The sequence below is a fragment of the Corapipo altera genome, unplaced genomic scaffold (genome assembly GCF_003945725.1).
Source record: "Corapipo altera isolate COAL_440 unplaced genomic scaffold, ASM394572v1 45, whole genome shotgun sequence".
In the NCBI taxonomy this organism is placed as follows: Eukaryota; Metazoa; Chordata; class Aves; order Passeriformes; family Pipridae; genus Corapipo; species Corapipo altera.
Genome location: NW_020884877.1, coordinates 27366203 through 27438291, shown reverse-complemented (window position 1 = coordinate 27438291; position 72089 = coordinate 27366203). Strand labels below are relative to the sequence as shown.

The 72089-nt window shown below is 38.6% G+C and overlaps 2 protein-coding genes across 10 annotated transcripts in view; both read right to left on the bottom strand.

Moving 5' to 3' along the window:
• Window positions 1–2020, bottom strand: part of GPR39 (G protein-coupled receptor 39) — a 79125-nt gene extending 77105 nt beyond the window's left edge. The window contains exon 1 of the mRNA XM_027636629.1: window positions 802–2020. Coding sequence (XP_027492430.1) covers window positions 802–1666 — 865 coding nt within the window. The 5' untranslated portion in view covers window positions 1667–2020. The remainder of the gene's footprint in view (window positions 1–801) is intronic.
• Window positions 2021–39664: 37644 nt separating this feature from the next.
• On the bottom strand, window positions 39665–64838 carry SLC35F5 (solute carrier family 35 member F5). Of its 9 annotated transcripts, none has more exons than XM_027636879.1 (17): window positions 64782–64838; window positions 61640–61710; window positions 60023–60101; window positions 57462–57603; window positions 56158–56301; window positions 53867–53929; window positions 52327–52408; window positions 50813–51003; window positions 49574–49655; window positions 48713–48800; window positions 48072–48136; window positions 47613–47717; window positions 46992–47151; window positions 45395–45485; window positions 41228–41382; window positions 40689–40777; window positions 39665–39785 (listed from the first exon to the last, which is right to left on the bottom strand). In XM_027636879.1, the coding sequence occupies exons 4-16, from the start codon at window positions 57594–57596 to the stop codon at window positions 40696–40698; spliced, it is 1443 nt and encodes a 480-aa protein (XP_027492680.1). In that variant the 5' UTR covers window positions 57597–57603; window positions 60023–60101; window positions 61640–61710; window positions 64782–64838; the 3' UTR covers window positions 39665–39785; window positions 40689–40695. The 9 variants fall into 9 exon arrangements, with proteins under 9 accessions (XP_027492680.1, XP_027492683.1, XP_027492684.1 ...); XM_027636882.1 differs by having other exon boundaries at window positions 61640–61707; window positions 64782–64806; XM_027636883.1 differs by lacking the exon at window positions 64782–64838 and adding an exon at window positions 63337–63654.
• Between the last annotated feature and the right edge of the window lie 7251 nt (window positions 64839–72089).

The following is a 72089-nucleotide window of genomic DNA, read 5'->3' as shown; positions in this document are numbered from 1 at the left end:
TAAGGGCACTTCTAAGAACATCAACAAATGTGGAGACTACATGGATCACAGCCTGGAAAGATTCCAAGTTGGCGAAATGACAGCTTGATTAGTTTTTGTCTGACAAATGTGGCAACAGAGATCAGAATCAAACATAATTTCGAGGTTACAGGCCTTCAAATAAAACCAGGGAAAAAAATTCAAAGAGGGCAACCAAATATCAAATAAACTCTCCAGCCTAGCTTCTTTGATGCTCAGATGCAACACAGCCATAACTACTGAGGTTAAATAAGAACTCTCCAAGGAGCATCCTGAATTAAAAGGGAAATGCCTTTAGAGAGGGACAAGCTTCAGATCTCGCAAGATAGTCTTCCTTCCCATCAGGAGCCTTATTAAGTATGCTCATATTTGTAATTTATTGGGAAAACGTGCAAGTAGAGCTACTTTATATCCAGGCAATCGTTGCCTATTGCTACCCCAAAGGTCAAGCTGCAACAGCCTATCACCCATACTGCTGCACGTAGGCATGCAGGATAATCAGACAACAGAAACAGCAAACAGTGAATGGATTTTTCCTTCTTTTTCCCTCACACCTGTTCTAATGACAAAAAGAGAGTGTCAAAAACATATAGAGACATCAGGTTTTTAAAATGTATCCTCCCAACCAAAAGTATTGCCTATCCCTCATTTTGTACCGGTCTCCAACCATACATTCCCCATTCGGGGGAATTTGGTGAGATAAAATGGAGGCTTGTGTACTTCCTTCCCATGTAGAAAGGGGGCAGAGGACAGAGGGGAGGCAGAGTAGGACAGGGTTCTTACCCAGGAAAATAATGATCTGTCTCCTGGAGCTCTTGCCCTCTGAGCTCTCACTTTTTCTTAGATACTTCTGGTGCTTTTGTCCTCCCTTCACTGCCACAGTTCCTTCCTTGTGGATCATCAGGGCTTTCATCATGCTGTGGCACATGAAGGTGACTGATCCCAGCACTATGATGTACACGGCAAAGGCACCGAAGACGCTGGCTTGAAAGAGAGGAAACTTGGAAGAGAGGCTGGTACAGATGGTCATGTTGTACTTCAGCTCAGGTATGACGTGCCTGGGAGTAGGTCTGACACAGGCTGTCGTACTTTGGTAGCCCTCAACAATTTCCAGGGGATATTCTGTGCCCATGGCAAAGAGCAGGGGCAGAGCCACCAAGACAGATGTCCCCCAGACAAAGGCGATGAGCAGCTTCACCTTGCGGGGTCCAGAGAGAGACTTGAACTTGAAGGGGTGGCAGATAGCGATGTACCTCTCAAAGCTGAGGGTGGCAACATGCAGCACAGTGGCATAACTGCAGGCTTCAAAGAGGAAGTAGTAGAGCTTGCAGGCAATGTTGCCATTGGGGGTAGAAAAGGGGCTCCAGATGGCACTGAAGAACTCCATGGGCATGCCCAGCAGGATGACTAGTAGGTCAGAGCAGGCCAGGCTCACCATGTGGTCGGTGACCTCCTTCTGCAAGTAGCCTTTCTTCTGCAGAATCCTGGTGGCCTTGATGGTGATGCTGTTGCCCAAGATGCCCGCAACAAAGACGCAGATGTAGACTAAGGCCAAAGTGATCTTGATCCACAGAGCCACCTCAAACTCCTGAACATGGCTGTGGTCAATGAGATGAGAGCAGTCTGAAGTGGATGTCTGTCCTGCCATGAGCAGCCCCTGGTGGAGAGGAGGGACAAAGTGCCCTCCTGCCTTCTCTGATGTTCAAATTCACAGCAAACAGATCCTTTCTTGCTTTGCCCCTCTCACGGAGACGCACATGTCCAAGCAATCAGGTATAACGTGTGTCACCTGGCCACACCTGTGGGGTTTGTTAGCAACCCTCTGAGTCAAGTAAGCCGAACAGGAAAGTGTTTCAGCTCTTACCTATCTTTATGGCAAACACCTCTTTCTCCTTTCGGATTTTCCTTCTCCTTTCGGATTTTCCTTCTCCTTTCTCTATGGACTGAAGCTGCTGTTTTCCAGCCCTTCACGGTATGAACTGCTCTGCTTTCAGCGCTTGCCTCTTCCTCTGCGAGCAAAGCAGCTTTTGGTCCCCGCCCCAGGAGGAAGTCAGAGTTTCTGTGTGGTTACAGCTACTCTGTTAACCATTAACTTAAATCTTGGCTATCCCTAGTTCTCTAGTCACTGACAGAACAGCGGGCTTAGAGGAGAGAAAAAAAGAAAAGGGTGAGCCACCCATGTCTGAAATTCACTTCCTGTAGTAGGAGTTGCTTCGCAAGGACGAAAAGAGGTGTTTCACCTAAAGCTGTTGGTTTGGTGGGGTCAGGCTGAATGTATGAATGGACCCATGCTAAAGAGAAAGTATCTCCTCATGAGTTTAACATTAACTGGGCTTCAGGCTTCATTACTACGTGTGCTAATGCCACAAGCTTCACTACTTTACATTTCCTTTTATCAAAACCTCGGCATCTGCAGCAGCAGTGTTGGTTATGTGCAGCCATGGACTGATTTACATCAACAGGACATTCTGGTTTTCAGTTGCTGCTGCTGAACTGGTAGCTTCTTAAAATAACTGGCTAGACTCCAAAGAGCCTTCTCAGAAGTTATGAAGTAAGCTGAACTCTAGATTTAGACACATCAATTGTTTCCCTTCAAATTTCTGTCTTCTCATGTTAGATAAGAGCAATAATGAAGTTAGTAACCCAGTCATGCTCATGCTTTCAAATAATCTGGAGTAGCAGGGGATGAAAACGTACTTCCCCCTACTGTGTCTCACCCCAAGAGGAATAAATTAAACGCGCTCTTTAGTTTTAGTTTCAAACCATAGCACTGAAGGCTCCCAAGGTAACCCCTGGAAACATTTAATTAGAGGGTGTGTATATGGATTAGGGAACCTTTAAATTACAATGCAAAATGGCCATACAGCTTTTGCAGCTATAATAGAGAGAGGCCCAGTACTGTGATCTGCTCCAATACCAAATCTAAGAACAGTGGGTTCACAAAGTGATTTTTATTAACTAGACAAGCTCATGTGACACTTGCAGCTCATGATAAAAGAAAAACATTAGGAAGTTGTTGTTAAGCAGTCTCCTCACATTCAGTGGTTATCACTGTACCTCAGCAGCCCAAGTATATAATGAACAAAAGATGCCCAAACCAGGATAATCAGCACCTGTTTCTATGCATTATTTATGCATTTCTGTTTCAGAAAAATCACCTCAAACCTTGCACAACTTCAAGCTGTGTAGTGCCAGTCATCTTTCCTTATGTTTGATAATTCACATTTGTTCTGCTCAGACAAGCTTTCTATTATTACCCCATTTCTTTCACTTAATTTTACTTTATAAAAGAGTGAACAAAGATTACATATGCATGACTGAATTGTGGAAATGAAGCTAATTAAAATTTGCTGCTTACCATCAAAAGGGAAAAGTGAGAGAGAGAGAGCAAAAGAGAGAGAAGGTCCAATAGGATTAGATCTCCCCCTTTTTTCCACACCAATTATAAAATGCAGAACACAATTTTGCATTTTCAATATTATCTTTAGAACATACACAAAGTTTATTAAGTTTCTAATAAAGAGCTTGTGCCACAAAGGGGATAGGAAGGAAAGAGACAATTGTGGATGCTCATAGACTGAGACCATTAAATATAAAAAAATATTACATATGTTACTGGACTAGATAAACCAGGAGTGGATATTCCAGAGATAGGTATAAAATCCCTATCATGAGTGATTATAAAAAAAATATATCTTTTTGGAGGAAGAAATTTCTGACAACTGAATGTGATCTCTGTGGCATGGAGGTTGGGAGATCATAATCTTTACCCCGATGGAGATGATACCAGTTTATAAACATATGATTTGTGTCACAGTCTCATTTTAGGGATTTCCTTAAGTTTTCCTTGATACCTCGTAACAGTAAATACCATGAGTTAATTTTTGTGTTGTTGCCTTTCCCTTAGCAGTTTCAAAAGTGAACTGCGGCCTCTGTAGTTGCACCTGGGAGAGCACTCCAGAGAGTTCCTCCTGACCCAGTTTGTTGCAATTGCACACCACGACTTCAGCTGCCAGCACTGAAGAGGAGGCAAGAGCATTAAGGGTAGAAATCACCATATTTCTTTCTAAAATCAGCACACACGGATGCTGCACACTGCCAATCACTTGTCAGCATCCTTGGTAAGCAAACAGAGCCTCCTGAAGATGCAGATCACATGGGCACAGTGTGCAGCTGGCTCTGTGTGCCACTTGCTCGGCCAGTCATGTCCACCCAAAAGCCTGTGGTGATGCAGTTCTTGGGAAGAGATGACGAGTGGTGGGAGCCAGAGGAACACTGAGATGGAGCAGATTGTTGTCGCTGTAGTATATAAGGTGATTTTTCACCTTCAGAGATAATAAAGGTGCTGTGATCACCCGCCCCAGTTTGTTATCCAACAGAGTGTACAAAGTTTCCTGAGGGGTGGTTTGCTTTCTTGCCTGGTCCTTGGATAGCACTCTGGTGAAAAGCCTTTTGGGGGCAGAAGAAAGCAGAGCTTTATCATCCATCCTTTAGGCCACTGCATGAAGCTCACCTTCTGCACCTTGTGTAGCACACCATCTAGCAACTCGCAGTGCCTGGGGACCAGGCTGGGTTGGCCAGATGCTGTCTCATTAAAAGCCAGGTCCCCCAAACTCCTGATGAGGTTGGTCCCCCAAAACTGGCAGTTAGTGCAAGTTGTATTCCAATGAATCTTGGAAAAGCAAACTCATTTGACAGATGCCATTGCATTTCGGTAAATGGATTGTAGATTAACCTTTTCCGGTGTGCGGGGGGATCATTCTGCTCCCGCCTTACAAACGCCCTTTCTTCCCCAGCTGTGCAGCGCCAGCACGGGGGTTGGCTCGGGGTGCCCAATCTGCAAAATCACTCTGTGGTTATTTCTCAATTACCATACAGCATGTTTGCCAGGGCGCTCTGATAGGCAGACAGGCACTGCCACACTTGCGTTATCACTGCAGAATTATCTCTCGATTGCTGTGTTGTGAATATGCAAATCCACCTTAATTGGCTACGCTAATCACACTGCTCTGACTGGTTTCTGTTCTCAAACTGTTCAAGCTACTTGACAGGAACAAAGAAAATATCTCAGTTTCTTGCTTCTCTTAGCTTAAAAACTCTAAAACCTAAATGAAAAAGGAGAGCTATCTCAAAAGCGAAGAAAATGAGGCTGTAAAAAGGATTAACTTTTTTTTTTCAGATAAAAACACATTGACTTTTTTTTTTCTTGGCAGTCTTTACCATTCTCCATCTCAACAAACCTCTTGTCCGTAGAATAGCTGTGATACCTTTGTCTTGCCAATATTTGTTTAGACAAAGCGAATCCTGGGCTTGTTCAATTCTCTTTGAAACACGAGGTAAACAAAATGAGATTGCTGTTCTGCAGAGGCAGCTACCCTGATCTCCACAGGCAGAGGGGAAAGTGCAGTGGGAATAAAAGGAAGAAGCAACACAGACAAAAGTGAAGTGTCCAAATGATTTTAAATGTTTTAAGAAATCGATTTACCTGAGACAGCTCATGTTGGCTTTTAAAATTATTTTTCATTAAAAATTTAAACAATTAAAGACTGCAGTCAAATAACTTAAGGTTTCTTTCTGTTTTCTGGAATCTAACAAGCCTCTTCTTTTCTGTTAAGATCCGCTTGTGTTCTTCTGGTGAGTTATTCTTGAATTATATTTTTCTTCTATGGAAGATTATGATGATAGTTAATAATATAAATAAGTACAAGTCGTTTGTGAAGTTTATATCTTCTTAATTTCCCTAAGAGTTTGGTTTTGGGCAAAACAGTCTAAGAACCATCGTGCTGTTAACTGCTTGGCTCACTTTCTTCTGGCAACACGAGAGACTGGGTTATGCAGTCTGGGCAGTGGGTCTGCTATGTAACCTGAGCATCCATAATGAATTCTAATGGAATTAGATTACCTCTTCAAAGGTGGCATATGGAAAGCTGCCATCTTTTATTCAGCAGTGTGCAGTGCTACCTTCTGTAATGCATCCTCTTGGAATATCATGTTGTGCATGCTTGCTTATTTGGAGGATAGAGAAGGGATTTCAAATGTGCTTCCAGGATACACAGTGAAAAAGATCTCTGCTCCAAATCATTCCATCTAAATAAATAGATCAAAGTACTTCACTACTTCCAGTGTATTTTACAAATTGGAAAGCAACATGAGAAGAAACTGGGGACAGGGAGACTAAATGGTTTATCTAAGATACAGAAAAATCTGTGCAACACATGAACCTCCTGGTCAATACGCTGGATTCCTGCTAACTTCCTCACATAAACTGCAGCACACAGACTGCCGAGCAATAAATGCATTTACACAGCTCTTCTCTGGTTGCTCTGGTGCTTTTAACTGATGTTAATTCATAAAAATTAAAACCCATTTACAAAACCAAAACATATAATTATTGTACATAGTCGTATCTGGAGATGTTGAACAATACACCACCTGCTGTCTGATCACCTTGGTAAATTAAACACATTAAAGCTCCTCAAAGCCTTCACTCAATTGCAGCTCTGTCTGAAGTAAACTAGGAGGTGTGTGGATTGCTGTGATTAGATGGGAGTGTACTTTGACTGGCAAGGAAGTGAAATGGTTAATTTTCCACTCTTGGAGTAAGGAAAGAGATGCACTTCTCTGTCCCCTGACTCTGCAGTAGGTGTGAGGAGGGCAAGGAGAGGCCACTAACTATGGCCACAAGTGGAGAGAAGCTGACTAGACAGGCTGGGAAATGCAAGTAAAGCAAGTCTTATCCTGAAATGAGATGGTCCTTTTTGCATCCTTTAGGAATGAGGCACCAAAGGAAATGAGTTTATTTTTATCCCATGCCTGACAAAGGAGCTGTAACCAAAATTAACACATACACTAAGCCCAAGTCTCAATAGTCACAAATTGACTGCATTGAACACATATCCTGAAATACCCACCAGACTCCCCTTTGTCTGAAGCACAGTAGCAACAAAGCACAACATTTTGTTCAAGAAATCACTACTGTGAACCTTGGGACACAATCCTCAGCACACTGAATCAAATATCATTTTTCTCTGTGTAACTTCTGGCCTGCCACCTTATCCAAATAGATGTTAATGGCTGCAAAATACAATTCAAAGCTCCTGTTTAAGAGCATACTCAGTTCTTTATGCCATGTTTTAAAGCTGTCTTGTAAAACTCTTCTATGCAATGTACTTTTTAACAGAGGCTCACAGTTTTGGACCCGTTATGCTACTGCCCTAGAAAAAACTTGAGATTTCTTTGTCTGAATGCAGCTAATTGCTTAAAGTGACAAGACAGAAAAAGCTTCTGTATAAATGCATCTCAGAACCTTATTTCTCCATAATTTTTAATAAAAAACTGCGAGGTCAAAAATCTCTGGAAATGGCTGTCATATGCAGGTACCAAAACACTGCAGTTTAGAGCTCATGTTTTTTTTTCTTTTGCTAATGAACCAACTGTGAATCTTCTAAAAAATGTTGATGGTTCAATCCTGGTCTCCTGAAAGATTTTTTTTTATAGAAATATTAAGCTTTACTATTGGAAGGAAAAGCAAAAATTATCTCCTTGTTTCCTTCTTGTGCTTGCCATCTCATCACCATCAGGACTTGCACTCATGTGCCCAGCTGAGCTATTACAAAACCATTTTACCTCTCTTCAAAACTCATTTGATGGGGTTTAGCCTGAAGTAAGCTAATGACAGCTTTTTGACCTGCTTCTAAGGAGTCCTAGCAGCATGTCACCACAGCAAGGGCACTTCTGTCACCCTGTTCTTTCTCATTTACAATACACACATGATGCCAAGATTCAAAATATCTGACTTCTCACTTTAAGGAACTTCTATTTTACCATTATATAGTTCACTCCCTCGCAGAAACTTCAACAAATTCAATTTTAAATAGCTTGTAAGAAAAAAAGGTGGAGTGCTTTACCCTTTGCTGCAATCTGGGCTACAACAGGTAACAACACCTACCTCTGGGCAGAGCAGGGCAATTAGTTATTTATTGTATAGAAGATACCACATCTGTGTTTCTAAGTAAAACATATACATTCAGGGATAAAATCTGGCCAGAATGCAGGGCTCCAGTTCTTATTCTCAGGGAAAACACTGAGTTTCAGAGGTTTTGGCTCCAGGATATGCCATAACCACAGGCTCTGTGAAGCACTGAACCTTCAGTCACTGTGCAGCTGAACCACCATGCTCCAGTTGCTGACCCAAGTTGTTCTCATTCCTGCTGTCCTCATATCAACGGGGCAGGTGTTCCGTGCTGCTCCATGCTGCGCTGTTCCTCCATGCCCAGCACACAGCACCCAGAAAGCTTTGGAGGACAATCTGAGCTGGAATGATTTAGGTTGCAGCCTTGCTCCAGGTGTGCTGCAAACCGTCTTGAGCTACCAGCAGCACACAGGGTCTGAGGCAAAGTCCCATGCACACCAGTCACAGAAAGAACAATGCCATATGGGCAAGGAGGGAAGCGAGCCTAGAGAGCCTTGAATCAGAGCCTGAGGACAGAGGAGATGGCAGGAAGAAAACCCTGGCTGGGACATGACAAGGAGTAAAGCCTCTCACAAGGCTAAGTGCCTCAAGTCAGGGCCCTGTGGGCACAGTGTGGGCTCAGCTCTATGTGCCTCCTGCCCTCCTGTTACCATGGGCAGTGCCTTTCCTCTGTGCCAGTGGCTGACTTCCCCACCAGCTTGGGATTTACTCATGGGAGGATTGCATTTTTTCTTCACTGTGTTTTAGCTGTCATTGAAATGCAGAGGCAAATATTAACAGTGTAATGGGACTATTTGGCAATTTAGTACTATATTGATAAATGTAAGTCAAGCAAGGAAAATATAAAACAAACAAATGTGAAAGCGAGCTGATCTAAATTTAGAGCATACACTTTACCTCTGACGTTTGCATTGCTTGTGATGCTTATTTCTGATGGCCCTGCACAGTGTGTGGGGGTAGAAGGGTTTCCTCATTTGTTTTGGGCATGCACTTATGCTTACTTTATCTGTGTGACTTCCTTTGTTTCTGAAATTCTTCTGCTAAACAGTGACATAGGAAGTGGCTAGTCACTGTCCTACAGATACAAATCCTGAAGCTGAACAGGGAAATAAATAGGAAATGGATCCCAAAATGTTTTTTTCCCCATCGGTGCTTTCACCTATGTTTATGTGGTACCATATTCTGTCCAAGTGGTTGTTTAAGTACAACAGGACTACGTATCAATAGATACATTGACCAATAAATTGTTACAACTTCACATAACAAGTAAATAGAGCTCTTCTGTTTTGGAAAAACACAGCAACTCCTTTGCCTGTAGAGAACTAACTGCTTTTATATAATTTTTGAAGCATGAATTATATAAAGTGCATGTGAAAATATTTTAGTTATCTCTTTTTTATCTTTTCTCTCTGAATCTCTAATTCTCTCCTCCTCATTCTCACCCCTCTTGACAATAGTTTCTATCTTTGTTCCACAGCATACTATGCCTGCTAAGAAAACACATGCTTTAAACAGCTGGAAGTGACAACCTGCTGCCACAAGGCCTGCTCTGACATCTAACACTGTCACCCCAGGATTGCCTGCTAGCAGGGAAGATCCTCCTCAGTGGAACCAAGTCCTGATTAATGCCATCCTAAAGAAGACATGTAAAACATCCCTGCTACCCCAGAAATACCACTTTCTCTCTGTTGACAAAAGGAGCTCCTAGCAAAAATACAGTGTGGAGACAGCACATAAAGGGATGTGAGACAAATCCAATCTTTGTATATAGATCAGCTGATATATCCCACCTGTATTGTGAATGTTACTTTGATTGCCCAACTGTTGGGTGCCTTTTCTTTGTTATTGTAGCTTCCAGTCTTAACTTTGACTCAAGAGCCATAGGAAGAATCACTGCATGCAAAAACCAGCTAGCAATACAGACTGCTCAAGAGTCATTAATTTTACAGGACATCCCTTCAGATGAATAAAAGACTTGGATCTAGGCTCCTCTTGGATCTCCTCTTTGAGGATGGAGTTTGCCTGGTTTGCTCCTAAACAAACATTTGACAAGGAGTAGAAATTATCTGGAGTAACTATCCTAGAAAGACAGTCTTTCCAGATACTACCCAGAAAGAAGGAACTGGCATTTATAAAAACACAAAGTCTTGTGTACTACTACTACTCAGACTTGTGTACTACCTACAGCAAGAAAAGGCTCCCTGGGAAAAAAAAAAGAGACCTGGAACTGCAGAACATCAATTAAAATCTTAAAAGGATGATAAGTTGGGAAGGTCTCCTAGAAAATGTTTTGTGTGTTTTTAGAAGTTTAGAGTTGATCTTGGATTTTGTCTACATGTGAGCTAAGTTTAAAAATGCATTTGCAAACTCTGTGTGAGATTTGCACAGGACACTGCAGGTGAATGACTGACTCAGGGACTCTGCTGCTGGTTTGCAACTCTGGAGGCTGTGCAGGACTTAGAACAGATCCCCCTCCAATTTCAACACCCATCTCCAAAATAAATTCTTGGTAGAGGATCTGTACCCAAGAACATGCTTAGAGAGACAGAGCAGTGCAGTTTCATGAGCATCCTCCTCTCCTATGTGGGGTTTTATGTACACACAGTTTGGTAAAGGAAAGGAAATAAGAAATGAGCAAATCAAGAGACAGGCTTGAGGCTTGGTGGGTGCCAAAGGATAATAGTTTTCTTCCATTTAGACCAGATTCAACAGACTTGCAGTGAGAGACTCCTGCATACTAAGGTTTTTCTCTCTCCTCTTTTAGTCCTGAAATAGCAGTCTCATACTACCAACACTGAGGTCAGAGGTTGAGAAAGCCCCAAACTGAAGACTGCTCCTCTGGAAGTTATATAATGCTGTCATAAAAACAAACGGCAGTATTAAATTTAAGTACTTTATATCTTTAACAGCACTATGTGGTGAATCCAGAGAGACGGAGCTGAGGAAGCACTAAATATGGTCAAAACTGCCACTTCCTTTTGTTAACTGAAAATACAAGCTATTTTATTTGCTCACTTTGCTTTTATTGACAGAGATGATTTGCCTCCCACGCTGAAACATTTTGGAATACAGTATCGTGCCTGTACCCTTACTGTGACTGTGCCATGTAAAGCACCATTGTTTCATTCCCACTTTGATTGCAGCATCGCTCATGGAGACTGCTTTTTCCAGGCATTGTATCTCTTACTTCTAAGCTGTGAGAAATGACAGATCCAGCTTCTCAAACTGAGGGGAGGCACATCTTTCCCAGGGAACTTGGGATGTGCCCCTGAGAAATGCTCCTCTCTGCAATCCCTACAGAAACGTAGGAAGCAAATCCCATGAGCAGAGAGATTTCTCTCTCTCTCTAAGGAGGTGGCCATAGTGCTCTTCCCCCTTTCTCCTGCACAAGGTGGCAATGTTTATCTCATTAGAGAGGTTATCAAAAGTCCAGATGGATAATTTCTGAATATTCTAACCTTCCAAAATATTTTCAAGTATCGAATCTTTGGGAAACAAGTTAGTATGGATTTCTACAAATATACGAGTTCTGGCAAGTCATTGCTCTTTTTTCCAGTCATAGGCTTTTTTAGACCATTTACATCTCTACTATGTTACAAATTGTTCAATAATTGATTTTGACAGGTTAAACTGCTAGTGAGTATAAAAGAAAATAATCCCAAGATAGTGAGCTGAACAGTTCAGTGATTCTCTAACACATTATGCTACTGGAAAGCCTTAAGGAGCTCAAGAGACAGGAATCCCACAGACCAAGGCTAGATATAACATAGGTTAAAAACCCAAATTACTCCCTAACCTTATAGCACCCATAGGAAACCAAAACTCTTCTGCAGAATTTTAAATTTGCAACGTTAAAAAAATAACTGCATTAGAATGCCATGATTTGTGTTACTAGTCCATGGAAACACTTTAATTCCTTTTTATCTCCTATGAGATCCTTCCCATAAGGATTTCTCTAAATTATACCTCCTGTCCTTCAGTGTTGTGGATTAATAATGCTTCACTAATGAGGATTAAATAGCTCAAGAATTCTGTGATGTGTGCAAAGAGCAACACTGTAAGGCAAGATTTGTATTCAGAACCAAGAACTTTGTTTAATTTTCAAAAACCTGGAATTATGCTGCAGAACTTCTCTAGGCAAAATTTAACTGCCTTCAATGAAAGCTCTGCTTTTTCATTCATGGGTTCATTACATTGAAGATCAGAAGTGAACAGGCTACTCAGATCCCATGACAATCACCTGGTCCCTCTGCAGCGTGTACATTAGCTTCTGTTTGGCTAAGATATCTGTGCTCTTTGTAATCTGGAGACCTCAACAGATGAAGGCATCATCATTTCTCTTTGTAGTTCCTTAAAAATGTGAGTACAGTTTCTTGTTTCTGCTTGTTTGATTTCTGCCTCCAGATGCTAATGCTTGTGACTAATTTAGGTTAAACAGCCCTTGAAAAGAGGCTTATAGTCTATCCCAGTCACCTATGTATTGTCACCTATGTATGATCTTCCTGATTATTTTTTCCTTATGAAGAGATGCTGACTCTGACCCTCTAGTAATATTTGTTTTTCTTCATGGAACCTAGAGTTTTATATCTTCCAAGTCACATCAAAAAGCATTACTGCGTTTAGTCTCACCAGGATGGTACACCTGGGAGGTACCTTCTCAGTCCTATCAGCTGTTTCTCAGCTAGTACTTCTTTCAAACTCATCCTCCTGCTTTCTGCTACAGTATCACATTGGCCGGTTGTATTGGATTAATCTCCTAAAACGTCTTTAAAATTGCTATTTTCCAGGGAATTCTCCCTTCTGCAGAAGTATCCTTTTTAGCTTATCTATTTGTTGCAATGGGCTCAGATGATCAGATAATCTATGGAGCAAACCGGGATACCCTGCCCTCATACTCCTCCATTGCCCCAGGCTTTAATCCATGTATTTGCAGCTGGATCACTGATGAATATGTCCAGTAGTTTCAGATGTTGTTTGAAATACATGCAATTTTTTCTGATTCCCAGAGGGGATGCCTGGCTCTAGCCCTTGATTAGCCCTAGCTGATCAGTCTATCTGCCACATTTTGTTTAATGTTCCCCGAACCAACCTCCCTAGAGCACTTTAAGAGTTCTGTAATAATTGCCATTGATATCTCATTTTTGAGATCTGTTAGCTCATTTTTAATGCATGTTTCACTGAAGCCATAGAAGGCAAAATTTTTCATCTGAATATAAGGGAAATATTATCAAAATCCGCACAACTGCCATTATCAACACATTCGTAATCTCATTCAAAATCAGTTTTGCTGCATCAGCTATATTTTTCAGAAAAATTGTACTGATTAGCATTTATTACATTTCTGTCCCTTGAATCTCTATAATTTAAGTCCCTTATTAACTTTTCCATTATTTTGCCCAGGACTGACGTAAGATTAAGAGTATAGTTTCTTACCCACATCAAGTTTTTTAAGTCTTTGGAAAATGTTATTAGATTAGCTATTTCACCCCACACGTCAGGATTTTGAAAAAGAATCACAAGGCCAGAGGTGCCCTTTTAAATAGCCTTTTTTCAGATTTGTAGAGTCTGCTGATTAAAACTTACGTCTTCCTTCTTTGATATCAACCAAGAAAGTTCATTGAACACTTCTGAATCATTACAGATAATCTTTTTTTCTTCACCTGGAAACAGCCTAACACTTGATTAGGGTCTGAAGGATTGGGCTCTGATTTGACTGGAATATTCTACTGCAGCATATGGCTGTATTTAATTTCTGAGCTCTTCTTTTCTCTGTCTGTGTAGTAGAGGGCTGGATACTACAATCCTACTGCAATCAACTGCAATAGTTCTTCAACAGGTTTGGGTCCAACCACAATTGAATTATGAATGAAAAAAGCTGTTGAAATGAGCTTTCCAACTCCCCCACATCTCCTTACTATTCCTGAACTAACAGTAGGAAGCCAGTATCTGGAAAAGATGAATCACTTCCATTTACAATTTTAGCAAACTGATATATTAGCTGTGATAGAGGAATTTTGGTACTTTGGGAGGTGTGAATCTGTGAGTTTTTTACTGAGTGCAAACAGAGGAATGCAGGGTGCAGATGCCAAATTTCTACTTTATGTTACCAAACTACTCCTAATTTGACAAGTATAAATAAACATATACTGAGGTACAAGTTACTCCTGTTACCCAAGAACTGCAGTAACTGTGTGGAAGGACTCTTCTCTGTGCTCTGTTGCTCTGTTTTAGGCTGCTAATAAGAACAGTTGCTTGCTTTTGCATCAATAAAGGATTAAGACTTTTAGGTTCTGCTGAAATAAGCCTGCAGTCTTTATGCTGCAATTTCAGAGCGCTTCATCAGAGGGACAGACTTAGCAAAACAATAAATATGCTATCAATTTTACCTTATCAGAATAGCTAACACAAGCATGCTGCTAGGAAAAGTCTGGCTGGTTTTAGCGGTACACAGGCTGCATTTTCAGCACCAGTTTTGATCCTGAAGTACTCTGGAATGCCCCAAAGGGTGTCATGTAAGTATCTCTCATTTATGATAAAGAAGTGTCAGCGTAAATTCTGAAGCAAAAATTGCAAAGCTGGATTTCATGTCCAACAGTAGATTTCCAAACAATATACTTTGTACTGTGGTCATGTTTCAGTGCTGAGCTGTATGATTTATCCTACAGATGTCATTGCACACTCTCAGATTACTGTGAACTTCAGACGTTGATATAAACATTTTATTAAGTTGTTCTAATGCACTGCTGCCATGATGAAGCTCTGGAATTACAATTGATTTGGCTTGAATGTTTGAGTAAGATATTTCACAATAACTTCAGAAGTATCTCCAAAGTAAAAATACTGTGAAAAATAAACAAAGAAACAAACCAACTTTCAAAACCCGCCTTTAAAGAGGTATGAAGGATGTGGTTGTGTGGAGAGCTTAAGCTTGAAGCTAGACAAGTAAGAACTGAAATTCATTGCCACATTGGGACAAACAGTGAGTGTGTCACAAGGTACTGGCGTCAAGGCAGCTCCCTGCCAACAGGGCTGCACTGGAACTCCTACCCTGTTGCTAAACATCAGAGAGAGGTGAGAACTAGAGGCAATCACCTGAGGCAGCCAAATTGCCCCTTGGACTCCCTGCAGCATGATACAGACCAAAGCTGCTCTTGTGCAAGATTTCCCACAAAGCCAGCTGGGGCAGGAGGAGTGTTGAAACAATCCCACTGCATGAGCTTCTTGCTGTTAAGGCTGGCTCCAGACTGATACATCTTCCTTTAAGTGCTGTGAAAGTTAATTCCACCTTTGGCACCACCAGCAACTTTTGAGATCCACTCCATTCCCAGGCTCCAATCTGGGCTCTCCTGCTCCACAGTCAGGACTGGGGTGCTTTAGTTACATGGCATTACAACTAAAATCACTGCATCCTCTCCCTGATGCCAGTTAGCACAAGACAGTAACAAGCACGTGTTTAACTGTGGTTTATATTGGATTAGATCCTTAGAATAAGGTAGCTACTACCTAAATGGTAACCGAGCCATAGCCTTGTAGATGGCTGAAAAACTAGCAGACCCGTGTCTAAGCTCTTTCTTGCAGCTCCATGAGTGATCCTGGGTATTCCACAGCACTCAGCTGCTTCTTCTGAGATTAAGGTAGAAGAAGGAGGAAGGAAGATGTCCTCTAGGGACATTTGACTTGGTATGTTAATGCTGACAATTTTAATTACCCTTATCTTTTTTATCCCTCTCTCCCATACTGCAGAAACTGTAGCCAGCTCAGTGGAGAAGCAGAAGCAGATTGGGAGCAGTTTTTCTGCTTTTCCTGGAGGAGATGAAGAATATTATTTACCTATGACCTTAAGTAAGAATATGCAGATTCAGTGTAATAACCAGCTAGGAAAATACACACTACCTGTGCTTGAAATTGGACCCATCCAGCCACTGAAGAGTTTAGCAATTGTCTTCTTTCATGTTTGTGTGGGTGCATATCAGTGGTCAGCTCCTTAGGCATTCGCTAAGACTAGTGCTCATTTCAGACAGTTCTTGCCATTTCAGCTCTGGGAAAAGCTCACTTTTTGTACCTCTATGAAGCACTATTTAAAAGTCAAAGACTTCTGGTTACCTGGCAACCTATAAATGAAGTCTTTGGAAAAAGAACCTGAAAGGAGGGACCTATTAAATATCAGTTGTCTCTCTACATTGTAAATGAAGGTATCTCACAAAAGATGTCAAATATAAATGGGTCTTTCCACTCTGGGACTAGTTTCTAGTCAGAAGTATTAGCAAAATACAAAAATATAGAGATGTTTATATGAATAAGTAAAGATGGTAAACCTTTTCCCTATCCTGACCTTTTCATTATCCTGCCCTGGCAGGTGTAACTTGACCTGAGCTGCAAAGAAGCTTCAGCTCTCTTAGAAAGGCTGCAAGTGTTTAACATAATTAATTTAACTATAGGAACAGTCAGAGGAGTGTGCTTGGGCAACTGGTGCAGCCAGGGCACTGCAATTTCCCCATTTCAGGCTTCAACCCTGAATGGAAATATTGCCCTCACCCATCCGATCAGGACCTCAGCACTGGCATCTGTCCAGTTAACAATACGTTGAGAGAATATCTTTATCTTAATTCCTCCTGTAATTCTGAAGCATAACCTGACTCTAATGTGAGCTAGAGAACAGTATGAGTGTTAGAGAAAGCAGGATGAAAACTAAAGTGTGAAATGCTAAACAGAGCTTTCTGAATTGGGTGGTGAGCCAGGGCACAAAGGCTGCTCCTTCCCCTTGCCATTCCTTGCTAAGCACAGGAGGAAGCTCAGGCTGTTCTCTGCAGATGCAGCAGCAGCAGCATGCTCCCAAGCAGCTGAACACAAATAACACACAGATGTCTGATTTGGTATTAATATCATTTCAGATGTACATTAGAGGGGCAGATGTATAATCTGGGACTACATCCAAATTGTCTTCTAAGGCGGTAAGATAATCAGTAAGAATTTCTTGCTTTTTATTGTTGCTCATTCTTGCTCCTGTCCCTCAAAAACTAAAGCAAAGAAAAAGGAGAAAAGAAAATAGTAACAACCTTTAAAATAGCCAAACAAAAACCAGAACAAAACTAAACAAAAAAACCCCCAGACTGAGGCATCACAGTTGATCCAGTTCTGTGTCACATTATCAAAGACTTGATTATGTCTGGAAGTGCAATGGCTTTTGAAGTAAACAAACATTTAAACCTGCCATGTTGTAAAACGACCTTATTTAACTGAGGATCAGACCCCACTTAACAACTAGTGCTTATAAAGAAGAGAAGGGTCTTAAAAAGTGTTTAAATGTTTCCTTTCACAGTTCCTATCAACAGTTACCCCTCAGTCTCCCGCAGAGGTGTCTGTTCTCTGCACTCTGGGTTGAGAGCACCATAGGAGGCAGGTGTCAGACAGGACACAGTGTTTATAGAGTTACTTCCCATTGATACAAGTAGTGAAACAGAAATGATAAAAGTTCACCTCCCTGTAAAAATTCAGAGTAAGGTGGGATGCCAACGATCCTGCGTTGTCCCCAGTTGCCCACACTCTTATGAAAAGAGCTGTAAAGCTGTTAGAGAAGTTTCCACATGTTCCTTTTGAATTATATAGATCACCAGGTATAAGTGTAGGTAAATAGTCTGGAAGAAAGAAAAAATCCCTGCCTGGCTTAACCCCACCTGTAACAATATTCTTCAGACTGTCTTGAAATAATACAGAATAGTTATTAAAAAAAAAAAATGAAGCTTCTTCCTGCTGCTTTATTTTTACTATACAAACAATAACAATAAAAGGCTTTGCAGAGGTGCATTCAAAATTCATTCTTCCTGGTGTTTTTTTGGGTTTTTTTTGAGCCCAGCTACTGAAGTCACTGTGCTGGAAGATGCTAACAAGAAAGAGGACTATTTTGAGGTTTGTTATCTACATTACAACAATGGTAAGTTCATCAATACAGATAGGAAAAAGATCTGCCAGAGCTACTATATGAAAGTTATACAGTACTTTCATCCCTGGCAGGGCACGAGAACTATGGAGTCTTGTGGTAGAGTAATGACAATAATATCAGACTTTATTTTTCATCTTCCCCCAAAACCCAAGCCCTGAACGCAAAGCTGTTTTTCCCAAAAACATCATAAAGCCCTTTTGATGACTGAGAGCTGTGATACTGAATTCATGAGAGCAACAGAGTACTGGCCTGGGTTCCATTATTGGTGAAAAGATGGGAAACAATCAGATCACTGCTGACAACTTGAAAGCCTAGCAGGAGAAATAAGAAAGTACAACAGGATTTCACAAATCACTAGGTCCATAGTGATAAAAATGTTTTACTTACTTGGAGAGGAGGAAATAAAATTTTTCTAATCCTGAATCAGAAGCTGTGTTCTAACTGGATGCAGTAGTCAGATCCAACAGACATAAAATACCCAGGAACGAAAAATAATCAAATTGGAAACAGCTACAGATTACTGAAGGAACAAGATCAAAGTCTACCAAGTATCATTCAGCCTTTAGAATGTACAGATGGATGTAGAAAAGCCTGAACCCTGTCTTATTCTGTACTATTTAAAGTTACGCTCTTAAACCCAAAGACCTTTTGTAAGATTCTTGCAGCTGAAATCAGAATTCAGACTCCAGTTAAATTTAGCAGATACCCACAGGTATCTCATACAGTATAATTAGTCATCTGGAAACAGAGGTGAAGGAAAAAATATTCTATTATAATTATTTTCATTTTCCTAAGACAAAAAAAGCATGAGCGGATTAAACAAGCATATATCAAATACCATCAGGTAAACTTCTTCACAGAGTTCAATAAAAACTTAACAGAATGCAGCTGAATGCCTACAGTATAGTACTCTGCACCATGCAGTGCAATAATTATGCACAATTAAAGCCTACTGTGCAATTTTGTTTCCATAAAAGCTCACTGACTCACACCAATTGAAAGATCTAAAACGACCTACTACAGAATCACTTCCCACAATTAAATGTCAGTTCACAATTTCATCGCTATGACCAAAATACATTTCTCAGTTTGGTCTGATCTTTTCACAGATGTGGTGTTACAAGCTTAGACGCTGAAGAATTGAACAAGAATTTGCATTAAAATAGCTTAGAGAACACGTCCGTGTTTCATTTCTAGGAAACACGCTTCTAGTTCCAGTCTTGGAGGCTCACAGCAGGTATTGAATAATTAAGACCATCACGAAATTTTGCAAAAATATCTTAGAAATATAGGAAAGCTGTGCTCACACTGTATGAGAATGAATAGTGTATGTTCATTTATTTGTATGAAATCCACAGTGTTTAAGTGCAGGTTTATGTTTGTTATTTGATGCTGGACAATGCATTTCACCCACGCATTTACTTGGAGTACTACACACATCAGCTGAATATTGTTCCTTTGCAGAATATATTGCAAAAAGTAAGAAATTTAAGACTTAGTCTTAAATTAAAAGTAAAAGTACCCTAAGAGTCAGAAATTTACACAGATTCCAAAAAGGCACTATGATGTGAGCTGGAGAGGGAGAAATCCCATGATAACATAACAGGTATTTTAGTCTCTTCCAGTAGAGAGCATTTTAGATCTAAAGGTGATGTAGAAAAGGGACATAATATATCCACTTATATTTGTAGATGTCCAGGATTTCCCCAAAAAGTGTTCTTTTATCCCTATTGTTGAAAAACGTGTTTTCCCACTGGCTTCAGTAAGGTTATAATTTCATTCTTTGTACAGTTTCATAACTGGGGCTCAAGGGATCCTGAACAACACTGTTCTTGCACAGATAAAAACTCATAAAGGGTCAGTTTCCAGTGATGATAAATGTTGTCAAATTTTTACTAAAAAACTATTATTAGGTCTAAATTTATCCAAATAAATATAGCTAATATTACCAAGAAATATGTGTGATGCTAAATATGAAATATGTGTGCTGATCATGAGTAGAAAACAAAAGGAGAATGAACCAGAAAAATCAGTGAAACAAAGATGATATACCAAGATTAAAAATAGATCCTTTAAAAAAATGCAGAGGTGGTACTTAGTTATTTCCCAATCCCTTTGGCATAGCTATGTAAGATTTTTGTTAGGCATCCATATAAAGATGAACACAAAACAATTTGCTGCTTCTCCTGACTTGTCCTTCTCAAGAGCTCCTGAGATAGTGGGACATTACCCAGATCTCATCAACCTGATACTTGAAGACGTCACAACCAGACACAGAAGTAAAGATAAAATAATCTGAAATACTATTTCCATCAACTTGAACAACCTACATACCACCAGGTAAGCAGATTTTTAATTCCTGATAGTGTCCTCTCCCTGATAGGTATTCTTTTCCTTCTGTAAACCACTCTTCTTAATGTTATCCCTTTTCTCCAAAGAGAATCTTGCTTAGCTGCTAAGCCAGTGGCTTTTTCAGCTGAGGGGCAGGAGAAAAGCTCTGAAAGCAGCAATTTAAAGCAGCCTGGCTCTCATGCAAACTTGCAGTCCCCAAGTGGCTCAGACAATCTGCTGTCACTGTAATTCGTCAGCTGTCAGGCTGCAAGCAAGAATTACCTCTAGACAAGGAATTTTTATTTTGCTGTTCTGTATGTTTGTTTTATTTAGTTTTCAAGAAAGATAATTTTTGGAGAAACAGCAACTCCGGCCATTTGAATTCACTTCCTTTTTTATGCAGGAGAGCAGTTTACACTGCTGCTAGCAATATCTGAAAGACTATGATATGTGATGGACATGTTCTTCTTTGTTAGAAAAAGACTACACAAAGATGTATGTTATTGTTAAATTATTTTGTATTTAATACTTTATATTTCAGATTCTTTAGCTTCCCCCTCTTTATATCTTCAAAAATTCTTACTTGAGTAAAAAGTTGCTATGTTTGGACAAAGAAGCCAAAGTTTCTTCCTCAGAAAATCATGATGCAGAGATCATGGACTCCTTCCACTGGAATCATCAGGTTTGTTTTAATTTCAGAGTATACTTACTCAATCAAAAATTACCATATGTTATCACGTTCAGTCACCTCAAGCCTGGCTTGCAAGACAACACAATGTCCTGAAAGAAAGGATGAGGAAGGGTTTGAATTTTAAAATTCAATTCACATTTGTACATTATATTTCAAATCAGAGAATGCAGGAGACTAAAATACCTTGTTGCTGTTACCAAAAGGAATCCTCTGGGACGTGGAACTGTACCCAGATAGCCAGAGAGCAGAAGCAGGAGCAGCTATACAGGGCAGAGAGAGATCTGTAGTCCATTTGCCTCTGCTCTTTGAGCCTCAGGCTGGATTGCTATGAGGGAGTGGTCAGGGCATATCTTTTCCAGTGAATGCCTTTCCTCTTAGATCCATGCACAGCTTAACCCAGTGAGGTGCTGTTGACCAAACCCAGATTTAGGCTTGCATGTTTAGGGACAGAGGCAATATCTGTACCTGCAACTTTCAGCCTCAGCCTTGAAATCTTTCCAGTGCAGGGTCAAGCTCAAGTAAGCCCACTAAACACCTTACCAAGCCAAACAAAGCCATGCTGCTGTTGCCAGCACAGCAATAAGTGCTGGGAGTGAATTCTCAGGCTTCAAAAAGAACACGCATACCTGGCCAACTCAATGTGCAATCAACCTTCTCCAAGCCTAAGACACCAGAGGGGTACGGGAACAGAACAGCTCCCAGACTGTGAAAGCACACATGTGCCAATAACCAAACTAGTAATCTCTGTAGTGTTTTTCTGACCTTATTTACATGATCACACTGATGAGCACGGAATGTCAGCTGTGTGGGGTGGCATCCTGCTAAAGCCAGGGGTAAAATAAATTTAGTATGGAGGTCACACTGTAATATTCAGATGAACCCAAGTCAATTTTAAAGGGAATCTGTGGAGTCCACATAAGCAGATCAACATGAAACAGAACCAACATAAGCTTATGTTAGTAAGATTATGACTTCAAGGCCATATTTTGGCAGGTCCCTGAGAGCCACTTTCTATCATTTAGGCGACAGCAGAACACCGTATCCACAAGGCCACCAAAGGACAAGGTTATAGAAAGACACAGGATAAGACATTCCTTCATGGGGAAAGAATAAACAAACACAGCCAGCTACCCATCCAATGGCTTTGAAAGCCTCTTCTCTCCATGCTGCACTAGGAACTCCTTGCACCCACTCACACCTGTAGGTCCATGACAGGATTCCTGTTTCCTACCTGATCCTCTGGTCCTCAGGAAGCTGCAGCACTGCCAGTGGGGCTCCCTCTCCACAGCTGCCGACTCCAGAAATGAACCAGACTCCAGACCACAACCCAGAAATCCTGCTGCCTGGGTGTTAAGTCTGGGCACTGGCTGTGGGGGCTCCTCTGTTCTGGACACAGACAGTTCCAGCACAGCTGAGCCCATCAGTGACACCTGTGCCACTTAAAAATGGGCCAAAGGGCACTGAGTGGTGAGGTGACACGTGTGAGTGACAACCTGGAGAGTGTCCAGGGCTGGGGAGGGGGATGAAGAGGTTGTCACAGTGCCCAAGCAATAAATTAAATAATTTTCCTTAAGCTGAGTCAATTTTGTCCATTAGACTAAATGGTGAGAAATCTTCTTGTCTTTATCCTGACCCCCAAGCTATTCCCTTGTGTTTTGTCCCCCAGGTCCTGTTGGTCAGGGGGAGCAAGAGGGCAGCTGGGTGGGCACCCAAGCCAGGCATACACTTGCCTGTGCTGCACAGAGGCACCTCTGGCTTTACTTTTACATACAGACAGCAAACTGTTCCTTCAGTTGGGCAGGACTCAAAACAACAGCCATGCACCCCCAGAAGCCTCTCCACCCACACAGGTGGCTGGCAATGACCTGCAGCTGCTCGTCTGCCTCTGATGTTTAAACCTGGGAGGCCAAGCACAGCCATTGAGATCCTGCCTTCCCAACTCTCTGGAACACCCTGGCTTGTTGCTGTGTGCATGCTGCCTTGCCATCTCCAAGGACGCAATAAAAATCAGCCAGGATATGAACATGGGACTAAGATTATGTGAATATAGCAAGACACTCCCTGAAATAAGTGCCCAAAGTTCAGAGTTCAACAGCAAAAGGCTGTATGGGATAACTATACAAATACACCCACTTGGGTCTGTCTTTGTCATAGTATTTTTGCTTAATTTCTACAATGCCATGTAGAGTTGCAAATTCTATGCATTTAAGTCTTTCAACATCAGTAAATATTACATGTGATTGCTTCATGTTGCACCTTACATACCTGGACCTCTTTCCTAAAGTGAATTTGAATGACACACTTCAGTGTGATGATCTATTAATGCAACACGTGGATCTTCTCCCTTTCTCACTGGTTCAGTTTAGCTGCCTGTAAAGCCAAGGAGGAATCCTTGGTATTGTGTCAGCTATCAGGCTTGGCTTCCTGCCTTTATCTTGTAATTTTCTGGATATTTTAATAATTGTGCATAATATGATATTACTATTTAGATAAAGCAGCTCATACATTGTATTTTGATAATTGGTGGATAACTAAACACCTAAAGAGTGAACCACTTTCCTAATTCTTGACTCATACTTCACTAGAAGGTGTCTTAACCTTTCTATCACTAAATAAATGATAATTGTACTGGGTGAATAAAGCTTGACTCTGCATATCAGACCAGCTATTAGCCTGGAAAATTCTATACACTGCTGTTTGAGAAAGATGGACATTTACAGGCCATCAACTAGACCCAAGCAGTTCAATTAGTTGTATAACCTTCCTCTCAGGCAACTGCAGGCAAAGAAATTTTGCCAGACCTGGATTTGAAATCAAAGAACAGATGACCAGTAAAGGAAGCTGTGAATAAAATTATCATGCTAATTAAGAGTAAATAATTTTTGCAGTGTACATAACCAATTCTTAAAAGGATGTTCTGCAGACAGAAAATAGTGGCAAGCACCTACTTACTTTGCAAAAGGATCAAGACTAGTGACATAAAAACTTTCTTCAGGAAAAACAACATTAATAAGGGTCAAGGACAGTCTGTCCTTCTGTTCTTCTGGCATGTTTTGTTGAACCCTATCCAGAAATTTATAGCCAGCACGTAGACATGAAATTACTAAACCCAAGAAGCTATGCACTTTAGTTACTATTAGTAATAACATTGTTAACGTGAATATCATTCTAAAACAAAATTGTTTTGGGAAGTAATATTAAAACCACCATTCCAAGTACAGTGCGGGGAAGAGCTGAAGCAGTAACTAGAATAGAAATAGAAAGATAAAGTTTAAAACTCTGCATTACTTTTGAGGTGGTGGACAATAAAGAAGTCATGTTAAGTCTAAAGAATCCATATTGGATTGACGGAGATTGACAAATCTCCATTCCTTCTACTCTCTCACTTTTACTGTAACAAGCCTCAGGTATATTTCTTCCTTCTAGTCATACAAATTTTAATTTGCTACCAGAAAAATCTACAGAAAAGTTACAAAATCAAATTAACAGAAAATAAGCACCCTAAAGGTCGCATTTAGAGAGAGTTATTTACCCATTGCAGAGATTAACTGCAGATTATCCGATAAAGTTAGGTTCTTTTATTGATAGCACAGCTCCATTCAAATAAATGGGGCCATGCCTTTGATGCCCAGTTGATCCAGCCTGTAACATTCTCAGAAGAAGTGGAATTTTGTTCACCTGAACAGAGACTCAGTGGGATACCTCTGTGCAAAAAGTTGTAAGTCAGCGTTCACAGCAAGCCCAGTTTCACACCACACCTGCTGAGATGTTTCAGCTATCCTGAATTCTCCAAAAGTCTACTTTGTCTGCAAAAGAAGGTGAAAACCTCTCCCAATACAGCAGCAAATTAAGAAGTGGGAAAGGGACATCCTATATTTAAAGCCCATAAAGCACAGAGAAATCTCAGCTCAGCAGGACAGTGAGCGTGTGGGCGAGGGGTAATTTTTTAGATATACCTTCAGAGAGCTACAATTTACATGTAAGTAATTATCCCTTCCGTAAAAGACACACATTTCAGACTCCCAACTTTTGGAAGCCAGACTGTCTCCAAGGAGTAACTTGGTGCATACAAAGATGGGAAAAAGAAAACCCCAGTAGGTTTGTGGGACTACCAGATGATTAAAAAACAGACAAAAAACACACCAGGGTACCACTAACCAGCAGAGTCCATTTACCAGTAGAGGAATTTCTCCTACCTAACCTGAGCTTGGTGATTTGCAGAATGCAGGAAAAGCATTTTTAGAGATCCACGAATAGGTTTAGAGGCAACAAGGTGGCTCAGAGGAAGCAAACATTCAGTTTCAGTAGATTGTGGGTGGAGAGTGATGAAATATTATTGCTAGCAGGATGTTTTCCAAATGTTTTTTTACTATATGTAGATTTTTCTAAGACAGAAAAATAAATATGCAGACATCTCTTGGGTGTTTTGATGCTGCAAGGTGTGTCTGGGCTAAGGGGACACAGAACATAAAAATTATTTCATTGCTTTAAAAAGGAATAGCTTATAGAGTAGATAAACATGGAAAATATTTCATCTTCCAGCTTTGGGATTTACTGGTAACTACCTTAAGGGACAGAATTAGAGATGACCAGAGGGAGAGGACTCCTTTTGAATGTGTCACCCTATTTACATCTGTGCTTCTTGGCTCATTTCTTTTCCTGGTCTCCTACAGATGTGAGTTTGGGGGATCCTAGGCCAGTTCCTCAAGCACTGTGAATCTCAGTCATAGTTTCTAACATTTCCACATCTCCATTAGCATGGCTCTGTACCCTTTGGTACAGGCACAGCTTCTGTAGTAGCAGCAATCGAGGCAAACTGACATCTGTTACACTGAAGAAATAAGTCTTTTAGCTGTTTGGAGAAATCCCTACTCTCTTTTTAAAACAGCTAAAAGACTTCCTTTAAAAATCTAGCAAATAGCAGTTAATCTTCCTTGGTGTCTCTCTTGTGACATCTGTATTAAAGGTCCTGGCCCAGCACTGGCAATAGCACTGATCTCTTAGTGCTGGCATCTGTAGTGAAGACTGATTAAGGACTTTGGGAAGCAAACTGACTGCCCAAGTAGCAAAGGTCAGACAGGGCAGAAGGAATTAGGGAGATTTAAGGGACTATGAGAGACAAGATGGCAATATTGCTGCAGGGCCTGGGCTGAGAGCTGTAGTTATTGCTTCCTTAAGAACTGAGGTGTTCTTAAGGACACATGAAGTACAGTTTTCTGCCCAAGCCCTGCAGCAACTGTGCCAACAATTTGTTATCCTGTTTTCACCTCATGAAAGAATAAAATTGCAATCACTAGCATAATTTTAGGAAGGGGAAAACTCAAACCACTGAAAGGTGAAGGAACTTCCCCAAGTATAATCAGTAATGATAAGGAAGGGGAAGAGGTAGTATTGTGTCTACTTGTGATGTTAAAAGCATCACATAAAAGACTGGGTCCTTGGAACAGGTCAAATTCAGAAGGACACTACGGAATTGACTGTAACACTGCAGAGTTTCTCTAAGAGTCCATTTTGTGTTGAGTTTACATTCAAGCAACCTTTACCTTGAAACTATTATCCTCTCCTGAAAATCAAACTAAGCAGGAAGTATAGTGTTCTCTAAACATATAACAAAATATTGTTATGTGGAACAAGAAGCTTTGTTAAGGAGTTCTCTTCAAGACACACTTCAAGGCCAACATAAACTTCAGATTTAAATAGTCTGGTATGTGAGGAGAAATATGCAAAGCCAGTATTCACAACTCCTCTGTACTTATGCCTCTTTTCTATACCGCTAGGGTGACTGTTGCCAATTTTTCAAACAATTTAGAATTGAACAGTCTTTTTCTAAACCTGCGAGAAAGGGAAAAAGAAAAGAAGAGAGAAATGAAGAACTTATAAAGGGACACATAAATGTGTCAATTTTGGAAATCATCTGCAAAGGAAGGAGGTAGATTGGCAGGTATAATGGCAGACCAGAGCCAGAAAGCAGAGATACATCATTAAAAGCATTAACTAGGTGTTTTGAGGAATTACTCTGGCAGAGTGCCAAGGCAACAGTAGGATTATTCCATGACAGACTCTATGTGTCATCAAACTTTTATATCAGTTAGACCCTGAAAGTGAATTAGTGTTTTTAAAATAATAAAACACTTCTACCATTTAAGTTTTTTCTATGTTTTGAAACTTTTAAACTGTGAGAATCTGATCTCACAAAATTGTTCTGTCTCAAAGCTTTATTGAGAACTCAACCTCTTACCCTTCCCTCAAGTATAAAAGGAACAGACAAGGACAGGAATAATTTCAGCTCAGGTTGACTCCTTTTGCAGGAGCTCAGGTGCACCTCATTTACTGAAAATCCATTATGCATCTAGTTCCAAAGGGCTGTTCATTCCCTTACCATGGCTCTCCATCAGCTCCTACCAGATCATCACTTTGTTTTTTCTCTTGTCTAGGTTAGGCTGGTCCTAATTGCCCCTTTATATCTGAGAGAGGATACTGGCTTAGTCCATAACCATTTCCTTGAGAAAAACATTTTGTTAAGAGTTTTTTTTACCCTATTCTAGGAACACATTTTTCAGGAGCTTCTCTTCCTACACTTGAAATTCAGTATGGCCAACACATTCCTGTATGGATGGTAGTGAATCCAACTTCAATTTTAAGCACTGGGGAAAACATCACATGCAAAAGAGTGACAGATGGAGATGTATCAGCTTTTACCTAAACTGAAGAGGGGAGGTAGAAGTCAGTGTTGGCACTTCTGTCAAAATCTGTTTTTAATAAAAGACATTTGTTAAATTACTGACACATTTCCATAATATTTTAAAATATTTATACTATGAAATAATGATGTCCTCTCAATTAGTGAAAAGAGTAAGAAAATACATAAAAAGGCAAGGAGGACTTGCGGAAAGGTATGCATGAGACCAAACTCCACTCATCGTGGTCCTTATGTCAGATTTCCTCCTCATCTCCCATTTCTCTGAGGTTACCACATGCCCCATGGTCAGAAATCTCTCACTTGCCTGTTTGCCTGTTATTTGATTTTTTAAAAAATTTTTATGTATTTTTTCCTTCCAATGGGATTAAAAAAAAATTACATTTACTGGCAGATAAGCTTCTTTCTAAATGGGAACACTGTTACAGACAGACAGAATGTTCTTTTATGTTTATGAATCTTCCTTTGCATTGTGTAAATGCACACTCACAGTGTAATCATGAGTTTTCCATCATCATTAGCAGCAGGATCCTAGAAGTAAAATGAAAGCAGCCTAGGAAATGGTCCAATACTGGAAGGTTCCTACAAAGAAAAGCCTAGTTGGATAATTAAGGAAACTTAATATGAACATCATGTCACAGCAAATTATAACATACTAGGTAACACTACCAAAAAACAGTCCTGAAAGTTTGTAAAGCCATAAACTAGAACAACTGGCTTTTCTTTTGCATAAGCTTGAAGCAGGGGCTGGGAACAGAGGGGGGGAAATTAGGGTAAGAAAGGAAGAGGAGTTCACACTGAGGTAATAAGCCACTGCTTCTTTGGAAACCTTAAGCTTTGTTCAAGTTTTTTAAAATCAATATAAATGGAATATACTTGTGTTGCAGATATAAATAAAATCCAAGAATGTCTCCCACATACATACTGTTGGTAAAAAGAGAAGTTTGAAAATAGGGTTTAATCATCCTTTTCAGAAGCTTTAAACCTCACCTTCTAGCAAGTGACACTGAGCTTCTGGTAAGTGGCAGTTCCATGTATGAAATGTGTCTCCTAAAACTGAAGAGTATACAGGATAGAATAGGATAATGTGTCAACAAATTACATCCTAAAGATTGAAAGCAATCTAGGCAGCCTGCACTGACTTATCCCTTTGTATACAGAAAAGTACTAGGTGTCAAGATTTCATGGAAAAGAGTTTAGATCTTACTAGCCTAACAGAATAACAATACATCGATTCACATTTTGCATAAGGAAAAACAAACAAACAAATCCCCACAAGCCAAAAGAATAAAGCACAAACCAGCTTCTTAAGTCAGTGTAGTGGTTTGAACCTTGTTTTCCCCCAGAGGCTGAAAAGTGGTAACCCCCAGGGGTGGAAATCCCTGGAAGTTTTGAAGTTCTGTCCAATGAGCGCTCCTGCAGAAATGTAAACATATCAGAAGCACCGGAAGAGAAGAGTGGTAGTTTGGTTGGTAGAAGAAGTAGCCATGTTGTAGTAGCCACGAGGAAAGGGGCCCGGAGCCCCTCAGGGCCTCTGGGGCCCCCCAGCCCCAGTTGGGGGCTACAGAGACTTGGAACAGTGTTAAGCTGGACTATGTGTCTGTAGCTGTGAGCTGGGAGATGTTTTTCTCCAAACTGGGCAGCGGCCGGAGAAAAGCAGCAGCTGAGCTGACACTGACCAGAAAAGCGGTGGCAGAGAGCCAGAAGAGATAAGACGGAGCAACAGAGACATGCAGCACCGCAGAGAAGACTCCTGGAAGGAGAGCTGAGGAGAAGAGAGCCCGCAGCAGAGCTACGGAGTTCTGGGGTAGGAACTGATACCAGACCCCCCAAACCTGCTTTGAGACCTCCTGGAAAGGAGGAAGATGATGGACTCTTACTTGAAAGAGCCTTGAAGTGCAACATGCACTGCAGAGAGGAGCTGAGAAGCTCAGTCGTCCTGAGAGCTCAGCCAGGACGGTGTGGGAGGTTGGCCTTGGGGGCCCTCCCTTGCTGCAAGCTACAAAGAAGCTCGCAGCCTGAGACAGGGCACAGAGGCCCTGCAAGGAGCTTAAATCTCCTGGAGATACCAGACCGTCACGAAGACCCCCCTGCGTCTCGTGATATGACCGTGGTGGAGCGACCTTTGTCTGGGGTCAACGCAGCCCACGGAAGACCCCTTCGGTTGATTGACGACGGGGCTGAGGAGGCTTGGATACCCCCTCGTGAGTGCTGGCAGAGATCCAGCTATCAGTTGCTGCTGCATGCATGAGATGAGGAGAACCTGCTGCCTTAGAAGAAGCTGCTGCCCTGAGAGACTGGAAGGGATCTGTCCTTCTTTCCCTCCTGGACTTTTATTTGGAGGGGAGAGGAGATCTGATCCATTGTAAATACTATATGTCATGGTAGAGATAGTTGTGATCGTGTCTATAATGTGTTATAGTATTTATTTGTACAGTCATTGTAATATATTCCCTTCTCCCCCACTTTGAGTCTGGTTGTGTTTTGTCTGGAAAAACCCATCTCACATTAGGTTGAGATGTGGGAGGGGGGATGGAGCTAGAGAATTGGATTTTGGGGCTATCTCAAACCATGACGGTCAGTCATTTATGCAGTAGCTCCCCCGCCCTCGGGGCTAGTGAGCGATGGCACATCATTGCCAACTCCCCGATCTCCTTATGGGCCTCCACACATCTTTACAAACTTCCACTGCAAAACCTGCTCCTGTGATTCTGTGACCACCTACCCTGGCCATTCATGCACAGCACAACTCATCAGGTACTGACACAGCCTAAGGAAGTGATACATTTAGTTTTTATGTTTCAAGGGCAGAACACTCAAAAGACAGGACAGACACTGTATGAGCTGCTTCTATGAAATAACTTTTGATTACATCACCCTTGCTCATTACAAGCTTTCATTTTAGACAGGACGGAGCAGAGGCAAGTAAAGCCATGGCTCTTCCCAGTGGATTTGTGCAGCTGAAGTTGGCTCAGACAGGAATCCCTCCTGCAATTACACCATTCCAAGTTCTTAGCTAAACTCCCTTTGTTTCATGCACACTCTTGCTTCTCCATATTGTGATTTATATTTGGCATCATGTCTTTATGCATATACTTGACATTTTTTTAAGAAACTCTATGTAAAACTTAACTTTCATCCATTTGGTAACATCCTATTGCATTTTTGCATATTTTAGGTATGGCCAAGCAAGTATCCCCTTGTTTTAGTGTAAAAAGCTGCTTTTTTTCTAAAGGTGTGTAGTATTGACGGTATCAGTAAAAAGAATTCAGCGGTAGGTAGTCAAGAAAACTCAGAAAAGCCTGTGGTAGAAGATTTTTTTTCTATTCAGTATTTAGATAAATGCCTATGATCCCCGAGATTTTAATTATTAAAGACACTGAAAGTTCAGCTGCACGAAGAAAGGTCAATATCTAGCCCTGGTTAACTCCAGGAATCAAGAATGATAAACAGGTAAATTAATCGTCTTTTTACCGCCTATGTAATAACTTCTCACACGGGAGCTGAGCGACGGGATAGCGGGATGGGCACTGCAGTAGCTCCTCCTGCTGGTCACACTGAGTTATAACTCAGGTATTCGCAAACAAAAATCACCTGCAAACGCTAAATGGATTAAAAAATTGCTGTTTTACTACTTAAATTACCAGACTGCTGTGGTTTAACCAGCCAGCAAACAAATCCCACGAAGCCACTTGCTCACTCCCCCACCAGCAGGGTCGGGGAGAGAACTGGAAGGGTAAAAGCAAGAAAACTCGTGGGTTGAGATAAAGACAAATTTAATAGGGAAGGCAAAAGCTGTGCATGTAAGTAAAGCAAAACAAGGAATTCACTGTTTCCCATGGGCAGGTTCAGCCATCGCCAGTAAAGCAGGGCCCCATCACACACGACGAGTACTTGGGAAGACAAATGTCATTGCTTCTAACATTCCCCTCTTCCTCCTTCTTCCCCCCACTTTATACACTGAACACGATGTCATGTGGTCTGGAATATCCCTGTGGTCAGTTGGGGTCACCTGTCCCAGCTGTGTCTCCTCCCAGACTCCCGTACACCCCCCGCCCCCTCACCACTGTGGCAGTACAAGAAGCAGAAAAGGCCTTGGCTCTGTGCAAGCCCTGCTCAGCCACAAAAACATCTGTTGACATCACTGTGTTCAGCACAGACACAAAACACAGCCGACTGGGAAGAAAACTAACCCTACCCCAGTCAAAGCCAGCACACAGACCAGTATGAGACCAGACTATAACCTCTGGCATCCTGGCTGACTTCAGGTAAAACAAGACATCCCCAAACCCACGTTTAAGCCCACCCTTAGTGACCATTCATTTTTTCTTAACTGATTATATAAAACACATTCAGCATTAACCCCAACCAAATACCAATTCCTGTTAAGAAAATAAGATTTATAATCTTTATTGTTTACTTACATATAATAAATATAATACAGAACAAAAACATCACACACATTGATTGTATTACACAGGCTGTTATTCAGAATACATTACATTTTCTTTTCATTAGCCCTTTTATAGGGTTTTGGTACTGGGTATTAAGAATTTCAATTTATAAACCTATAAACACAAGAAAAATCGTCCAATTTTTACCTCCACATGTTTTAAATACTCATATATATATTGGTCTTCTTAAAAATATATAAGCACTGTTCAGTATTTGCAATATAGGACTTTAATTTCCATTCACTAGATCTCTATTAATATAGAGGATTTCAAAATAATGAATAGCTTAAATCTGATTTTAATTAAAAATACTTATTCTACATTTCTCATTTAACTGACTTCCCCTCAGAAAATGAAGTGACAGGACAAAGACACTTCAGGCAAAAGCCAGTGTTCACTTTTAAAGAAGAAAGGGTAAAGTTCTGGTCCTTGCTTCACCTGTACTATCCTGGAATAATGGAGACACCAATTTGGTATAAAGCAGGCAGAAGGAAACCAGAGTTTCTGAGCAGACATGCATCTTCATTTCAGATTTACCACTGCCATCCTGCTGTTTTCTTGGCTTAAAAAATCACTGCATCAAACCTCCATTATATGTTTTTCTCTGCATGAATATCCTTACCATTAAATGGAAATCAGATTAAAATGCTACATTTCTTCTTTTATCAAAAATAGATCAAGGTTTTTAACATACTCTGAAATCAGTTTTTTAAGTGCAAATGCAATACATCAGTAATTCACGTTCTGGTCTCGCTAAGGAAAATGGTTAAAAGATGATGCATAAAGACATTTCATAAAGGATATATACTGGAACTTTCTGTGCTCTCTGAACATCTGAATTATCAAGAAACTGTACAGACTTCAGGCAAACAAAAGTTTTCTTCAGGTGAAAGTTCTTCAGTTAAAGCAGCATCTGCTTTAAAAGTGTTATTGAGAATTCCCTGAAACTTGGTACAAAATGTAATGCCAAAACAAACATTAAAACTGCTACTGGTTTTGTGCATCTTTTAACGCAATAGGTTTCAGGAGTTTCATAAATCGAGGTTCACAAACAATTTTGCTTTACTAATATCTACTCCAAAGAGACCTCACATAGATTTTAAATCATTACAAGAACCCCTTTAGCTGTACAATGCTGAGGTTGTATCTCATACTTATTACGTTTCTCTAATCCCATTCAGAAAATGTCAACTCCAACAACTGGCTATGCTTTCCATATAGCTTTGTGTAAACAGCCTCGTGACTTTCAATTAGCAGAGCATTCCTTTGTAACTGCTTGGATGTACTTCAAGAAAAAGAAAAACAAAAGAAACTCCTAAGTCTCCAAATAAAATTTTTCTCCTTTTTTTTTTTTTTTTTTTTTTGTTTTGTTATAATCACAGGGCTTAATTTAAGCATTTAGCTTCATATGAAATGATTATTCAAAATATCTACTTTTTATATTAGGTCAAGATCAACCAGAGATCAATCCAATAAACCATTGCCTAAGCACTTCCTATGCAGGAAATTACCTCAATGATATTACAGCTGATCCCATATGTTTCCTACTAAGATTCTCTAATTTTCAATTAAGATTTTCGTTTTAATTTTAGTGGGTTTTTTTTTTCCTTACCCAACAGGAAAGTGATACTGTTTGGCTGGAAAGCCCCCCCTGTTCCCCTACCTAGAAGAAAAAGAAGATTCTAAAATATTTGAGAAATTACTCATTCTTGTAGAGGAACTAACTTAATCGGTATGCAAAAGGTCAGCTTTAGGTAGAAGAAAAGCATCACCTCCTATTACACAGACAAGGAAGATTCGTGGGCTGTAATATATCAAAGGATATCATAAATGAAAAGACAGTCATTTGCATATTATAAAATTAGTTTTATGCTAAATGGCTAATTTCCCCAGCTTTATAAGTGTTAAGTTTTGTTTGGGGTTTTATAAAAAAAATTGTGGAAAAAAAATCAGGAGCATATGTGCAGAACTGTAGAAACAGCCCTGAACTATTATTTCTGAGGCAATTCCAGCAGCCAGTTATATTTCTTCTGTGAGATATAAAGAAAATTTGTGCACCCTCCCTGAAAAAACAGAAGTTCATTAATAAAAGAAAAGGAACATTGGATGCAACTTTAAAAAGAGATGTAGCTAAAGGACTCTGCACTTGTAGAACTAAACAGCTGCTTTCTACAAAAATCCTCAGAGAAAAGCCTTTTATGCTTTTTAGAAGTAGGAAGCGAAAGCCAGATGAAATTCTGGATGTGTTCCACATCATGGCAGGCATATCCAGAAAAGGTCTGGTTACCTCCTAATACCAGATGTAATGATGCAACACTTCACCTCAGAGGAGAGTGAGAATACAGATATCTGAGTAGTCACATTTATATGTCAGATTTATGTTTTATGTTAGATTTCTAACACCACGGAGAACTAGGATAGTCAAAATGTAATTACACTGGCTTTACCTAGAGAGGAAATTCACTTTGCAATGAATGCAACAGGGCATGTAAATGGAAATGTCAAAGTAGAAATCATCAAGAGGAAGGTGATGCTCAAGGCTGATGACTATGATCACACGTTCTTACTATGGACAAAAAAATTCTCCTACAAGTATACAACAAAGTGTAGAGGTTAACCTTTCTCACACTGATGATTTTAAACAAAAGTCATGTAGTAAGACAAATTCACCTTCTAAATAATTAGGCTGTTTGCTGGCTATACAGAATATATCTTTTGTGACCAGTTACAGCAGTGTGTTTACCATTTTTACCATCACTAAAATCCCTCCATTTATATTACCGAAGTCTTAAAGCAAACCACTCCAAATATACGCTGCAGATAGAAATACTGCAAAGGCATAAAGGTCAGCCTGACTGCAGAGTTCCTTTTCAATAAAGTTTTACTTTATTAATGCTGTCTATGACTCTCTTGGGCTTTGGATAAAATCCCAGTCTAGACAAAGTATCTTTACTGGAAAAACAAACAAAAAAAATCCCCAAAGTGAACAGACTTAGTAAAAATTTGATGATATAAATGAATATATTTATATTAGAGATTTATACCGGTGATCTACTCCATAATCAGATTATTATTATGGCATTGCCTAACCCTGAAAGTTAATGTCACTGTCATGCCAGAAGTGCATCTTCAAAATCAGCAGAGTAACTATTCATTTGCACGGCGCAGAGGACAAGAAAGTAAAACCACACGTTGCAACATCAGATTAGAATGGATGTTTCTCCAAACAGTAACAAATGTTGGGCAGAGTGTATTTTATTGACACCTTTAAATGTTCTTAACATTCTCAGCATGATTTACCTGATAAGTCTAAAGGAAGTTCAACATGAAAGCTATACAATGTGAAATGTTTTGAGTGAAACTTGGAAATGTTTGTAGCAATTTTAAAAGCAGGAATTAGTTATCGGCTCTCACAACGTATGGTATCACCCATATTTCCCTGAGAAATCATGCCCTGCAATAATCATGTAAAACAAAATACAGCATTAATGAAATCATGGATTAGATGGGGAAATAATGCATAACAACTGTTTCTGAGTGAACACAGAAATGCTACTGGAGTCGTAACTATTAAATTGCAGGCACTACACATGACAGCCATAACAGAAATGGTAACTAACTCAAAACTTGTTCCAGATAAGAAAGCTGATTAGAAGCACCATCCTATAATTAGCGATATAACTCAACATTATGATATTAACATTAGTTTGTTTCTTGATTTTTTGAGCATGCCACTTCTTAACTTAATTTACAAACACTCTGCCTTATCGAGGCCTGTTTGCATATGAAATTTGAATGTGTGTCCATAAACTCACTCTATGAACAAAATTTAACTGGTTTTCTCCCTTCTCTGATAGCTTAGTGTAGCTCAGTAACTTAATTTCCCTAAGATAGTAAGATCTTTCAAGAGAGAATAGGAACGATAACATTCAACAAGAGAAATGGAAACAAGAATTACAAAGAAATCATTTTGCCACCTTATTTAAAGCCATCATAGCTGTGAATAGCAGTATCTAGGCACGAGGAGCATTGCAGAAGGAATGACGATTACAGCAGCACACACCAAGGAAAGTGATTTGCAGTATCCCCTATTTTTGTTAGTATATTCCAAGAAGGTTTGACACACACAGACCAGCACACTGGGTCAAGTATCAGCTGCAGCCCCACAGTTCAAACACCACCCCTGATAAACATCTTATTTCCACAAAATACTTCAGCATCTGCCACACCTCACTGAGATACCCAGGAGTGCCTCAGCCACCCTGCTTCTGAGTTTGTGTGCAGTCCACTCCAGCCCAACTCCATGGCAAGCCAGGTCACTCACACAGTACAGCCCCTGCCCTCATACAGGGACTTCCTATAGGCCAAAAGCCAACAAGCAGGATGCAGTGAACACTGGGAAATGGGAACATCAGGCCCTTGGTGCCTCCAGCAGCATTCATGTGCCCCAGACTTTGCAAGTAATTGCTAAGTACCAATGTGGCATCTCTCTCAGTCCACTGCTGAATTAACATTACATCTACAGCTTGCAGGGAACACATTTTCAGCATGACTGAAACCTAACACAAAGTGGCCAGAGAAACTAAAATTCTTTTTCTCCTTTGTCCTGAACTGCAGCACACTGTGTATCAAACAGACTCACCAAAACCAAAGGCATGCTCTGTAGCATTTGGCAAATTATCAGCATTTCCTTCATATATAAAAACCAAACAGTTCCAAAACCTTAACTGCACACACAGAAAAACTGTTGGTTATCTCAAATGATTACAGGAATTAGTTAAACTGTTTGACAGAGCAAGACATGGTATTCATTTTCCATCTTGCAGATATGGGAAATCAGTGTTCCCTAAGCGTCTAATGGGAATCAAAGAAATGCTAGACATAGAAAAAATTGTTATTTTTTTTTAAGTGTATGTGGTTCCTACAAGAAATATGTCAGGATAAAGACATTCCCAAATTGAAACAGTAAGAGCAATGACAATTTACACCAGCACAGAGACATAAAGCATTGATGAGAGAGCTCCTTCACATTCCAGTTGTGTGATGAGCAAGAAAACCCAGCAACGTCTCCATTTCGTCAGAGGTACCTGAGAATCAAAGCTAAATCTCTTGTGCATTTACCAAGCACCCATTAGAGAGTCAAGCAATTTACATTTCAAATTAGACAGTATATTTATAAAATATTATTGTACTAAAAATCACAAGATTTTATAGAAAAAACATCACATTCTATTAAATGCAGGAACAATGTTATATGTCATACTTCCATAATTAAAACCGTAACACGTTTCTTGTAACTACAGGGGCACCACTGTTTAAAAATCCTTTCAGGAAGGACAGTTTGCTTTGTTCTTACTCTTTAAAGAACTGTAATGTAATGCAAAAACACTGCTTAAGCTACTTAGTGCCATGAGATAAAAATATCTCGTATCTTACAAAAAAAATTAGCACATTTTTGTTAAAAAGAAGAACAGCGGGAAGGCCCTGACTGAGTTTACTGAACACTCTTCAACATTCCTGGGGTCAGAGACAGAATAATATTCTCTTAGTACTTATTTTTTTAACCTCTCAAACTCATGAATAATGCAAGTTAACAGCAGTCATATACGTGGGGGATTATGATGATCTTTCACTTTAAACCATGAACATAAGGGCAAATATGAACAGCAACTGCCCATTTTACATTGCAGCTCCAATTCTATTGCTATGGCCAATTTCAAAGAACAGAAATAGAAAATTTTGCTAAAAATACTGTCATTGCCCATCTGAAAGCAAACTCAGTTTTCCCAGGCTTAGTTCACTGATTCCACAAGTGCCAATTGATCCAAATTTAGAGTTAATGCCTGGTATTATATATTTGTCAGGACCTTATTGAAACATTTCATTAATTGAAAACAGACATTATCTTTTTATTGTGAGTAGGCATTAACATTACTTCTAGGAAAAAAGTTGAAGCTAACATCCTGTAACTTGCAATAATTTAAAAAAAAACCAAAAGCAAACAAACAAACAAAAAAAATCAAAAAACCTAAGGAAATTCCACTTACCAAAAAACCCCTGAAAACACTACCGAAGAAAAATTACTTCAATATACTGTACTTTCACCCCCCCAACTTCTGGGGTTTGGAAATTTCAATGTGGAATTTTTCAAAATGTCTACATAAATTGAATAAACGTTTTGTCTGTTTTGGGTTTGTGATTTTGTTTTGGTTGGTTTAGTGTCTGAAGAAAGACTTACTATCTCATCTTAAAGAGATGCTTCAGATCACCAAAACTTTTAGTGCAATCCAGTATTAAAAATGGGAAGGAAAAAACTGATAAAGGTGAAATATTCGAACAGAATAGCACCCAGGTCCATTTCTTCTTTCTCTATTAAATTCTAGCTGCTGGCTAGAATTCTTCTATAAATGTACAGCTAAGCATATTGCTTTCCTGCATTCTCTCTCATATAGTAGTTTTATCACCAAAAGACCAAAATTTCTTTTGGAATGATCATTACTGAGTGCCAAAACATGAAAAGGCATTTCTGCTATATTATCCTTCTGTATTTGTGTGGAAGGACAGTAGAAATACCCCACATTACCCTACCTTGTTATGTGGAAGAGAATACTGCTGGCTAAAAATCCATCCAACATTCATTATATAAAAATAAAATCCATCAAAAGCCAAAATTAACTTTGATCTAACTGTCTTATAGGCCAGAAGTTGGAAAATGGCATTGATTAATTTCAAATATTCCTGAATATAATTATAATAGCTTCTCAGAATTAAAGAGGATAGAAACACTGCAGTGGAAGGAAGATATAGGTTATAAGGAAAATTACCAGTTTTAGAATAAATTTATTAACACGACTAGGGGAAAAGAAAAATTAACGCAAACACCTTTACCTTTCAGATTGCTTAGCAGATTACTGTAGTGCCAACCCACTGACTGAAAACTTTCCTCAATTAATTTGACCTCTTTTGCAACTTGGCAGCTACACACATGAAAATTTTCACATGTCTGTGAGATAACTGGGAGTAAGAATGTGTTACAGAATCAGTAAGCAAGATTTTTAAACATCGGCACCCACTGCCATTACAAGGCTTCTCAAAATGGCCTAAGACAACATGTTTGTAGTGTTCCAGGACCGTACAAAGATCCTGCCTCAATAATCATAAGAATGCACTTAATAAATTATTTTTTCTGTTTTCCTCTATTAATATGCAAATAGTTTATACAACATAAAAAAATTTAATTTGTACCTACTACAGGTAATGTATCTATTAAGCTTTTCCTCTGAAAGCCTGTAAGATTTGATGACCTGCAAACTTATTTACATAACTCACTTGAAAGTATCTTTTAAAAACAATATTGTCCAGCATTTAACAAAATCATGAGTTAAAAAAAGAAAGAAATCACTTAACAGCATTTGCTTTCTTGATTTTGTCAAGTAATGTCACCAGCTCAAGTGTTATAAGGCAGGTTGGTTGCTCAGATGGACTAAGACTCCCTATGGTGATAGGCATAGAGTAACTTTGTTCATTTATAAAATCAGATGAAAGCAAGAAAGAGGAAAACTTTAGAGTTTCAAAAGAACTGAAACTTCTTATTTTTACTACAAATTCAGAATAGGCACTGAAACATGACTCCTTAGGGACTTTTCCAGAAGATTGTCTCCTCGCTGGGCATCATTTTTAAACTAAGAAGAAGAAAAAGAAAAAATTATTGGGGTACATAAGTCAGGATTTCAAAAAAAGAATCACTGTGTATATTTGTTTCCATCTTACTAATAAAAGAAATAACTCCATGTCTTAAGCTTAAGACATCACAATTACTGTTTTGGTTAGAATGTTTTCAATTTCTTTATTCGATTTAAGCAATATTAGAAAATAAAAATATACTTCTCATTTAATTCTGCATGCATGACTTGAAAACTAAAGCCCTGTAGCACAAGGCTAGGAGAGTCCTAAACTATGTCTGTACTGACCATGTAATGCTCCTTTTATGTGTTTGTGTAACCCCCTCTTAGAGAGGGATATTTTGCAAACTCTTTAGCTTTTCTAGTCCAGTTTCCCTATGTTATTATGAGAAATATTTGCCCTAATATTTAATGCAATTTAACAACTTAATTCTTGTCAGCTACAAACACAAGGGCTCCCTTCCATTTTCTGGACCCATAATGATAAAGTCTGGTGATGTTCTCTGAACTTCCTTAAATGGTTGGTGTTTTTCGTGAATTGCAGTAACTCAAACGGAGACCCCAACAGCATTAAGGAGTGAAATAATTACTTCAGCTCTCTTCCACACACATAATCCATGTCAAGAAGTTGTGTGCTTCTTCTGGTTTGTTGACTCATGTCCAATTTTATATGAACATTTTAATTAAAAACTACTTCACATTTCAAAACTATTAACCTGTATCAATGCGAGAATAATGCTTGGTAATGAATAATAATTTTGACAATACACTTCAAAACTCTGCCCATCAATACAGACAAGACTAACTGTATGCTTTTTAAAAATGTGTCCTTGCATAACACAAATGCCACCATGGAAACCAATCCTCACCTTTCTGTGTATTGTTTGAGGTTTTTAAGCATACCTTTTGTCTATGAACAGCAACTCTCTCCATCTTGTGAAACACTATGCATAGGAATGAGGCTTTCACACTGCTCACTTTCTTCTGGCATTCTTAAAAGAAACAAATTTATTTATTTGAAGTAACACAGAAATATTAAATTGGTTGTTATGAAGCAAAAGTAATTAACTAAATACACTATTTGTTTGAACTGCAGCCATTAAAAACATGCAAAGACTCCTTAAGTTCATCAAGTACACTTAAGTTTGCACAATTTTCACTGCATGTTCTGGGTACAGCAATTAACATAGAGGCATTAAGGGGAAAAACTGTGATAGCCTAGGAAATTTCTTTTAAAAGATAAAAAGACTTCATATCTTTCCATTTTCTGAGCATTGCAGAGGTTAATAAATGGATTGGCAACTACTACTATTAAGAAATCAGTATTACTGAATATAAAATCAGCTGAAAATAAATAGAGTATGAGTACCGCAGCTTATAAAAAATACAGGTTAATGGAAAGGCTGGAGAAGAGATAGGATAATACTTTGTGACTGTCCTACCTCTGAATTCGATGTTTTCTACAGATAAAGGCAAAAACTCTTCTGATTCCCACCATCACTGGATCCCAGTTGTTATAGTGACATAAGAGAGTTGCAATGAAAAAAGAAAAAAATACAGGTACTGCCCCTGCAAAAAATAACCAGGAAAACTGCACCTGGAATTAAAACACAAACATCGTTCACTCAACAGTTTAAAAAAAAAAAAAAGGACATGCTGTATAGTTAGGATAATTATTATTGCAAGTTTGAGATTATTATTGTAAGCTTGAGATGCAGTTTGAGTTATTTTACACTGGGTGAGTTATTTGGTACAATTTCTATAGCCACTGTTGCTGTTTATATCTTTTTCCACTGATCCATTCTTCACAACAGAACACGTTGTTTGCATTGTGAGGTGAATGAAAACTCCTCTTTCCGAAGAGTCTCATTTTTAGGTTTTTAGTTGTTTCTCTGGTACCAAGGAGAAAGTCCCCCAGACACTTCAGAAATCCTGAATAAGAGATCTCACCTGAAAGATTTGTGCACCTGTTTATTCACTATGAATATACTGGCACTGACCAGTAACTGCTGAATTCAATGCACATAAAAAGACTCTGCTACTTGAAATTTACAGTAATTTTCTTTTTAATAAAAAAAAAAAGGCAGGGCATATTATTTGCCCAATTTAAACTAAATTCCACTTGTATCTATACTGCTACTTTTATCTATCTATTACTACACTCAGTAGCAGCCTTCTGATACTGTTTAAAACTTAAAATTATAGGAGGTTACAGCATGGTGAGGCCCTGGCACAGGTTGCCCAGAGTAGGTGTGGCTGCCCCATTCCTAGAAGTGTCCAAGGCAAAGTTGGACTGAGCTCTGAGCAACCTGGTCTAGTGGAAGGTGTCCCTGCCCATGGCAGGGGCTGGAACTACATGATCTTTCAGATCCCTTCCAACCCAAACCATTGCATGGTTCTACGATTCCAAACGAAGAGCTCAATCGGCCTGGGACCTGCCTTTCAGGATGACAGAGCCGTAAACTGTGGGCACAGCACCCTCGTGTGGAGAAAATATCCAAAATTAAAGAATTTGGATAAAATTTGGTACCCAACATTGATGGTCACTCTCAAAATTCTAACAAACTGCAATTGTTAAGTCTTGTGTTTTCTTAGTGATTTCTAACAGAAATTCAGAAACACGTAAATTACCAACAGGAATATTTAATTAGTCATCAAAAATTTGGTTGTAATTTCTTAAGATTCAGATTTATGCTAGATTATTACAGAATAACATCCAGAAAGTCAGCAATTATGCACACTGTATAACTATCATGCCATTTGACAGTCATACGAAGACTGCATATATTACTATTTCAATCTTTACATTATTAGCCATGATAGTGGCATTCTTGTGTAGGTTCCTTTTAAGTAAAGACAAGGCTGGCCACAGGCACTAAGGGACCAGTTCGAAGCTTAAAGTTATATGAGCCCAATTGGGACACCTGAGACTTCAGCAAGTGTAGGGCTTGGCTTGGGATATTTTGATGTTCGTATAACAGAGACACACTTGCACAAATGCATTTCTACAAAAAACCTCAAAGTCTACAGAAGTTTGCCTTTAATTATGGTCACTCATTTGGGCTTCTAATATGAGTAATTTATCTCCTAAAATGTAAGCCACAAAGGATTTACCTCCAAAAGCAGGAGAAGATACAGCAGGAAGTTTACTCTGCTGTCAAAGACAAGACTTAATGCCTCCCCAGTGACCTCATGCTGAACAGGTCAGTACCAGAAGGTGGTAAAGACTCACATACCCTCAAACATACAAGCAGCAACCCCAAGCTAAGGCATCAAACAAGCAGGAAAGTAGAAGCTGGGACAGTAAGTACAGTCAGGGGAAGAAGGAAGAACAGTAAAGCAGAATGCATATGTGAACAGGAAAAGGAACAAAAAATAAGAGAAGGAAACCCCAACCAGCTGCTTAAAACTAGTCAGGTTCTGTATCTGTCACAGAAAGGCAAAACAGCCTTTTCAAACAGAGAAAGAAAAATGAGAAGGAACAGAAGGTAGCAAGTACAGGGACCACAAGCTCAGAAGGAACCAACTGGTGGCAAATGAAAAGAATTGTGGATGAAATGGAAGAAGCAAGAAGATTCAAATAACGAAAGATGTTGCCAGCAAATAACCTGAGACAACACAGAGGAAGGTGAAGATTTAAGAAGGAAATAGGAAAAGAGCAATGGAGGGTGTACAGGAAGTTAGACTGGTAGTTAGCTACATTTGTGGGGCTTGTTTAGATACTAATAATACAAATAAAAATGTGAGCAACTCCAACAGTGATAAACCATTAAAATTAGTTAAAAAGGTAATTTGCCCTTGTGTTATCAACATAAACTGAAAATCATCCAACTGAACCCTAAAGAAGTTTCTGCTATTTGAAGTGCTCTGATATTGCATGAATACATGAAGAACAGATTAATTTTAAAAGATCTCCGTGTTTAAAAGGACTCCGTGTTTACTCAGAATAAATAGCCTAGAGATTAAGTTGTTTACTGAGAATTAGAAAAGCATACTCTATTTGCAGTGTATTCCACAAGAAAGTTTAGATGAATCACTTCAGAAGACAACCTAAAATTTTCATATATTGATATATGTAGCTATATACATACACATCTCTAAAAATATATTTGCACATGATATGTGTATATATCTAAAATATGTACTGATACACACACATCTACATACAAAATTCTTATTTTTTGCTACCAGACTTAGCTCATGTAAACCTAACTCAACCTCACAGAAGTGAATTTTGGGGGAGAAGTCTACAGATATTTTGTTCCTTGTTTCCTTAATAGCTTTCATGAGTTATTTCCTATTCTGTTACAATTTACGTCTCAAGTCTATATGAAGATGCTTTAAGAGCAACACAAATAAAGTTATCTTACCGACAAATGTTTTATTATTGTTGCAATCACTGCAGTATTTGCTCTGTTTCCATGTTGGAATATTCCGGTAATACTAATTCAAAACATACTCTTTCACATGTTCATTACAAAAGTATTTATTCAGGGTCTGATTCTCCTTTTGTTTTCCAGTTTGACTCCTCTTTTCTTATATTTATCCTTTTATTTTTTCTGATTTACTTTCCAAAATCCACACTGACATTAAGTAAAACACAAGTTGTGGGGGTTTTTTAACCCCATTTTTAAATGCAGAAAATTTCAGAAGTCAAAAGATTCTCATTACAATTTACTCTTTGGTTGTGAAAACATTGAACAGTAAAGCTTCCTTTTCACTGGAAACATTCCAAGTGCAAGACTTGATTAATTTTTTGCACCATGCAAACAAGTACAAGCCTCAAAAGGAAAACCTCAAATGTGATGATTGAAATCAAGTCACAAATTGAACCACCACAGACAATGCACAAACTCCACTTGCTCTGGGGAAGACCCTACTCAGAGAATGTTCAAGCTAAGCCATGTTCTCTTCTCATACTTTCACACTTCTATTTGCACAGACCTTAAAAATAAACAGCAATTACATTTGCTACAAGAGTCATGAGCTTCAAAGCAGTGTAATCAAGTAGCAGCTGGCAGAGCAAGGCCACCAGTCTACTCAAAATTTCAGTAGTATTGTATAGTTAGTTCTACATTTGGTCAGTTTTGCCCATTTTTATTGACATCATTTTTAGCTAAACTATTACCCGACTAAACTGCTCTCCAATTCACATAGAGATTTATCATCTCAGTAAAAAACTTCTTGTAGATGCTTTATTCCTTTGTGGTAAACCCATAGGTTTTTGGGTTTGTCACTAATTGAGTATTTTCAAGATAAGCAGTCCTTACAATTCTGTAATTGTAAAGGTATGAATTTAAGGTGTGCTGTATTTGCAGATGTTCTTTAATTCTGAAAAGTGCCTGTTCAAGGTAATGTATCTGGCCAGGTACTGCTGATGACTTTGGGTACTTTTCATACAAGCTGCACTTAATCAATTTTGTGCAAGAGCACACTCTCAAGTGCAAAATTACTGTTAACTGTCAATATCAAGAGAGTATCAATCACAATGCAGTTCAACAAGTATTAATAGGTGACAGAAGTAAAATACTGCTCGTTGCATACATCAATAAAGATAATACCGCCATTTCATTTGAAGAAATAATGCTCAAAATGTAGAATTACATTACCTTCTGCATGCACATGTCAGCTATGATGGACAGAGGTATTGTAAGGCTTAGAGCAAGTGTGCCGATCAGTGATGAGGTAAGAAAGCATCCCCTGAAAGACAATGAAATAGTAACAGTTATAAAATAATAATGATAATAAATAATAATTATAACACAAAGGTCTTATTTAAAAGTTAAAAGACAAATTAACACATCAAATGAGGAAGGCATTTGATCAAGCTTAACAGTCATTGTTTGTTTTAATAATCAAAAATTAAAGCTCACGCGCCCACACTCCATCTGTGAAACTGCTTAGAATTCCTAACTAGACAATTGATGTCTTCTGGGGTGAGGTTTAATTCCCATATAAACCTTTTGAGATGATGGAAAATTCCCTACTTCACATTCTTTAACTTCATCTAGAAAAATCAGCATTTTGTTTCTATACCATGGTTCTCTATAGCACAAGAGAATACTCCTGTATCTCTGCACTGTCTGCTTCTGAATTAGAACCAACCTGTCCACCAGAAAACTGTAAATGAATAAATGGCACAGACACCTATAAAAACTTATCATCAGGTTAAAAAAACCCTTGAAATTAAGAGTCATATCTATCCCTACATTATATAGTTGGCAGTATGTGGCTGGGTGGAGTAAACAAGTAGGTTAAATGGCATTATTTACTTCCAAAGACAGTGAAGAGGACCGTACTAGTGGCACACTGGACAGATAGAAGGAGGATGTCAGCACAAGCCCTGAAATTAATTCCAGTCCAAAACTCTAGGAAAAAGGAACTGGAAATAAAGCTAACGCTTTGATTGACTGGATTATCATTCTGAGTAATTGCACAAAAAAAAGACTGTGCACACCCATGTACTTAACCCATCCTAATACTTGATTTTGGGACCAGAGCCAATGTTTGGGGTTTTGGGAAATTTCGTTTGTTTGTTATTTCGCCTATATTAAAATATTGCACTTAACCTTTTTACCAGATACTGAGCTGCAGTGTAATCTTACAGGATGGCATTAACATCACAAAAATATTCCATCAATAAACAAGTTTAATTCAAAGGAACAATGCATTTATAATTAGGACTGGTGTAAGAGTTTGCCAATAAACAAAAATTATCATGATTAGATTTCCTAAATAACTTTAAACTCAATCTGAAAAAAACCCAAAAAAATCAAAAACAGACACAAAAAAAGACTCCCCACCCCCAAACAAAACAAAAAGGTTTTCATGGAACTCCACCTACATCTTTTGTTGCAGTACTGTCACAGAACCGTTACTAGAGAAATTCATGCTCTCCTATTGCTACAGCAACTCTGTACCACAAAGTGTTTTTGTCTCAAAATGTCAATTCTAAAATGAGCTATGCACACAGGATTTTAATAAATACTACAAGACCACATCACCTGCTTTTTAAAGTTAGCTGTGGCTTTTTAACAGGTCACTGTGACATGATGGGTGACATCCTCTGACTTAAGCTGCATATATGGACAGAAAAAAATTTAAAAACAAAGCAAAACCGCCTATCCAGACAATCTGACATCTCGACATGTGAGAACACAGGTAAGGTAATTTATGTGAATAATATTCAGTGTATGTAGTACATACCACAGCCAGAGGAACTCTGACAGAACTGTTCCAATAAGGCCATTAATGACAATGCACATCCATATCAGTTTGTTGGGAAACTCAAATGCTTCAAACCCGGTATAGTGAAGCAGGAAGAACCCTGGCCACAGCAGCAACAGATTGAACAGCCCTACAAAACCTGAGTATAAAAACAGTTTTAAGTAAATCGCAAACAATATCCCTCAACATAACCAAAATCTCACCTAAACTCTGAAAACATGCATACAAAAAAAACAAGCAATGAAGCACTATTTTAAATCTTTCAAATGAAATGAATATAAGAAACTTTACCTAAAATTCACAAACAAAAATTGCATCAGATATTTACAGATTTTAATTGAAAATAAAATAAAATTTTAGAATTTCTTTAAGTCAAAGGGGCTGTCTGCATTCCCACAGGTAGTGTTACCACTCATTGTTAAGGCTTTAAGCAAGAAACAATCCACACAACCGGTATCTAAAGTACTCCTAACAGGAATAACAGGCTTCCTCTACTTTCTTGGCTTTTCTAAGCCCCTGATACACAGTTCAGTGCCTGAGAGCAAACAATTTAATTACACACTGAATTAAAACGTTGAATAGTGTTATTTTTAGTCTTACCAAAGAACATTGGTATGTCAAGTTTATCTTCTCTATCTACTTTCCTTTTTATCATTACTATGTACACAGCGTATAGCATTGCTCCTACAAGAGACCACAGGGAACCTGGAAAGATGGAAAAAGACATGCTAAGCACGTTATGCACAGTAGGATCAACTCCCCTAAACACACATCTATTACAAAACCATCACTCAGAAACTGCTTAGTACAGAATCCCTTAATATATGAAAAGCATGGAAAAATGTAGAGCTCAAAAATGTAAATACTTTCCCAATTAAGCTATATACATAGGGTGGAAAATTATCATAAATGACGAGTTTCAGAAGTTCAAACTAAAAAGCCAGATTGTAGAAGGTTACATGAGTAAGAAATATGGAGCTTGCTATATGACTACTTAGTACTGTCGGAAGATGGTACTCATCACTGCATGTTCCAGGACTAAAAACCATAAGTAAATACCTATTGTATCTTTTCCAGCAGATTTTTCAGATCCAGAAAGGTTAACAAGTACCACACCACCAATGCTAGCAAAAGAAAAGAAATGCAAAAGGCTTCTTAAACACAGGAACTTTTTGACAAATACAGAAAAAAAAAGAGAAAGAAAACCATAAAAATACAGTTCTATCTTTAGGCATTTTTATTTAATCAAAACCCACTTCTGGAAAGCCAAAAGGAGTTCTCTATTGCTAAGGTCTGATCCTAAGCTAAAATCAAACCAACCAACCCCACTTTTAAAATCCAGAACAATACACCAGGCATTTAATGAAACAGGCTGACAACACTGAATGTCAAACCACTTCCTTTTCCCCCATTTACACAAAAATAAAATAATTAAACAAGAAGAAAATAAGTTCACTTATTTCCAAGAATAACCTGGTTAATTTAATTTCCTACAGTAGAATGAGATTTGGTAACTGTTCATGATATGAAGTATTTAAAAAGATTTAATTCAACTTTCTCAATTTATCTGTGAAACGAGCATTTTTAAGAAAGTGATGTGTAGAATTTATGGTCACAGATACCACAAATATAGTAAGGTACAGCTGTCCTCTCACTGTATCAGAGAATTTTTGACCAAATGTTCTATCCCATTATCTTACCTTAAAATAACAGCTAATAATTTGGACAGGGTAAACCGATCTCCACTGTTACTGGGAAAGACTGCAGCTAAGATTAATGTAAAAAGCCCTGCAAGAGAAATTAAGAGAAGTTTATAAAATCATGTTTTGCCACCAGTTTGTTCAGAAAACTGCACAGACATTTTCTTCTTTATATTTCATGTACTTGTTTTAACTACGTGTTCTTAACATCCTTCGTTTTAGTCAGAACTATTATGAAAACTAACACCTTGTGATGTGAATCCTCAGATGAGCAAATACATGCTCAGCTCTGAAAAAGGCCAACCATACTAACAAAATAAACTGCAATAAGCCAGAAAAGTCAGGGAAAGATTGTATAATTCTGTTTTTAAAACTGACTTTATAAAACAAAAAAAGTTAATTCTCCAAATATGTACTGTCACATAGTTCAAATACTCTAAAGTTTGTATTAGAGCCTTGCATAAAACCTGTAAAGCAAATGATATGCATAATATTTAAGTGGTTTAAGTTCTTTATCTCTAAACCCATTTTTTAAAAAACAATCATTAGCAAGAAAGCTTTGCTCTGCATCCATTTTGATAAACAGTTATACCACCTTTCCTTTAGAGCTATTACATTCCCAAAATATCTTTTTAATATACAGACATAACTGCAGAAATACACACATGAACTCAAAAAGCAGGAGAACATGAAGGTACCCTAAACCTCTGCAAATACATAATAACTTTCTTAAATGCACATATTCAAAGGCTTTAAGCCAAAACCACAGGTAAAACATTACACAAGTCCATTGTAGCAAAATAGATTTTTATGTTATAAACAGCCTTAGAAGGCACATCTGGTGGTGTAAATAAATCTTACCAGAGGTTGATGACAAGATATTAACTATGGCAACTTGGGTATCTGACAGAGCTTCTTGGTAAGAGAAATTTGCCAAGAACCACTGGGGAAAAAGAAAAATAATTGTGTTATAGAGTAGCAGCAACAGAGCCTAAGTTGCTCAGCCCAATAAAACTCTACTTAAAGCAAAAAAAACCCCAACTGGTCATCCAAAAATAAAATGAGAACATGATTTTTACCTTAAAGTGATTTTTAACTTCTATTAAAGGGGAAAGTACACTAAAAGATAGCAGCACACTTAAAACTGGCCCAAACCAACCATATAAAAGTACATGTTTAATAATGAAATAACATACTTCAGAACCTAAAAATAATTAAAATGACATTATAATAGCCATTCTGTAGTAACTAAAGGTACTTTTAACTTGTTTTGGAAGTGCTTCCAGATGATAACTGCACAAGAGCTGCAAAGAAATTTCAGGAATGCACGGAACATTAGTCAGCCTAATGAGTTTAAATTTTTAGAGTACTTAAAACCCTGGACACATCTCTACTGTAAAAAGCAAGCATCACTTACATTCAATATCTAAAAAATATTTGTTAATTCTCTCATAAAGGAATAAAATGGCAAGTGTTTACTCATTTATTGATTGAGATCTCATTAATAAGATCTCAGATATATTCTGGGGGAAGTAACCACTCTCTAGCCTTATGTGGAAATATTCATACAGCTCAAGAAGAAATACATATACATGCCAGTAACAGCTTGAACAGCATAAACAGGATTTGTTTTGAATATGAAAACACTACCTTAGAAAAAATTAAATTACCATTTTCCAGCAGTGTTATTATTATTGATGATAACAGCAATAATAATAATAATGTTTAAAGAGCAGTACTTCCTGAGCAAAAGCTGTGGTGGGTCCACATTACAAAGAACCTATTTGGCAGTATCAGTGAAGCTGATTCTGGAACAGGTGTCACTGATCTGCTCTCTACATTTTTACTGTCTCAAAAATCATGCCACTGTTACCTCCCTCTCCCCCCCAGAACTGAGGCATGATGCAGAAACATCAGCAACCAACAGATTCATAAGGAAATCTTTCACCTTCATGTCCAGCACCAGGAAAGTCTTACTTCCTATACTACGTTTATGAAACAAGGCTTTAAGAATACAAGTCACCTCAATACTTTTTCACTAATATTATACAAATTTTCATTATACTTATGTCTAAGTTTCTGAAAGAATGGAGAACATACCACAAAGCAAAAGAAAAAGCTAATTTTTGCTACTTGAGTTGCAGTGAGTTTTCCTACAGTTTTTAATATTGATTCCTGCTCCTTAACTGTTGGATATGACATGCGAGACAACTTGGCTTCCAATGCATGGCTCGATGGGAGCTGTCGGATCTCCATAATATTACTGAACCTTACACGAGGCTTTTTGGGAGCTGGAGAAGGAAAAAAAGAAAGAAAAAAGCTTCATATTATCATTAAACTTCTTGAGCCGACACAACATGCAAACAAAACCATCATGTTCCAACACAGCATTGATTACAATGCTACACAAATAACAGGTTCTTATCCAAATAGAAGCCATGCCATTATTTTTTACTGAACGCTAGTATTTTGCTATTCAAGAAGCTACTAATAAGACAAAGCACAATTACTGTTTTCAATCAGTACAGTTGTCCACCCACAAAAACCTCACTGAAAAGCATCATCTCTGCTCCCTGCCAAAAAACCCAACATAAGGTAACAACAAATTTTTAGATAGGAATTATTCCATATTGATAAAATATTACACATAAGATTTTCTTTAATTGTTTAGTAGCAAAACAGCCCAAACTTGCACACAACTACAACTAACTGTAAGGATAAGGATTCATTCAGAAGATTAGAGCCCAAAAGACCTCAAAGCTTAGCAGAGATCATAAAGTCACTTGCCCTTTTGAAAACCACCCTCTAACTAATCTTGCTAACCAGGATCAGCTCTTATTCATAAGTGTATTGTAAGTATCAATAGTTTTCTGTGTAAAGAAAACATTACACTACACACTATATGTAAATGTTATCCAGTTCAATATGAAAAAATACCTTATTTCCTAAAAAATGTGAAGGAAAAAGCTATGGCTTAAACAACTCTGAAGTGATTGGAGCACATTGTCACAGGACAGCAGGGGCTACCAAAGTGGTTCTTAACATCTAGAAATTAAAGAAGAGGTTTTGCCTTTTATAAGCAGGGACTCTTTTGCTGAGGATCAGATAATTGCCTTCTTTGACAGTTAACTTTTCTACAACTGTCTGGGACAATTAGGCCTGTTTCAGATACTATCACAAGATAGTGAGGCTTAAATAAAATCAGAATGCACATAGACTGTTAAAATTCTTACTTTGACTGCTTTGCTCCTGCTCTAAAAAGGACAATAGCTTGTTTTTCCAGAGGCTGACTCACTGCTGCTGGTCATACAAGCCCAGAAGGAAAGAATCACAAGTATTGAACCCAGTTGGTCCCTTGAGATAAACATAGGCTGGATCTGTAGTGACCAAGAAAGGTAAACTGAACGACAGGCCTATGTTTTCTCTACCTGAAAGTAAATATATAAGACTGCAATTCATGCAATAAGAGATTTAAGGAAAGGGGAAAAAAGAAAAAAGGGGGGGAAAGGAAAGGGGGAGGTGAGACCTGCAACATGACAGCAGTTATACTAAAAAGGAAAGTGCTTCCTTCACCAAAGAACTAACATTTCAGTATTCCAAAAGTCTTTACTCACTTTTCTCTGCATCACTATTATTACTGCCATTTTTTTCAGTTGGCAAGTCATGAAACTTTACAGGAACATATAAAGGTTCACTCTGCAATGAATCAGTATAAGTAAAAATACAGTTAAGAGGGATATTTAAATTATAAGCAATAGAACTAATCTAGCAAATTTGAAAACTAATTAAAGAAAAGCTCGGTGAATAGTAACAGAAACCCACAAAAAGTGAGTTTGAACACAGTGCATAGACTTGTCAAAAACGTGCATGCATAATGTATATAATGTATTTGCACATGTTGGTAAAATGCAGTATTCAGAGAGAACAGTGCACTTCTGTGTATATCATCATGAACACAAAAATTATGACCAGAAAATTCAAACCTACTGATTTAAAATGACAAAATAACTGATCAATATCACAGATGTTTATTAGAACTATAATTTCTGTCCAAATTTTAAATTAGAAACACAAACTAGAAAATACAGAATATACAAAAATTACTATGTTCTCATTTTCTCACAAACTAGAACTAAATGACAAAAAACTTTGGGAAAGGAACTCCAACATATAAGACACTTAGAAGTATTTTAAGCAATTAAAACTTCTGCTAACAAGACAAGTTTTAAACTGTTTGTTTAGATTGAATTAATAAACTGTAAGAGTTGTGCTGTTCAAACCATCACAAAGAGTAAAGTAATGAAAAAGATCTGGTAGTTGCATTTTCATTAGGTTCCTTGTTAAGGACCAGAATTTTTGTGGATGCTTAAATTAATGCAAAATTGTCCAAGATTCTAGAGTGTGGTGATCTGAACAAATTGGGCAGATTAAGATTTTATTCTTAAATGTAGATAGATAAAGTTGGGAAAAAAAACCCAACCAAAAATTAAACGAAGAATATGTCTGAAAATAATTCTTCAACTCAATTGCATCCCCCTACTCTGTTACAGAGATGGTGCAAACTTTAAAAGTTTTGTGGTTTGGATACATTTCTGCATGTGGCCCTCTGATTCAGGTACACTGATTAAGCAGTAATCTGTGATCAACAGGGGCATAACAAACTGTCATCTTTGGATGATGAAAATCACCCCAAAAATGCTGCCTGGCAGTGCAGCTTATCAGAACTGACACTGAAACTGAGTCTGATTCTCTCTCAAAATGCAATGCAGGATCACAGTGTACAAAATACTCCATTGATTGAATGATTCTCTTGTATATTTTAGACTTGAAAACTGTTTGGCTTTACCACCAGCTCTCCATATGTGGCTTTGGCAGGTACTGAGCTGAATATTTAAAGGTTTCCTTTGTATGACATAGTATTTCTTTGACAAACTGCTACAGAAACATTCAGAAGTGTTTTATTGAGCTGAGAAACCTGTATTTCTTATAATAAGCCATGTCATCATTTGCAGCACTTATTAGTAACATATAAGTTACCAATCCCCTTTGCCAAAAACTTTAACATTTAAGACTACCATATTTTAAAATCAGTAACTCAGGTTAGTGGTGCCACGTTATTGTAAAGCACTGATCTTCACAAATTCAGGCACTTACCAGAGAACTGTTTACAGTGTTATCTGTTGTACAAGCAGCAAAATACCCTTCAGCATCTGCAAACTAATTACAGAACTTTAAATGTAATAAAAACTATCAAGGTAGAGCTATTAACAACTGAATTGTTTTCAGAATAAGTTTTTTAATTACTTTTTCCATATTTCTGTCACAATTCCCTCTTTCCCCTCAGCCCTCCTCCCCAATACCAAGAGGGTTTACAAGTTCAGTAAATAATTTTGGTATTTCCTTGTATCTCTTGGAGAACCCCACTGAATTCAACTACTCAGGTATGAATGCAGGATGAGGCTGTTAAGAAAGCCAAAACCCGTTAAGTTTAGTCTTAGCAAGACATGCTTCACATGTGCAGGAATTAACAAGCTGCTTCTTTCTTCATTTTACTGAGGCAGAGTTCCTTTGCATAAAAATGTGGGACTCTGCCTCAGTTTTAACAACATTTAAATTACCATGAGGTCAAGTACCACTTTCTCCCTTTCTTTCTGCACCATACCAACCCCTGTTCCCTGACCTGCAGGTTGCTGTTCTACCATTATCTATTAAACAAAGCCTCTAATGTGGAAGAGGACTTAAATGTAAGGTGTGAGTGTTTACCCAAGCAATCACTATTGAAACAAAACCCTATAAATGTATTTTTGTTCCAGATTAATAAACACAAGGCATTTTAAAGGCACTTATAATGATTATACAGTTGAATATTTAACTACGCTCCTTAGGAGGGAGGGAGTCTTCTAACTTCACACTACAGTCCTGTCTGCACTGTTCTTTTGAAATAGACTAACATCAAAGTAATGGCTATTTCCTACAAATTATTTTAATACTATTTTTTTATAGGATTAGAAAGGAAAAATAGTGAGATTCCAGTAGCAGTGCCATGAGTGCCACACACGTGACAGACTGAGCACTCTTACTCATAGCTGTCCAGTTCATGAGATCATACTATCTCTCTCAGAGAGAGCAGTGCACAAGATTCAGCTGGTCAATGTAACCACAACAACTCACATTAGGCAGCATCTTATTCTTATTATTCTACTTATGGGCTCAGATTAATAAATTTGGTCAGTATAATTGTTCTGCACATCACCCTAATTTGACATTACTGCCAATAAAGAAACTGTAAGATCAGTTTATGTCTTGATTATCTTATGAAGATCCTGAACAACATCAAGTCTAACATGTGCCATACTATGCACAGACACTTGGCATTGATCTAGCAAAGATTATGTCAAGATATCAGCCATCTGTAAAATGTTCTTTGTGTTTAACTCAAAATTTGAAACAAAAAACCCAAAATGTTTATTTTTCTGGGGTTATTTTTGTTCTTTATGGTCTGGGGTTTTTTAAATAAAAATAATTTGGCTAAAAGTCATGTAATACTTATATTTAATTATGATAGTGTCACTATCAGTGAAGTTTAATATATCCAGAAGATCTGAAGTCTGTTCCTTTCATATAAGCTCATTTCTATAACAACATGTTGATTAACAGCATGTTCTTGGATCACATTTTCTGTTCTTTTAATGCAAGATTAATATCAGGCCAAATGCCTCACTGCTTCCTGAGTCCTGCTGTTCAGCATTCTGAAACACTGGCACAGAACAAGTGCCCTTCCCAGCATCTCTTAATTTCCTTGCAAAAAAAAAAAATATTTCTGTCATATAATAATAATTTTAGACTCTAGCACAAACTATGCCTAGCTCTAGAATGGGCAAAGGAAGGTCACTCATGCATAAAGGCTATAAAAAACCAGTATTAACAACAACAAAAGCATAATTCTATCACCCTTACTAAATATAACTTCAAAACCCTCAAAACCTCTTAGCAAAAAGTTCATAGTTGTGCCAGAGACAAAAAGAGTCGGTACTAAAAATCAAGTACAGAGTCCAAATTCTGATTCCATTGGTTACAGTTGTAGGGGAAATAAAAGAGAAGCAACAGCCAGCAGTGGTGAGGCTCATTAGCTCTTCTTAAAAGAAATTATATTCTGCAACTGTCCACAATTAAATACCAGGTTAGACAGGCCAATGGTCTGGCCCAGTAAAGCATTTCTTATGACTCCTGGCACATCTCATATTGCTTTTTCCTTTCCTTTCATTCTTTCACAAGACAACTATGACTGCCATGTCCTCCTGTGCTAGGATTCAGTTTATAATTACTTTTCCGAAAGTACTGTTTCATAAATACGTAAACTTTGTTCCTCTTTAGTCTCTATTTTAAGCTTTTTTTCATACAAACTTAAACAAATACCACAACATTTACAGAGTTATGATACTTACAAAGGCTGCATGCCTTCCACGAAACCCACGAGTACACTGTTGCCTCCATGGTTTCCAAACAATAAATCCCAAGAGGTATAGAACAAACATGGATGTTTTTGCAAACGTACTGAAAAAAGGTTTGTTGTACTTTGTAAAAACATACTGTGGAAAGAAAATAATTGTAGTATCCAAAATTACCAAATAGGTGAGAATTCACAAAAATGAATGAACAGGTGTGAGAATTTACTCCAGAACAGTATATTTGTTATATAATATAAATATATATATATACATATTTTGGTTCCCAAAAAGACAGCACTATGAACATTGGCAGGCATGACCAAAACAACCACATGCCCTACTTGTTCTGGGGGTACCCCCTTCCAAGCTATTTCTACTGCCAACAAGAAGGCACTGAGCCATTTTGTAGCACATAATGCCACCAGAAAAAAATTATTTATTACTTGTATCTAACCGAGTAATATATTTGCATGCCACTGAACTCAAATAGGTCTGAAAATACATTTATATACAAATATTTCCTAAATTAAAGACTCCTTTTGTAAGCAATAATATAGTAATCAAAAATTAGAGAAGATTACTTTGATTAAGTAACATTTCAGTATCAACAGCAATTCCATTGGCTCATTGGAAAAAATGTTTTATTAATAATACAACATGTTAAGCACAAACATTTGTATATGTTTAATTTCAAGACTGATATAAAACATAACTTAAAGACAGTTCAGAAACCTGAATTTGATCAGAGTTTATTAAAAACTCAATTTCCATTGCTAAAGCTCTATTTTAAGTCCTAAAACTTAACAGGAAGCAAACACCACAACAGTTTCAATATGATGAACATCTGAACTAGATGCAATTACAAGGCTTAAACTCCATGACCTGAGTCCTTTCATCCAGGACTTCTATATGCCCTGATCTACAATCCACCACCAGCCTGCCATGTTACACCTTGTTTACTACTTTTTGGGAAACATATGGGCATTATTTTAATCATTATGGCAATAAACAAAACAAACTCCCTATTTACAGTACGTAGTTATGAGCTTATGCTGTTCTATTTTAAAGTCATCAGTAACACCTTCTGTCTCAAAAGCAGCAGTCACTGAGTTGATCTTACTTGTAACTTTTAGTGGATACAGGCTGGCTCACTAACCCAAAGGGTATCACCTTCCCCTTACTGAAACGGTTAAACATTACACACCACCACCCACTGAGTGTTTGAGTGACTATGTTTCTGCTGCATCTTTCTCTTCAATGGGCTTCTATATTCCCTTTAAGATGTGCGGAGCAGTACTTACAGAAGTGAGTTCTGAAGAGGCAACCCATATCACATCAACGAGGAGGAGGATGACGATTCCCAGAGCCAGTCGCCGACGCTGAGTGGATGAACTGCTCTGGGAGCTCATTCGGTTCATGATAAAAACCCACACCATTTGTAACCTGGTTAAGGTCAATAAAGAAACAAACACCAAAAGATTACAAAGTGACACAAAAAAACCCCAATAAACAGCAGGACAAGTGTTTCATATACGTGAACTGGGCCCATATGTAAGGACACATATGCTTGTGCTTGCTAAAAAGCAGATCTTTGACAGATATGGCATGAAATTTCCATTGGGGCAATCAGAAAGTATATCTTGACTTTTAGAGAATTTATCAACTGCTCTAGCACTGAAAGTAAACACACGTAGGTAACACATACAATGCCTTTTTGGAATTTCTAGGTTACAAGCTCTGCTAAATTTGAAACTACTCTATTTTGGTAAATTCAGATACCTGACAGTACAAATAAGTTTGATGTCTTGGGTCAAATATAATTCTGCTAAAGGTAGTCAGAAACATGTTTAAACTTAAGTATTCAACAAACATTTCCAAAGTTATAGCAGGACATTTGGGTAAATTATGATCCCTCAAACCATGAAGAGTTTAAAAAAAAAAGAAGAAAAATTGATTGTAAACTTAAAAAAGTCACCTTCACAGAGTAGCTCCTGATTTTCCCAGTAAAAAGAGGTGATCTACTTTGCTAACACAGTTTGATGAATTTAAATTAAACGTTGTTTTTTCCATGTGTCAACTTACAAATACTTCCTATCTCTTTATTATTTAAAAATTATTTATGAAAAAGACAGTGTCACAATGTCTTCAGCAAGGAAGCTCCATTTCTTTTTTCCAGAGTAGCCTGTTCCTCAGATTAATGATTCAAATGCCCAGATATGCACAAGTATATTGGAGATAATGGCTTTGTTTCCTGGTTTGACTCATGCCTCTCCTTTACAATACAGTTTCTGCCACGTTCAAATCGTGACACTTTTTCCTTCATTTCTCAAAGGGCTTCTTTCCAAAGAAAAATGAACAGGCAGAGTTCCTGAAGTGTAATTATACCACTAGATCTATGCTGATATATTCCATGTGTGGGCATCAGTTCTGGATAATTACTCTGCTTTCCTGACAGAATGGTAGGATTGACAAAAGAAAGCAGAAGTCTGTAAGTAGGGAGGGGCAAAGTTATGAAAGGCTCAGCAAGGAATTACAGTTTTTACTCGATAAGGAATAAAGGAGAAACATTTGTTCTCAAAGAGAGAATAAATCGGTGTATTAAACTCGAGCAAACTAACAGAAAGGTTTTCATGCTTGAAAGTTTATAAAGGTTTTTTCAGGTTTTATGAATTGGTCTAATAGATGCTACATATTATACTCTACAAACTTTGCCTTCATTTTATTATGACTAATAGCCTATGAACCGTTATATTAAGTTATATTATATACAGCCTAAAAATTGCTCACGTGGTTGCATAATAGGAAGCAAAAATGGAAGGTGGGCATGAAAGGGTTCAAATGAGCTGGAAGGAAGAAATCTCATACCATGTCAGGCTACAGCACAATTCATGAACACTATTAAGGTGTACTAGAAACGCAACCCACTCCTGTCTCCCACCAGTTACGTGCTGCAGGAAGGAGGGGGAGATACAGCTGGAGACAGGAACGAGCAGCAGTAGCCTGATAAACTGGATGTCTCTACATCAGATGCTCACATCTACAGCTTTTCTGTTCTCACCACAAACTGCTTCAAAGGGTATAGCACATAAACACTGTGAACAGAGATCATGCAAAGATATTGTGCACAGTCTGTAGTTGCTCAGTATTGTACTCAGCTTGTCTACATCATGCTTGTACAAATCCCTTGCTCTAAGGTCCTCACCAGGAAGGAAGTAAAGAATGATAGAATATCCACTACTTCTTAGAGAAGAAGTTACATATAAAGTTATTCACAGTCTAACTACACACTGCACCATTTCTTTTGTACTCACGATAAGTAGATTCTAAAATTCTAAATAAAGAGCCCATAATTATGTCTTGAAGTCGAAATTTTTTGTATGTTACAGTAAGAGCAGCTATTACTTTCTCATCTGACTACAAAGTGTCTGTTTAACATTTCTGTGTGCCTAATACAGCCCTTTGCTTGATTCTTCCATAACAAGGCAAGAAGTTTATGGAGAAAGGGTGAGTACAAAGTCCTCATTGTGCAGCATGATGCACCTTCAAGCTATAGCCAATACTTAAAACACCCATAATGTTCAGCAGAAAAATAGAACCCTATGGAAACTGATATACCAAGTTTTAGGACAGGATTAAAACCCTGTAAAACATCACATAAAATGAAAAGATGGATAGAAACTACTATTTTGAGATGTTTTAGACAGATAGATCGTCCTACTAATTAACAAAGTACCAGTACTGATGAACTTGCAATGACATACATCTCCACACATTTCTTTATGTTTGGCTTCTGTGCATTGAGGGCAATATGGTCTGACAAAAATGAACACAAAAGAATAAGATTTACTTTTCTCGTACATACCTTTCACAATAACAGTAAAAGAGAAAGAAAAATGCTGACTAAAAAGCTTCACACATCATGTCAAAGTGAAGACAGTCTCCTAAAATAAAAAAAAAAAAAGCAAAGTTTAAAACATTGTGTAGATGTGTATATTGCACGTCTCTTTGCAAAACATTTTCTAAAATGTTGAGTTCCATAAGTTCTGCTGCAGCTCAAGTCCTAAGTGTTGAGGACAGACAGGTCTACAACCTTAAGAACTGACCTTCATAAAAAATGCTAGGACAGTATTGAATCACAAGAAAACAGCTTTTTTAACTTTACTACTTTTGATATTTCAAAGAACATGATCCCTTCCTTATTAATTAAAGAGGTTCACATGAGAAACAAGAGCCTGATGATGTTAAATTCTGATTTTTTTTAAGCTATGCAGAGAAAGGTCCTATTGTTAAGCCCACATTCCTAAGCAAAGAATCTAAACCTTAGAGTTAGGAAGGTAGTGGAAGAGTGTATAGGCTTTTTGCCCTTTATATACTCTAGAAACATAAGGCATCTCTATGTTATGTCTTGTGGAAACCCACTGAACTCAACATTTACACACTGCTCAACAACCACCAAGTTCAAACCTTTTCCACACAGTTTACAAATCACTATAGCTGATTAAAAAAAAAAAGCCAACAAAAACCAATAAACAAACAAACTGGAAGATGTATTTTGCACTTTTAAGACACAAGCATGTGATTATCCATCTCCTATTCCACAAAGCCTAAGATCACTGTAGATCCTGAACACCTGTTTAGTTCAGTGCCCTCACATACAAAGAGTAGCTGCTAGTCATGTTTTTCTTCTTACACTACCAACCCAATCAGAGATAAGGATCGGTATCTCAGATAACCAAGACTTACACCAGAAGACTTTTATTCATACAAAGCTCAAACAGTTTGAACATGCCCAATTTAGGCACCCAAAAGAACCAAATATAACAATAACAAAAATAAATTCTTCCCTCCACGTACACTAACACAAAGATCACTAAGAGAAAGATACTATTCAGTTGCTTACTTCTCACCCCTACTTAATCCATGTTTTAGTTATATTCAAGTGACCAGGTGCAGAACTTGCACCTAAATTCAGTTGTTATGCCAGACACATACCCAGCCCTTTATCAGCACGCACAATCTACTGTGGGCTGTTCTCACTGGAGCTGATCACACAGAACCCTGTTCACCGTTTATTACCAATAATTAGCCTATTTCAGGATAAGGACAAAAGTTTAGCATATTGACATAACATCTGACACCTAAATCAAGAACGGTTCAAGACATTTCTCCCTAAGAACACAGCTTTACCCTTACAAAGGTGCACAAGTTATGATAAATTTAAGCCACTAGAAGACATACAGGCTGAAATAGAAATGACGGCTTAAAAGTATTAAATACAGCACAAACTTCAGCATGTTCACCTTTTGTTTCCATTATTAGGAAATAAATATGCTTTCCACATGGTGTAATTTTAAATATACCACTCAAAATTTGACATTTAAAGGAATATTCATTTAAAAGGCATTTCTTAATATTGTTATCATTTTCAGCAAATAGCATCGAGATCTTGTAAAGTGGGGTTTTTTATTCATTTATTTACCATTTCCACAGTCTTAGATTTGGTGTTGTCATCTTGTGGAACCATTTTTAAGCCAGTTACATGAAGATCTTCTGGAAAAAAAAATTAAAAATATACTTAACATTTCTTGTCATGATACGCTACTTTGGTTTTAAAATGTTGCAGTATTTTAGATCATGTAAGCAGAGTCACAGCTTTAATTTATGATACCAAAAAAAATACAAAAGATGGTCTCACTATGTAGTGTACAATGTATGTTCACAAAGATGATTGCACTAAAACCACCAGGCTCAGCAGCCTGTCAAACTCTGCTGTTCCAAACATGCAACAAGCAACCTCTGAGGGCAGAATGAATAACTGCATCATTGACACTTCATGTGTAATCTTATTTTAATAGCATTAAATATTTCTTTGTGCAGATTATCACTTTTCCACATTAAAAGTTCCACCCAAAAAAAAGAAAAATCACATGAAACTCGCAAACTATGAAATCACTTCTATTGCATTGACAGTTAGGGAAGAGAACATTATAAGCAGAGAACTGCTAAATAATTGCAAAACAGAAGTATTACATCTGGCTGTTCTATGAGGAAAATACAGCCCCTCCTGCCCCAAAAGAAAAAAAGAAAAATGAAAGAGTACATAACAAGAATGACAAGAGGCCGAGAACAGCAGCTCAGTCACAAACCATGATGCAAGCAAGTCAACTTGAAATTCTTCCTTGTATTTACTCAAGATTATTTCATATACAATTTGAAAGACAACATACCAAGATAAGGCTTGCACCCAGAAGAAATGGGTTTAGTTTTTCCAGTTATACCGGCTGCTCCAATAATACCAGTTCTAGGATACAACCTCCTCCCCGCTTTGACATGTGCTGTCATCAGGTGATTCTTGTTTCACATTTGATTACTTTTGAGATAAGATAAACAGAGACACTGCTTTCACTCTAACCAGAAAAAATCTGAAAGTAAACTCATTTTACACCTATAGGAAATGTACATTAAATCAATGTTAATCTAACACAGCCCTGACCTCCACTAAAAAGGGCGTCACGAGATGAGAAAAAAGGCAAGAATCTCCAGGAGAGGTGGAAAGCTGAGCCTTATGCAACAAGACTATTACATTCACTGTCATTTTTACTCAAAGAAAGTTTCCTGTAGGATCTTTAAAATATAGTGAAGCAAAAGATCCAGAAAACAAGAAGCCAAGTTTTCCATGCCAGTATTGAGTACTGCAACAAGAGATCACTGTTCCTAGCTAAATAAAAAGTTATACAACACCAAAGTTTGAACAGAAAGGACATTAATTGTACTACCAAAATAAGAGAATTTAGCTTAACATAAAGAGACGTTTTAGGAATCTGGTACTACACAATGTAACAGTTATACTGTCAAACTGTCACGGCACAGCTGGATCCTGGTATCTAAGGAATAAAAAGAACACCTGAAATTCAAGTTTCCTATTCAGCACTTACCCAAAATTCATGAAACAATGTTTCTTACATAGAACTAGTAACACAAAATATTAACCTATTGCATACTTCAGAGTCTTTACCAGCTACCAGAGTATCCAAGCACACAGTTCTCAGTTTGTTCTCATGTCACCCCAGAAAGGCTGTGACCCTGTTGGACACGAACAACTTGGACCGCACTGAGTTAGAAACACCCAAGTTTCAGGTCTGCAGAGTGAAAGCTGACAATGGAACTGTCACTGACTTCCTTCTCCTGCTCGTCCAGGAGCATCAGAAGAAAAAACCCCATGTCAAGCTGCCAAGGTGTTACCACGTACAAGGCAATCTTGAGCCACCAGTAGCTATATATTTAACATCAGCTGAGGATTACATATGACATCCCTTTCACATGCTGCAGATCTAATCTTGTCTAGGGCAAGGACTAAACATATCTGCTTTGTCACAGGATATACAGCCACGTATCCCTGATAAGGACCAGCAGGGCAGCTTTCAGTGGGACACTCTGGCAGCTGAAAGCTGAGCCCTCCAGGCACAGAAGAAATCGGCACAATCACCACACTCAGAGTTAAGGGGGGGGTCTCCTCCTTCCTTCCTGTCACTGGTATCTTTGGGGAAAGGAGCTGGAAGAGAGGGAAGGAAATGAGTAAGTCTCCTTAATGCATTTAGAGAAAAGTGGATGCCTGAGGAGAAAGAAATGTGGATCAAGCCCTTGGGATCTTGGAAGAGTAAAGATAAGTATCTTGCACTTGCAGCTAAAATACTAGAGACCACTGGAGCAAAGGGAGCTGCAGCCCAAGCAGGGGGTGCACAGACTGCCCCCACACACACCCCAGGAGAGGCAGGACAGCGGTGCCAGCTCAGAATCAATGAATCCATCAGGTTGGAAAACACCTCTGAGATCATCAAATCCAACCTATGATCAAACACCACCGTGTCAACCAGAACATGGCACTGAGCGCCACATCCAGTCTTTCCTTAAACACTTCCAGGGACGGTGACTCCACCACCTCCCTGGGCAGCCCATTCCAGTGTTTAATCATCCTTTCTGAGAAGAATTTCTTCCAAATGTCCAACTTAAACCTCCCATGGCGTAACTTAAGACTGTGTACTCTCGTCCTGTCATTGGCTGCCGACCTCCAGCCGGCTAAAACTTCCCGTCAGGGAATTGTAGGGAGTAATAAGGTCGCCCCTGAGCCTCCTCTTATCCAGGTTGATCCTCCGCTCAGCTCCCTCAGCTGCTCCTCACAGGACTTGTGCTCCAGACCCTTCACCAGCTCCGTTGCCCTTCTCTGGACTCTCTCCAGCTCCTTAGTGCCTTTCCTGCAGTGAGAGGTGACGGGGCTGGGCACAGCACTCGAGGTGCGGCCTCTCCAGTGCCGAGTTCAGGGCGGAATCACTTCCCTGCTCCTGCCGCACTATTCCTGCCACACGCTGGCTCTGGGCTGAGCGGGAACCCTCCGTACGCACTCCCTCTATCCCGGGCAGGGGCTGCCCGGGGAGGGGAGCGCAGAGCGCCTTCCCCGCGCCGCTGTCACGGGCGGACGGGGCCGAGGGGCGGCGGCACCGAGTCACTCACACACACATACACACACACCCCCGGCCCAGGCGGGGAGCAGAGCTCCATCCCGGCCTCGCTGCCCGCAGCCCCGTGACTTCTCTCTCCCCTCGGCCGGTCCCTCCCGACGGTACCTGAGGCCGCGCCGGGCCCGGCACACCCCGCGCTCCGTCCGGCGGCGGCACCGCCCGCCCGCGCCGGACACCCCCAATCCATCGCCGAGACTGCGAGCGACCGCCCCTCCCCGCCCTCGGGACGGCCCCATCGAGCCGCTCGGTTGGCAGCTCCCCGCCCCTGCCCTGGCTGCGGGAGGAGATGGGCGGGGGGCCCGCGGTGGGGATGGAGCCGGTTGTGTTCCCATCCCCGGCCGCACTCCCCTTCCCGGTCGCATCCCCATCCCCGTCTCCATCCCTATCCCTGTCCCCATTCCCATCGCCGTTCCCATCCCCATCTCTGTCTCCGTCCCTATCCCCATCTCTGTCTCCGTCCCTATCCCCTTCGTCGTCCTCATCCCCATTCCATCGTCGTTCTCATCCCCTTCCCCATCTGTATCCCCGTCCCCAAACCCTTCGTCATCCGCATCCCAGTCCCATCCCCGTCCTCATCCCCATGCCCGTCCCCACCCTCATCCCCATGACCAAGCCCAGCTCCATCCCTATCCCCGTTCCCATTCTGTCTGTCCTTTGGTGCTGTGCCAAAGGCTGAGGTCCCGGTGCCCGCACCGCGGTGTCCCCGGGCGTGGCTGGGGGCGGGCGGGAGCAGCTTCGCTCCATGTCCCGCTTGGAAACCCCGCTCCGCTGCCGGGAATGCCGCGCTGGGCTCCGGTTCCTCTCCCGGAGTCCTCTCCGGCCCGGCGGGAGCTGGGGGACAGCGGGAGGAGCCACAGCGGGTGGTAAACCCGGATTTATGCTGGTCCCACCAGGCGTGGGACATCCCCTGCGGCTCCCGGGCAGCTCTTCCTCGGCTCCTGGGAGCAGAACTGGCTGTTCTGTCGAGATGAACCCATGGGAATGGGTAGAACTGCTCTGATGGAGAAGAACTCCCTCTATAGACGGGCAGTTATCTAGTATTTATCCGGCTTTCCCAAAGCACTGAGATAAGCAGGTCAAAAAAAAAAAAAAAAGGAAAAGAAACTAAAATATGAAGGAAGGAATAGAGAAGGCAGAGGAAGAGAGCACGGACTGAAGAACTGGAGATGGAGAAGTGGGATGGAGCTTGAAACTAGTCTGTCAAAAAAAAAAGGGAAGAAAGAAAAACCAACGTGCAAGACCCCTGAGAAATGTCCTAAAATGCAGTGAGATGGTGGAACCTTTATTTCATAGTTACCATAATCTTTACACTCTGTAGTACAAAATCTCATGGGACTGGGAAATAGTGTCAACTAATTAAATTCTCAAAATATCTGCTTCATAACACGCTTTTAATAGTATAAAAAAGTGAAATTGTGTAGATGTATAAGCTATATTAAAGCAGACTTCCCTTAAATTTGAGATGTGTAAGGTAGTGACTAACAAGCTGTAAAAGGAAATACTAGACAAAATGCACCAAAAATAGTGAATATAAAGAACTATCATAGGCTTAGGTGAAATTGCAAAATCAGGTTCTGGTCTTGTTTCTGTTGGGTTTGTAGTCCATGTTACCTCCTCGTAGTCAGTGTTGATTCGTATTTAGGAACTGAGCTCATAATATAAATCTAAAGATAACCAATGGTGCATGTCATGTGTTCCAGATTATTTGGTATTCACCTGCTAACAGAAATAAAGCTTTTTTTAAAATGTAACTACTACATATTTTGGGAATTTTACAGTAAAAACTGCTAGGAAATAATAGTAAGCAATGTATACATATGAGTAGAAAGGTAAATGATGTTAAATTGTAATTAGGTGATACATAATGGTATAGCTGTGAACTTATTAAGTGCTATTCATACTTAAGAAGTGTTGAAGTCAAACATGATATTTCACCCTTCCTACAAGTTAGTGATTGAAAAAATCCATTATCTCTCATATAAAAATGTTATGTCTTATCATCATCTGTCTGGGTATTACTGTTGGGCTTGAATTGTTTCCTATATATAAACAAAAGTTACTTCTTAAGAAGAAAAGAAAAAACTTTTAAGCACTTTTAGTCTCAAACTGCTTTGAGCTTTTTATGTGAGACTTAATTTCTTAATATAGCTGTATTTTAATTTGCATATAATATCCCTAAGAGACTTCTAACAAGCTTGATGCCTCATAAAACTGGTTGTTAAAAGTAGTAAGATACAATCCCTACCCTGAAGCATTTATACCATAAATGACACAAGGAAATATAGTGAATAACACTTTTGGTTCAAACTGTCCTTTTTAGATGTACTCTCGAGTGTATACATTATAAATGATAGTGTATTGATTTGTTGTGCTTCTGTCCTCACTAACTTCTACCTTAAGCCAATATTGCCAAAATGCACAGTATGGTGCTTTTATATGAAATTTTGACTTTACAGCTTCAGAAAGAGATTTTAGGAAAAATGAATTTCTTCGACAAAGCTGCAGGAAAAACACTGCTCTTGAAGTAGTGCATTCTGTGGCATTTAGAGGAGCTGAAAATTACACAAAATGCAATTGCAAAAATGTGTGTACATCTGACAGCATCTAATTTTGTTGGATCTCGCAGATCTTTGCTTTAAGTATTTATAGTGAGACTCAGTAAACTTACATGGCTTATCCAAGGTCAGCCAGTTATTAAGCTGTGAAACCTGAGAAGACAACCAAAGAGTTATGACTACAGTACTGACAGAAAAACTACACGTAAGACTTCTTTATAGCTAATAGTGCTTTTACTAAATAATATATTGAAGAATATTATGCATAATTTATATTAAAATAGGGTGAATGTTTTGTATTAGAAAAAAAAGAAAAACGCTGTGTTTGTTCTTGTGAACAGGGAGATAAATAAGGCAACAGGGACAGTTGAGATTCTCTGTTGTACTTGTTAATGATGTTGATAGAAAAGATCTGGAAAAGGGGAATTGATCTTTGAGAACAAGCATAATAAAGCTTGGCTTGGTTTGCTGCCCCTGGAAAGTGTTGTCCCACAGTGAGTGACAGTAGATGGTGCTAGGGATAGCAAAATAACTGATATGCAGATTTTCTGTCTTTTCTTCCTTTAGTCTCCTTTGACAGTGGAAAGCACATCTGAATTAAAACAAGCTTTCTGGGTGTAACTCCATGTGTCCTCTCCTGTATGTGAGTTTTCTTCTTTAGGAGGCTACACAGTTTGCATCTCAACATTGCAACACAGTTAAATCTACCTTGTCAATGTTTTGATTTTAAACATTTTGACTGGGGCAGGCAAACAGAACTGCAGTCCTTAAAGTGGAGTGCCAAGATTCTGTTCATCACAGGATGAGGCACTTATGCTGTGGTTCCTGAAGCATTTGAAGATAAACAGGTCAACATAGTCAGAAGCCCAGAAATTTGTACTTATTGCACTTAGAAATATTACAGGACTTCTGTATTTTTAGCTCTTGATTAAGTAATTTTCTTCCTATTGTAAAAGTTCACATGATGATCTTGTGTCTTCGCTGAAAGAAACTATTATAAGAATGATTTCCTTTTTTTTTTTACTGTTCCTTTTTTAGGAATTAGATTTTGGTAAATACACGTCATAAAACTATATGTATCTTGCAAATATACACATACTGCATATTTATTTTTCTTGCTGTGCATATTTTAGTTACATAAATAGCACTTCTTATAGGCAAAGCAAAATTACATTTACTTCCCAGGAGCACTGTAATATTTTCATGAGATAAAACATCTGCTATTTTTTACAGACCTGATAAATTGCACTTATCAAGAGTATTTGAATTTAGTTTCTGCTCATATATGTTCTACTTAAAAGAACATAACAGCTGATTTGGATAAAATAGATGTGATCCCCAGAAGCACATTTAATACTCTGTAGGTCTCTTAATAGGTCTCCACAAATGAATTGAATCTACTTACTTTAGAGAAATGTTTCCTTCAAAAGGATTTGGAACAGATCTTTGATGAACAAGATATTCATGTTGATGAACAAGGCAAAGCAGCAGAAGAAACTGTAATAAAATTTAAACTGACAAAGTCAGTTTTCATCAACTTCTCTTCTCCTTAGGGAAAGGATGTAGTCTGAGTGTTGAGGACTAGACTTGGTGTAGGATGTATGACAGCAGAGTTTTCCCCTGTTCTGTTGGGTTAGATCAAAAGTGCATTTAGCTCAGAATCATCGTGTCTCCACATGACTCATAATGGATGCGTGGGAAAAATGGTGTTAGAAACAGGGGAATAGTTATTTCCATGGCACACCCTTCTAGTTTTTAGAAATAAATGGTTAACAGCATCCTTATCTGGAAGTCTGTAATTCAGCCACCGTATTTATTAGCTCTTGATGGACCTATGGTTTTGGCCAATCCCTTCTGTGAACCCAGTTATACCATAAAACATGAGCTCTTAAGGATTTATTTAGGTAGAGTCTTGTGGTGTAAAAGAAAGTGTTTTGTTTCGTTGGGTTTAGGCCACTGGTTAATAATCTTGTCACAATAACTCATAATCCGTGTTCCATTTCACCTTCTTTGCATTATTTGAGTTTTAACATGTCTTATATTTGTCCTCTACTGCCCTTGAGGTGTCTTCACATCCTGTGTCCTTCTCTGCATGAGGCCACTTGTGACCAAGGGAATGATTCTATTGCTGCCTTCCCCTCCTCCCAGTCCAATTCTTGAGATGCTGAAATGAAAATATTCATATGAATATATGAAATATAGTTAGACCGTTACAGTTGCAATTTTCATTTTGTTTTCAGTCCTTTTTTTGATGTATTTACAAACATTTTGTATTTTTGACCCTTGCTGAGCCTGTTACATGGCTGTTTTCTAACTGTTTTATCTGATGACAAGGCTCTAAGAAACCTCAGAGCTTAAAAATGTTTTATTTTTAATAAAATTTGTGGTGATTACTGTGAAAACTACCAGTACTTAACAGGAAAAATGTTACACTGCAGATGTAATAGAAGCAAAACCACAAATATTTTTGTAATGTGCTTTTTATCAACTGTTACTTTTAATACCTGTAGAAAATTAATGGAAATTGAGAGCTTTTTCTGCTTCCTATTGAACATTCCTTGCAAATATTAGCTAGTAATAAAATTACATACTAGTAAAACAACTCATTTGGGGAACTTGTCATCACTTATTTCAGTCTCTTTACTCTGCTGATTTATAATACGAAAGAAAACAGGAAGCTTAATTGGCAATGGGATTTCCCAGACTGAAAATTACTCAATTGCTATCACTCAATTATTTTCAGTAGATGAGTTGTGATCATAATTTGTTAAAAAAAAAAAAAAGACAATTTCAAAAACCATTTGGAAGCCTATTCAAGCAAGCCAAAAAGTAAATGGAAAGTAAACCTTTCAGAATTGTTCTGAATGAGAAAATTACCATGCCATTGAGAAAAATCATACACAAGAGGGGACTGCATGTGTAACCTTCATGTGGGTTGAAAATTAGGAAGTCATTTGAAGACCAGAGCTGAAATGCATGAAGAGCATGAATACCTGTGCTGCCTGGAGATGTGATCCAAAAAACAAACAGGCCTTAACAAAGTCAAGTGTGATTTTTACTCACATCAAGTATCCTCATTAAAGCAACTTTTCTAAAGGTCGAGTCAGGCAGTTTTCCCAGCACAAGGTTAATCAGCTGGAATTGCCTGTAATTTGACCCTGTATGTTCAGAACACAGAACAGTTTTTTTCGTATTTGTGCTTTTGCACATTCCTGGGTGAATAATCACAATGATTCACTGGGGCTCATTGCAACATAAGGTGCTATTCAAAGGGAATTGAAGTATTGCCCAATATGGTAATAGTTAACTGATCCCTTGCTGGGCATGCATAATGTTCCAGATAAGGCAGGTATTCTCCTAAGCAGGGCCCAAAGCAAAGGAATGAATGTCCCATATTGATTCTTACAGCATTAGCAAGGGAGACTAACTGTGTATATACAGGTTCTGTATAGAGAGCACTCAAATGGATTAACCTGGAAGCCATTCTGTAGGGAAATACAGGAGGGAAAGTTTCGTTTTTCACATCTTATAATTTTAATATGGCCCTCTGGCCTTTTCAATGCAGGTGCTCTTAAAATGCACCGAAAATGAAATTTTATCAGATGAGAAATTGCACAGACAGAGCTACTGATTTGGGGCTTTGCCAGTGCATTATTTTTACATAGAAGGGTTTCAAAATATATCATCTAAAAGGTCAAGTTGATTGGCTTGTTAGGATGGTGCAACAACTTGAAAAGGTGTGTAGTGCTCCAAATAGGGATTTTAATGCCCCTATTCTTACAGTAAATTAGTTCATGTAATCTGCCAACTTGCCCAACTTACATATTCATTAGCATAATTTACCACAGTGTTTGCTTTTAGTACTGTTTTTCAAAGCAGTAGAGTGAGCTAAACACTTGGATACAATGTTTATGTTAGTTTTGATATATTTTTGATATTGCACATGTGAAGACCACATCATTAAATGTGATCTTCTTCAAAGACATCCATGTAATCTTTATAGTGGCTGACACAGCACTGTAGAGCTGCAAATCAGCTTTTACACTTTTTGGTGATCCATTAGAAGTATTATTTCAGGACAATTTCGTACAGTCTTTCATCAGGACAGCAAGAAACCCCAGCTTTACAGAAATGAGTTAATGGTTTCTTTCTCTATATATTACCAAACAGGTTGAATAAGCCCAGTATGAAGCTACCCAGCACTCAGAAACAGTGCTTTGAAATTGTTTCCATTTTTTATGCATGCGGCATTGTCACTAGAAATAGAAAGAGTTATTTATTTATCAAAGAACGCAGCATTTTAAAGTGTTCCACTGTTGACTAACTTGACTAGTATTGTTCATTGTTTCTAAATAAATCATGCATCTTAATAAGAAACTTGGACTCCAGATAGCTGTGATAATTGAAAAAGATACTGCACGAGCTGTTCATTGCCTTCCCACAGCTCTGCCAGAGAGAACATTCCTTATTCTGTGAGAGAGAACATTCCCCATCCTGATAGAAAGAAGGCAGCCAAATTATTTAACCCATCAGAGGGGATATTTTTAATTATGTCTCAGTTTGTCTAGAGACAATTAGGGAGTGCTTATTCATGCTTCTGCAATGGAACTGTTGATGCTGTAATATCCTGCTGACTGGAAAGGCTGGTACCATTTTCAAGCAGCACCCTGCTGCATCTAGAGAAGGAGAGCTGTCTAGGTGAGTTCCAAATTCTCCTCCTAGTTCTTCTCTCCTCCCTGCATTATCTTAAGAATAACATGGCACAGTGACCACAGTTGTGATATAATAACTTTATATCATCTGTTGTCTTCCAAAAGCTAATCTGAGGAGTCAAAGTTTGGATCAACTGAAGAGAATA

Excerpts from the sequence above, each read along its gene's own strand:
- SLC35F5 (XM_027636879.1), bottom strand. The coding sequence starts at position 57,596 with ATGGTGTGGGTTTTTATCATGAACCGAATGAGCTCCCAGAGCAGTTCA. Across the intron at positions 47,718-48,071 it reads TGCTGGAAAAGATACAATAG|GTTCCCTGTGGTCTCTTGTA; the intron begins GTATTTACTTAT and ends CCATCTTTCCAG. Across the intron at positions 40,778-41,227 it reads AGAAAACATCGAATTCAGAG|AATGCCAGAAGAAAGTGAGC; the intron begins GTAGGACAGTCA and ends GTTTCTTTTAAG.